Genomic DNA, 72,089 nt, shown 5'->3' with positions numbered 1-72,089 from the left:
CCCTGCACTGCTGGGGGGTGGGGGTGGTGGTAGACATGGGTGGGGGCCTGGTGGAGGCTGCCCCTGGTGGCTGGGGGTGGGGGTGATAGGGGACATGAGTGGGGGCCTGGTGGAGGCTGCCCCTGGTGGGTGGGGGTGGGGGTGATAGGGTACATGAGTGGGGTTCCTGGTGGAGGCTGCCCCCGGTGGCTGGGGGGTGGGGGTGATAGGGGACATGAGTGGGGGCCTGGTGGAGACTGCCCCTGCACTGCTGGGGGGTGGGGCTGGTGGTAGACATGGGTGGGGGCCTGGTGGAGGCTGCCCCTGGTGGCTGGGGGTGGGGGTGCAGGGAGACATGAGTGGGGGCCTGGTGGAGGCTGCCCCTGCAGTGCCGGGGGGTGGGGGTGGTGGGAGACATGAGTGGGGGGCTGGTGGAGGCTGCCCCTGCACTGCTGGGTGGTGGGGGTGGTGGTAGACATGGGTGGGGGCCTAACGAGAAAAAGTATCAATCTCTAAAAATGGGAAGAATCCCATAGGGTTATATTCGGGGTCGAACATAACAAGTAGTTTCCACTGCCACCAGCCAAAACTCGACGAGGGGGGACGGGACAGTGCCCCCTCGAATAACAGACCCAGGAATAATCTAATTACCCCTCCTAGTACGTCCACAATAGGATGGTTGGTACTAGTTCTGTTAGTAAATTTAGGTCTGTTAAAGCCAATGGTGACTTTACATGCCCGGGGAGACAGTAGTCAGTCCCCGGGTATGGAGTCTATGATGGAGGTCCGTTAGGACGCCCCAGTGTTACGGCACGTAGGGGGCGGTGTAACACACATAGAAAAACATATGAGACCCTATGGAGTAAAAGACCCCATAGCCCATAGAACACATTGAGATTCAAAGGAATTACACACATTCATGTCCAAGAGTGGGAGAAAAAGAGTCTCACTCTTGGCAGGATGGAAAAAACAAACTCCAGAAATCCGGCAAAGCTGCTGGGGGACTCACTAGGTTAGGAAATTCAGCCTAAACAGAGAATTCTACCTAACAGGGTGGTGGGAGACATGAGTGGGGGTCTGGTGGAGGCTGCCCCTGCACTGCTGGGGGGCGGGGGTGATAGGGGACATGAGCTGGGGCCTGGTGGAGGCTGCCCCTGGTGGGTGGGGGTGGGGGTGATAGGGGACATGAGTGGGGGCCTGGTGGAGGCTGCCCCTGGTGGCTGGGGGTGGGGGTGATAGGGGACATGAGTGGGGGCCTGGTGGAGGCTGCCCCTGCACTGCTGGGGGGGTGGGGTGGTGGTAGACATGGGTGAGGGCCTGGTGGAGTCTGCCCCTGGTGGCTGGGGGGTGGGGTTGCAGGGAGACATGAGTGGGGGCCTGGTGGAGGCTGCCCCTGCACTGCTGGGGGGTGCGGGTGGTGGGAGACATGAGTGGGGGCCTGGTGGAGGCTGCCCCTGCACTGCTGGGGGGTGGGGGTGGTGGTAGACAGGGGTGGGGGCCTGGTGGAGGCTGCCCCTGCACTGCTGGGGGTGGGGGTGATGGGAGACATGAGTGGGGGCCTGGTGGAGGCTGCCCCTGGTGGCTGGGGGGTGGGGGTGGTGGGAGACATGAGTGGGGGCCTGGTGGAGGCTGCCCCTGCACTGCTGGGGGGTGGGGTGGTGGTAGACATGGGTGGGGGCCTGGTGGAGGCTGCCCCTGGTGGCTGGGGGTGGTGGGAGACATAAGTGGGGGCCTGGTGGAGGCTGCCCCTGCACTGCTGTGGGGTGGGGGTGATAGGGGACATGAGTGGGGGCCTGGTGGAGGCTGCCCCTGGTGGGTTGGGGGTGGGGTGATAGGGGACATGAGTGGGGGCCTGGTGGAGGCTGCCCCTGGGGGGTGGGGGTGGTGGGAGACATGAGTGGGGGCCTGGTGGAGGCTGCCCCTGCACTGCTGGGGGGTGGGGTGGTGGGAGACATGAGTGGGGGCCTGGTGGAGGCTGCCCCTGCACTGCTGGGGGGTGGGGGTGATAGGGGACATGAGTGGGGGCCAGGTGGAGGCTGCCCCTGGTGGGTGGGGGGTGGGGGTGATAGGGGACATGAGTGGGGGCCTGGTGGAGGCTGCCCCTGCACTGCTGGGGGGTGGGGGTGATAGGGGACATGAGTGGGGGCCTGGTGGAGGCTGCCCCTGGTGGGTGGGGGGTGGGGGTGATAGGGGACATGAGTGGGGGCCTGGTGGAGGCTGCCCCTGGTGGGTGGGGGGTGGGGGTGGTGGTAGACATGGGTGGGGGCCTGGTGGAGGCTGCCCCTGGTGGCTGGGGGGTGGGGGTGCAGCGAGACATGAGTGGGGGCCTGGTGGAGGCTGCCCCTGCACTGCTGGGGGGTGGGGTGGTGGGAGACATGAGTGGGGGCCTGGTGGAGGCTGCCCCTGGTGGCTGGGGGGTGGGGGTGGTGGGAGACATGAGTGGGGGCCTGGTGGAGGCTGCCCCTGCACTGCTGGGGGGTGGGGGTAGTGGGAGACATGAGTGGGGGCCTGGTGGAGGCTGCCCCTGCACTGCTGGGGGGCGGGGGTGATAGGGGACATGAGCTGGGGCCTGGTGGAGGCTGCCCCTGGTGGGTGGGGGTGGGGGTGATAGGGGACATGAGTGGGGGCCTGGTGGAGGCTGCCCCTGGTGGCTGGGGGGTGGGGGTGATAGGGGACATGAGTGGGGGCCTGGTGGAGGCTTCCCCTGCACTGCTGGGGGGTGGGGGTGGTGGGAGACATGAGTGGGGGCTTGGTGGAGGCTGCCCCTGCACTGCTGGGGGGTGGGGTGGTGGTAGACATGGGTGAGGGCCTGGTGGAGTCTGCCCCTGGTGGCTGGGGGGTGGGGTTGCAGGGAGACATGAGTGGGGGCCTGGTGGAGGCTGCCCCTGCACTGCTGGGGGGTGCGGGTGGTGGGAGACATGAGTGGGGGCCTGGTGGAGGCTGCCCCTGCACTGCTGGGGGGTGGGGGTGGTGGTAGACATGGGTGGGGGCCTGGTGGAGGCTGCCCCTGCACTGCTGGGGGTGGGGGTGATGGGAGACATGAGTGGGGGCCTGGTGGAGGCTGCCCCTGGTGGCTGGGGGGTGGGGGTGGTGGGAGACATGAGTGGGGGCCTGGTGGAGGCTGCCCCTGCACTGCTGGGGGGTGGGGTGGTGGTAGACATGGGTGGGGGCCTGGTGGAGGCTGCCACTGGTGGCTGGGGGTGGTGGGAGACATGAGTGGGGGCCTGGTGGAGGCTGCCCCTGCACTGCTGGGGGGTGGGGGTGATAGGGGACATGAGTGGGGGCCTGGTGGAGGCTGCCCCTGGTGGGTTGGGGGTGGGGTGATAGGGGACATGAGTGGGGGCCTGGTGGAGGCTGCCCCTGGTGGCTGGGGGGTGGGGGTGATAGGGGACATGAGTGGGGGCCTGGTGGAGGCTGCCCCTGGTGGGTGGGGGGTGGGGGTGATAGGGGACATGAGTGGGGGCCTGGTGGAGGCTGCCCCTGGTGGGTGGGGTGTGGGGGTGATAGGGGACATGAGTATGGGCCTGATGGAGGCTTCCCCTGGTGGCTGGGGGGTGGGGGTGATAGGGGACATGAGTGGGGGCCTGGTGGAGGCTGCCCCTGGTGGGTGGGGGGTGGGGGTGGTGGTAGACATGGGTGGGGGCCTGGTGGAGGCTGCCCCTGGTGGCTGGGGGGTGGGGGTGCAGGGAGACATGAGTGGGGGCCTGGTGGAGGCTGCCCCTGGTGGCTGGGGGGTGGGGGTGGTGGGAGACATGAGTGGGGGCCTGGTGGAGGCTGCCCCTGCACTGCTGGGGGGTGGGGTGGTGGGAGACATGAGTGGGGGCCTGGTGGAGGCTGCCCCTGCACTGCTGGGGGGTGGGGGTGATAGGGGACATGAGTGGGGGCCTGGTGGAGGCTGCCCCTGGTGGGTGGGGGGTGGGGGTGATAGGGGACATGAGTGGGGGCCTGATGGAGGCTTCCCCTGGTGGCTGGGGGGTGGGGGTGATAGGGGACATGAGTGGGGGCCTGGTGGAGGCTGCCCCTGGTGGGTGGGGGGTGGGGGTGGTGGTAGACATGGGTGGGGGCCTGGTGGAGGCTGCCCCTGGTGGCTGGGGGGTGGGGGTGCAGGGAGACATGAGTGGGGGCCTGGTGGAGGCTGCCCCTGCACTGCTGGGGGGTGGGGTGGTGGGAGACATGAGTGGGGGCCTGGTGGAGGCTGCCCCTGGTGGCTGGGGGGTGGGGGTGGTGGGAGACATGAGTGGGGGCCTGGTGGAGGCTGCCCCTGCACTGCTGGGGGGTGGGGGTGGTGGGAGACATGAGTGGGGGCCTGGTGGAGGCTGCCCCTGCACTGCTGGGGGGTGGGGGTGATAGGGGACATGAGGGGGGGCCTGGTGGAGGCTGCCCCTGGTGGGTGGGGGTGGGGGTGATAGGGGACATGAGTGGGGGCCTGGTGGAGGCTGCCCCTGGTGGCTGGGGGGTGGGGGTGATAGGGGACATGAGTGGGGGCCTGGTGGAGGCTTCCCCTGCACTGCTGGGGGGTGGGGGTGGTGGGAGACATGAGTGGGGGCTTGGTGGAGGCTGCCCCTGCACTGCTGGGGGGTGGGGGTGGTGGTAGACATGGGTGGGGGCCTGGTGGAGGCTGCCCCTGGTGGCTGGGGGGTGGGGGTGATAGGGGACATGAGTGGGGGCCTGGTGGAGGCTGCCCCTGGTGGGTGGGGGGTGGGGTTGATTGGGGACATGAGTGGGGTTCCTGGTGGAGGCTGCCCCCGGTGGCTGGGGGGTGGGGGTGATAGGGGACATGAGTGGGGGCCTGGTGGAGGCTGCCCCTGCACTGCTGGGGGGTGGGGCTGGTGGTAGACATGGGTGGGGGCCTGGTGGAGGCTGCCCCTGCACTGCTGGGTGGTGGGGGTGGTGGTAGACATGGGTGGGGGCCTGGTAGAGGCTGCCCCTGGTGGCTGGGGGGTGGGGGTGCAGGGAGACATGAGTGGGGGCCTGGTGGAGGCGGCCCTGCACTGCTGGGGGGTGGGGGTGATGGGAGACATGGGTGGGGGCCTGGTGGAGGCTGCCCATGGTGGCTGGGGGTGCAGGGGGACATGCGTTGGTGGGCAGTAGTGCAAGGTGACATGTGGGTTGGCTGGGGGGCATGGCCATGGTGGATGGGGTGCCTGCAGGACATGTGCAGGGTAGGCCCCTGTGGTGTGGGCCACCTGCAGAGGCCGTGGAGGGTGTAGAGGGAAAACCTGGGAGGACCCACACGTGCAATTCACGTGTGGTGCTCCCCGCGCACCCCTGTAATACACGTACCCTGATGAAATTGCGTGTGATACTTCCCGCGCACCCCTGAAATACACGTACCCTGCGGATTTTGCGTGTGATACTTCCCACGCACCCCTGAAATACACGTACCCTGCTGTTTTTGCGTGTGATACTTCACGCGCACTCCTGTAATACACGTACCCTGATGGAATCGCGTGTGATACTTCCCGCGCACCCCTGAGATACACATACCCTGCTGCTTTTGCGTGTGATACTTCCCGCGCACCCCTGAAATACACGTACCCTGCTGTTTTTGCGTGTGATACTTCCCGTGCACCCCTGTAATACACGTACCCTGATGGAATCGCGTGTGATACTTCCCGTGCACCCCTGAGATACACGTACACTCCTGCTTTTGCGTGTGATACTTCCCGCGCACCCCTGAAATACACGTACCCTGTTGTTTTTGCGTGTGATACTTCCCGCGCATCCCTGGAATACACGTACCCTGATGGAATTGCGTGTGATACTTCCCGCGCACCCTTGAGATACACGTACCCTGCTGCTTTTGCGTGTGATACTTCCCACGCTTCCTGCGAAATTGAACAACTCAATCTCCAAAAAAAAACAACTACTGTCGAAGCCAATTGTAGAATATACCAGGAAAGATAGCAATCCCAAAAAACTCACACAAAACTGTTCCAAATCCATCACCACTGCGAGTCTCAGTACCACGAACCCCAAACCTGAAAGTCACAAACATCATCTCAAAGGTGCGCTCATTAACGCTAGGGCGCTAGTAGCACATGCAACAGAGATTTCAGACATCACTCTCGCAGACAACCTCGATTTCCTGGCTATCTCAGAATCGTGGCTTCATGATGCAGCAGGCCCTGCCCTATCATTAGCAGTTCCAGACAATTATACCATCTTACGAGCAGACAGACACACCTCTCGAGGTGGGGGCCTAGCTATCATAGCCAAGCTTAGTCTTGACATGCGAATTACCACAACCCCTATTACGAAATCTTGCAAATGCCTTGAGGTCAAAATTGCCACCGCTAACTCCCAAACACTAAACCTCATCCTTATCTATAGACCTCCAGGTCCTACTGGAACCTTTGCTGAGGATCTATCTACAACCATATCCAACAACCTAAAAAGCACCTCCCAAACCATAGTGCTAGGGGACTTCAACCTAGGCTATTATGACGCTAAGGATATCCAGTCCACAGCTACAGCTCTGATCCTAGAAGAACTGGGTTTCTCCCAGAAAGTTAACCTTCCCACTCATGACAAAGGCCGCATCCTTGACTGGATAGCGGAACATAACTGTGGAGTAACCATCACAGAGACTGTACTCCAGATCTGGACTGACCACCATCTACTACTATTCACAGTAGCTACGAACTCGGCCACGGCTCAGTCCCCACTTGCCCCTCCCATGCCCACGAGGAACAAAAAACTTTTGACTGCGGAAAAATTGCTGCCCATCATACTACCACATCTGAACTCGCTCCCAGCGAATACGGATTCAAATGTGCTAGTTGAACAATTTAATGAAACTATCAACACAGCCCTTGACCACATAGCTTTGCTCAAGCTACGTAACAGTAAACCGAAGAAACATCTCAACTCATGGTTCACTCCTCACCTAAAAAAGCTCAGGCTAATCAAAAGAAATCTTGAAACCACCTGGAGACTCTCTCCCTCAGCCGAAAACAAACTCAACCTAGCCAAGGCATCTTCCCAATATAAGAAAGACATCTTACTAGCCAAACAGGAAACGTACAACACCAGAATATCACAATCTAAATCTAGTGTCAGAGAATTGTTCAGCATCCTTAAAGAACTGGAAACTCCTATTGCCCCCCAAGAAAACTGCACCAAGGATAAAAATTGGTGCTCCAGCATACAGTTGGCCCTCACCAACAAAGTAGCCAATCTACAAACTAAAATTGCCCTCAAAAAAGCATCTCTTACACCTCATATCCCACAGACTATAGTTCCACCTCTAAAACCTAAACAAGAATCACGTTTCCGCTTCTCTAAGGTATCGACCATTGAGGTAGAAAAAGTTATCTTGGGACTTAAACCATCCAACTGTAAAGGCGATCAATGCCCTGCCCAATTAATCAAGGATGCTGCGAGAGAATTATCGCCATTCCTAACCAAACTCATCAACTCATCCTTTACCACAGGCACTGTACCGAATAACCTAAAAGAGTCCTGGGTACTGCCACTCCTAAAGAAGCAAACCCTTGACCAGGCCATTCCTACCAACTTCAGGCCTATCACGACCGTGCCCTTTCTTCTAAAAATCTTAGACAAAGTGGCATACATGCAAATACAAAACTTCCTTGAATCCAACCTTTTACTTGGAACACAACAATCCGGATTCCGCCCACAGCATGGGACTGAGACAGCCCTAATCGATCTCAAGGCCCAAATAGATCAATGTAGAGACAATGGCCAAGCAGCCCTACTCCTACTGCTAGACCTCTCAGCGGCCTTTGATTTAGTCGACCATACAGTCTTATGTAGCAACCTAGACTCTGCAGTCCACTTCTCCAAAGAGGCCATAATATGGATCAAGTCTTTCCTGAGTAACAGAACTATGAGATTCTTCTCTCCTTCAGCCTCAGCAGTCCCGATCCCCATAACATGTGGTGTACCTCAGGGATCCTGTGTGTCACCCACCCTCTACAATGTATTCAAAAAGCCACTCTTTGACGAAATGGATCATCTGGGTATTTCCTACACCAATTACGCAGTCGATACCCAGATCCTCCTCCCGCTTTCAGGAGACTACGTCAGGGATCTGGCTTTAGTGAATAAAATCTACAGCATCATTCAGGCATGGATGGCCACACACGGCCTATGCTTGAACGATGACAAAACTGAACTCATTATCCTAGGCACCCCGACATACATAACCAAACTCAGCCCGGATTATGCCAATTTCATTATCGATGGGAACAACATAAAAGTAGCGAAGGAAGTGAAGACCCTAGGCTTTTACCTAGATGCCACCTTGAACTTTGTTAAACAAGTTAACTCCCTAGCCTCAGCTACCGCATACACATGCAAACTCATCAGAGCGAGCAAACAATTCCTTTCTACAGACAGCTGCATCACGCTTGCCAGAGCCCTCATACTATCCAAACTGGATTATTGCAATGGACTATGCATTGGGGCTAATAAACAGACTATTCATAAAATCCAGGTCCTCCAGAACAATGCCCTGAGAGCAGCTCTCAAGATTAGCAGAAAGGAGCATATATCCTCGGTAAGAAGAAAACATAAATGGCTATCCACGCAGGATAAAATTCAACTCAAAATTGCCTCCCTCACCCACAAGTGCCTCAACAACAAAGCACCACCATACCTCAAGGATAGGCTACACCCTAGAACCTCGACCAGACCCACAAGAACAGCAAATGCTAACTGCCTACAAGTCCCGCGATTTAAACTCGCGACTATAGTAGGACAGAGCTTCCCAGTCAAGGCAGCGCAACTGTGGAACTCACTACCCCTTGGCATCAGAGAACCCCAGCCCTTTGCGAAATTCAGGCAGAACTTGATCAATTGGCTGAGAACAAATGACGCCTAACTACCCTGTCCTGACTGTTTCCATTGGCAAACTAACTGAAGCTCCACTGGCACCCCTATACCAGACTATTTAAATCAACTTCCTCTTGCACTGGAATGTTCCTGATACCTGTATATTACTACTGTATATATTATTGTATACTCCCGATAGTATACCCACACCTGTAAAACTGTGTTGTTTCTGGACCTAGTTCCGGCCGTGTATATATATGCCTACTGTATACTGTATATTGTATGATACCCGTGTACTGTTACTACTTATTATGTACCTGCAACTATTCTTGTCCTGTGCGCCCTGATGCCCCAGGGTATGGCGCGCCCTATAAATAATAAACTAAACTAAACTAAACTCCTGAAATACACGTACCCTGCTGTTTTTGCGTGTGATACTTCCCGCGCACCCCTGGAATACACGTACACTGATGGAATTGCATGTGATACTTCACGCGCACCCCTGAGATACACGTACCCTGCTGCTTTTGCGTGTGATACTTCCCGCGCACCCCTGAAATACACGTACCCTGCTGCTTTTGCGTGTGATACTTCCCGCGCACCCCTGAGATACATGTATCCTGCTGCTTTTGCATGTGATACTTCCCGCGCACCCCTGAAATACACGTACCCTGCTGCTTTTGCGTGTGTTACTTCCCACGCACCCCTAATGCACACGTACACAGGACAATCGCGTGTGGAACTTCCCGCGAACCACTGAAATACACGTTCCCCGCTTGGCGTTTGCTGTTTGCCAGCCCTGTGAACTGGTCCAGGGTTAGCGCAGCCCTTTGCGATTATTTGGGGATTTTGAAGGCTTTTCCTTGCGCGAGGGCGTTCTTGGGGGCGTAACTGGCGCTGCTGCAGGGTCGCTGCGCCACGCTGCGCCACGGCTGGTTTTGGATGCGAAAATCCATGAATATGCTGTGCGCGGAAATCGATTTTAGCGCACGCGGCTGGCGCAGACATTCGCACGGGCAGGCTGTGCGCCAGCCGCGTGCGCCACTTTTGTGCGAATTTCTATGAATTACCCTGTCAATCTGTCCATAATGTTCTCATGCAAGTTGAAACTGTTCTAAGAACACTCGTACTGTCCTGAAATGTCCATAAATAAACGAAAATGGAGGTGTCCTTAAGAACACTATGCCTGTTCGTAGTGTTGGCTAGCAAGTTGTAACTGTTCTAAAAACACTCCTGGTGTCCTGAATTGTTCGTAAATAAACAAAAATGGAGGTGTGCTGGGGACGCTATGTCTGTCTGTATTGTTCGCAAGTAAGTTAAACTGTGCTAAGAACAAACGTCTGTCCGTAACTGTTATTTTTACGTGTGATGCACTTTTGATTTGTTCAGGACCCAAACACTGTCAGTAGAACATCAACAAGCATGCGCAAAACAATGTCCGTACATTGGGTGTCCTGCGGACGGCCGCTTCCTTGGCGAACATGCTCACGAAGCAATCATGTGACAGCGCCCACGCTGATCGCGTGTTCTGAATGCGGACACTGTTCGTATCCCCGAACAGTCTAAAAGTACATTTGCAAGTAATCCACAATATTTCTCATTAAAAACTCACCATACCACGAATCCCACAAACTAATCCTAAGTTTCCAGATAGTTTTTGTGACTTTTTGAACCTTTTTTGGTGTTCGATCTGTCTTGCGGATGGCGCGCATGTCCGCGAACCGCATACAAGCACCCCTATAAAGGCCACGCCCTAGAGCTCATTCTCATTGTGTTTCTGGCTATTCCACAGAGCACACTGCATTTTGCTGCATACTTTGCAGATTTTGAGATTTCCATCTCCAAGACGATGACATCCATGGCTCCACTATTGCCACCTGGTGCTACATCTGCCTCAGCACCACCCCCACCCCCTCCACCACCACCATCTCCCCAAGGGCCTGAAGAGGGGAACAGGAGTGAGGATACAGAGGAGGAAGAAGAGGATGATGAGAATGAGGTAGAGGAAATCCCTACTTCCCGCCCTCAGCGTGATTCTTGGGTGTGGCGGTTGTTTACCATTCATGGGAATGTTCCTAAGGCTTGTGCGAACCGTGTCACCTGCAATGAGTGCAAAATGGTACTCAGTCACGGGAAGCATGGTGCGTACAGCTTTGGGACCATGACCATGAAGCGACACCTGAACTCATTCCACACTGGGGCCATTTGCCAGGTTGTACCTTGCGAAGAGCATAGTAGGTTGATTGCCTCTACTTCATCCTCCGTTTATAATCCTGTCAACACAAGGAACACCTCTGTGGGACAGCGTCTTCCTCAAGCTGCCTCACAGGCAATACAGAATTCTGATGACCCTTACCTTTTGAGGGTCACAGTTGTATGTATGTACTGTGACACAGTACTCTGCAGGGGGGAGCGACTTCGGAGTGCTTTTGGCACTATCGCCTCAGAGCACGAGAAGACCCTCTCACTACCCAAATAAAACCCACTCTACATCTTTCTCTCTCAGCTCGCCCTTTCCTAACCCTGTGATTGGTGTCCCCCCCTTTACCCTCCTTTCCCCTCCTCTCCTAGTTTGTTGTGTATAAAAAACCAAAAAAAATACAAAATAACAAAAATCAAAAAAAAAATAAGGCTCTTTTCAGAGCCGCCTTTCACAGTTAAAAAAATAGAAGTGAAGATAAATAAAGCAGGGCCCTTTGTATATCTTAAAAGTCTGCAGACAGTTCGCGAACATTAAAAAAATCGGGGTGCTACCCTATTGTAACCATTGCATTTTTCTCTGGGAGCAAGTGGTGGCTCTGAAAAGAGCCTTTGAGAGGGGTTTGTATGTCAAAAATTATAAATACTTAACACCTACTTCAAAATGGATGCTGTATTTCTAAAAAAGGTCGCAATGCATTTTGTACATTTCTCAGAAAAATCTGATTGCCAGCATAAGTAAGATGGACTCCATCTCTGCAAAAAATGTATGTACTACGAAACATAATATTTTCATTGTGAAAAGAGGACATGCCAAAATCTCTTAGGAAGGCTCAAACAGCTTTATTGACATTACGCCTTGCTTTCTCCATTTGTGGACCACATGAGAAAGAACAAAGCCACATTTGTCTCTGTGCAATCCGTGAAAAAATTTACTTTGTAGTTATGAAACATGTCCATGATCTTCTGAAGTCCTTCTTTCATTGCAAATTGCAAAGAAATTCCAGACACATGTCCTAAACGGTTCCTTCCAAAATGAATTACAATTATGTCTGGATGTTCCTCTATCTTCAAAGTTGCAAAGCGAGGTAGCAAGTCCAACCACTTCATTCCACGCACTCCATGCCGGTGCACTTCCACATGTGGGAATCCAAGATCTATAGATACTCCACAGCTTTCTGCATGCACCTTCAACCAATGTATCCACAAGTCTCCCAAAATCAACACAATCTGTTTTTTGAAACACTCAGCCATAGCTATCTGTTCTTCTCTCAGCAAAAAGAATATCTGAGATAACCTCTCCTAGCACAACACACTCACTAAACTTTACTGACCAATCCCTTGCTACATTCATTCTCATTTGCATGCCTCCCCATCCCAAATTCCCCGGATGTAATACGCGGTGTCCTAGAACTACCACCATGTCCGCGAACATATCGTAACATTGACAGCCCTTCTACCATTTCCACTTCACCCTCTGTACCATTCCCTTATTGGTTGTATCTAAGAAATCACATGACCATCCACCAATCAAATCCAAGACCTCTATATGTAACTGCATCATCATAGATCAGCACTGCAAATGTACCTTGAATCTCTCGGAGTACAAGTCTCATACCATTGGAAAGCACGATCTACGAGAAATACTATACAAGTCTAAAAGATTTCTACTTGCAGATTCGTCCACATCCATATGCATGAACACAAACTACAGGTATGCATATTTTCTATACAGTACATGAACACATTTTCTAACTGACTTTTACCTTGTATAATCTGTAAAATGAATCTACGATCATTTTTTCCTTGTCCTAAAATGAACTGTGACTTACAAACCTTTATACCGTTTAATTTCTTCATACACACACACACACACACGCAAATAATGTTAAACCAAAACTTTTTAAATAAAATATATAGACTACATATAATCAAACACAATTACATGCACACTCTATGATCAAATCTCAAACAATAATATTTGTACAAACACATAATTGTTTTTAATTTTTTCAATTTATATAGTTACTTACATTTATATAGGACAAGCAGGCTATGACATTGACTCACTATTACGTGGAAAAGCTTAGTTACAGGAATAGTGGTATACAGTGCTACATTATGAATTTCACAAGTCATAGTAAAGATATTTTCTTTCCTACAGTTAGTCATAAGATAGTTTTAATGGTTTTGAGGAAGGCACTCAGCATTTCAATTTAAAAAATCTATGTCTAAATTAAAAACAGTGCTATATACAAACCAAATTACTAATTTCTTTCTTTTACAATTGCAGTAAAGACCATTCTCAAGAAAAGAAGCAGCCGAATTTGAAGTACAACGAACAACTAAGAAGCAAACTGCTCATTTTAGAAAAAAAGTAAGTAAAATGTTACCATAATATTTGAATTATTACCCAAACACACTGTAAGGTTAATTCATGCTATTTCTGTGCCTAAAAATAGAGATTCTGCACCATTCTGACCAAAAATCCCCCCGTCTTGAACAATGATTTACTGGCAGAATGGCCCACAACTTCCTATTTTTCGACACACAAATTACCCAACTCAGCCGCTAGAATTTAGATGTAGAACAAACAACTGTTTTAATTGTATAGCTTTAGATATAATATTTATACTTCTCCAAACCACTGGCTTACTTTTTTCTGTCATCTGAACCCCAGTTTAGTAACACATTAATTCAAGGTTACCCATCCGTAGTAGTTGTACTTCCCAAAGCACAATCACACACTATTACATACATCTTTATCATCTTACTCAAACACTCATGCACACAACACACATGCATTCCAGAACACTCCAACCCATACCTTCTGTATTTTTTTCAACAGACCCAAAAGAATTCCTACCAAAAAGCAACTCTGTAGAAAGTAACGCAGAAGTACAGCAAATGAAAAGAAAACTCTCCAACATAAACATCCATCTATAGCAGAATGTGTAGAAAAAGTTGAAACACAACAGCTAATACAGTCATGTAGTGAAACAGAAGAAGTTTCTAGTACAAAAACGTTGCCTCCTCTATCAAAAAGTAAAACAAACCAAAAAACAATTAACAGAAAATCAACTATCACTACAAATAAAACTTCTTCTATAAATCTTGATGTAGTACAAAGTAAGCATACCAAGCAAAGTATTTTTAGCCAAAATGTTCTGTCACAAAGTCCTTCAAAATCTTATGAAAACAGGAGAGAAACCAGCTTCAACACTTCAAACCTATCGTAGAAAAGTAATCTTAGAAGCGTTGATAGACAATGCAATTCTTCTCAAAAGAAAGTTATTTATTTTTGTGTTAAACAGAATAAAACCACTAACAAAACTAATAACTAAATTACAAAAAAGACTTCTCAATAAACGAAATGTCAACAGAAATAACTTCTTAAAAATCTGTGGAGGTGAATGGAGTCACACTACAAGCACAGAACCATACTTTAATGAAGAAGCGTACAAACAAAAGCAAACAAATACAATTGCCATACATAGCAGTGGTCGAGGTTATGAACAAGTTAATAATACCATAATGGAACAAGAAGTACTCCTTACAAAAATATGCCCTGAAAATGTAGATTTACCCCTCCATTCAACTGAATCAGAACATCTAGTGTACAAATGGCCATGCACGTCAATGTGTAACATTCCCAAAAAAATGTTCAAGTCTTTACGCCAATTACTCAATCAATATGTGAAAAGCAAAGACAAAATTAAAATTAAACTACTGCAAAATATGGATTCTTGTCCAGTACGCAAGTACACAGGACTACAAGGACATTCATTGGCCTGCATTACAGGACCTACTTGCAAAACAACCTTCCATGATATCAAAAGGATATCAAAACATCATGCAAGTATAAGAAATCTAGTTTATAAACTGTACTATGCTAAAAGTCCTGCTTTAGTACTAGCCAATTTAAATAACATTCTTCTACATGGTACAGCAAAAGACCTACTAAAAGAAATTGACTATATCCAGACAAAATATTTTGGAAGTGAAACCCACTTACAAGATGAATTAGCTGTAAACCAACTTCATAACAATTCTGCATATGGCAACCTTTCACTACACACATACAAAAAAGAAATACTAAAATTTGAAAGTACTTCAGCTGAAGTACCAAACCACGTGTGTGTATGTTGCCGCAGAAACTTTTATAAAAGTAACACAAAAAACTGTAGACCTATCATACAAAATAGAAGACAATGAAGAATATAAATGGTTTGAATTAGCTCTCTACCTTATAGCAGAAAACAAATACGAAATAACTGACCCCATAATACTTTGCAGTAACTGCACTACAAAACTAGACAACAACCAAACTCCTTCACATGCTATCACAAATAACTTGGAATTATATCCACTACCAAAACCCCTTCAACAACTTAATTTATATGAGAGCATCATAATTCAAACAGTGAACCCATTTCAAGCAATAATACACCTTCAACCAAAAACTGCAACATTACCTCCCTCTGAATTAGTGAAAGGTATTCGTGGAAAAGTAGTGTATTTACCATTAGATCTAAAAGAAAATGTGCACACTCTAGGAGTGCAACGTCCAATGCAACAATCTTTAATCATCATGGTAAATGGAGTACCTACAAAAGACAAAAGAATTTGGCAACAACTGGTAGATTTACATAAAGTTAGAGAAGCCCTGCAATATCTTAAAGAGAATAATGAATATTACAAAGAAATTAATATTGAAGAAAACTTGAAAGATACAACTGAAATAATTCAAGAGACACAAGAAGCTGGTCAATTTGAGCTCCTAGATCCTGGTACACTATCAAACACTTTAGACCATTATACAATTCATCCATTGCACTCTAATGACACCATAGAAGATGCACTGGAAACGTACCAAATGCGTCAAACAAAAGGATCACCAATCAGCATATGGGAAAAAAGTATAGAAGCACGTGCTTTTCCTTTACTCTTTCCGACTGGCAAATGAGGAAGATACGATGATAGACCTATTCAAATATCAGCATCAGAATATCGCTCATTACGAATGTATTCTGAAGATCCCAGATTTTGACAAAATATGGAATACATATTCCACCTACTCTTTGAAAGTGAACTAGCAACTTTATGTTACGGAGTTGCACACATACTAAAATCAGGATCACACTTTCAAAATATGACAGCTACACAATTATTACAAAAAGTTCAACAAAAAGATGAGGTTTTACAAGCAAACCTTACAAATCTATGAGCAAATATGCGTGGTACTAAAGAGTATTGGTTTCGACGTCATGGAGATGTACGTTGTATGATCAGAAACCTTGGCCCACCCACTTGATTTGTTACATTAAGTTGTGGAGAATATGCATGGGAAGATTTATATGCTTTCCTACGCATATCAAACAAAAACAAAACAAACATAGATATACTAACACCTGGAGAACTTTGTTCTCAGGATCCTGTTAATGTTTCAAGATATTTTCACCATTGCTTCATTGCTATGCTACATTTTATTTGTAATAAAACTGTTCCTCCCCTTGGAGAAGTGCAACACTTCTTTTGGAGAAAAGAATACCAAGCCAGAGGAGCACCACATGTCCACATGCTTTTATGGATTAAAGATTTTCCGAAATTTGGTCAAGACAGTGATGCCACTGATTTACACTTTATTGAAAAATATGTCCCTTGTGAAATTCCATCAGAATCCACAAATAGTGATCTTGATGCAAAAATTTTACAATTCCAAAGACACAAATGTGGCAAATATTGTCATCGCAAATACAAAAACAAAGGGAAATACTACACCAAATGCCGATTTGGTTTCCCTAGACCAGTTACAAATACAGGTCAAGTGAACAACCTCATGCCTTCAGTTAGACATAGTGTCAAAGGTAAGCCACCTAAAAATACATATTGCATAAAAAGAAAATAAGAAGAAAAATATATCAATGATTACAATGCAATCATTGCCCACTTATGGAATGCAAAGATAGATGAGCAGCACATTGCAGACAATTCTACTGCAGTTTCACCATATGTCACAGCATACTAAACCAAATCAGAAATGACAGAGCTCCAAGACCTCTGGAATGACCTATCATCAGATAAAACAGTGTCTCAGAAATTATACAGCTTGGGCATAAAAATGCTGTCCCGTAGAGAATGTGGATCCTATGAAGCAGCTGATCGATTAACTGGTACTACATTGAATGGTAAATCTGCAAATATAATATGGCTAAGTCTTGGTCCAGCTAAATCTAGAAAAAGAGTTCTAAAATCATACGAAGATATAGAAACAATAGCCAAACATGATCCCAACAGTCAAGACATTTTAAAAAACAATTTATTGGGCACATACTACCCAAACAGGAGTTTCTCTTTGGAGACAAGGTGTCTATACCACATAGCCCAAAACTACACATACAAAAATAATATAAAACCTGATGAACAAAACCGTAAATACAAAGTGACAAACTGTGAAGGCAGCTTAGTAAAACTCACCAAACCAAATTTAATTAATCATATCAAATTGTCATTAAAGACTCCTCAACATAAAGAAGTATATTACATGTCCATGCTACATCTCTTTAAACCATAGAGAAAAGAAGAAGAAAGACTAGATAACTATGACCCATATGAAGACGCTTTCAAAGCAAATGAAAGCAGTATAACTGATGTAAACTTTGCACAGTACAAAACAATGTTGCACAATGAACAGCAACACGAAGAAGAACTCCAGGCCCAACTAGATAAGGACACTCCTGACAGTAGTCAACCTTCTGTCACAGGAAGCCAAGAACCACTGGGAGACCCACTAATAACAAATGAGGCAGAATTAGCTATGATAGAAGTAGAAAACACCATGTGTCAGTATGAAGAAAAATAATACTTAACTATTCTACAATCAAAGCTAAACAATGAGCAACGTAGCATTTTTCAAGAAGTAACAAAATAAATTGCACATGGTGTACAACATGAAAACAAAGAATGCACCTGTCAAAATTACAAACCTATACTATTGTATGTCAGTGGTGAAGCTGGTTCTGGCAAAACATTCCTAATCAAAATCATCAGTAAGTTCCTTCAACAATTGACAAACAACAAACTGTCAGCTGTTGTCACTGCCCCCACAGGTTTAGCTGCCTACAACATAGGTGGTGTCAATTTACACTGATTATTACTCCTGCCAGTAGAACACCAAAACAAATTAGATTATTACAAACTTTCTTCAGAAGCTGCAATGGAACTAGGCAGAGTATTGAAACAAATGAAAATGCTACTAATAGATGAAGTGAGCATGGTGTCCAACCTTTGATTCACCTCAGATTACAAGAAGTACTCAAAACAAACTATGAAGAGCTCTTTGCAGGAAAACACATTATTGTTTTCGGAGATCTTATTCAATTGACACCAATAAAAGGTGAGCCTATTTTTAAAACATTAGGACACAAACTCTGCCGTAAAACTGTTGGCAGCATAGGAAATGTCAACCTTTGGCAACATTTCCAATACAGAGAATCAACAGAAAACATGCACCAATCTGCAGATCTCACTTATGCCAACATCCTAAAAAGTATCAGAGTTGGTATACTTTCTAAAGAAGCAGAAGCAATATTGAAAACCCGGCACATTCATGCACTTTATGGTGATAATGCATGTGCTACAGATGTTATGGAACAATTAGCCCACAAAAATGTCAATTGTATGGCCTTAATGCCAACTCTTGCAAGCTGTTTTAAATTCAATTAAATAATGTTAAGTAAAGAAATGCAGCCAATAATGGAAATTAGCGCCACAGACAAACTAGATGTACATAGAATGACACTACCCATGTGTGACCAAGCCACAACAAGACTAAATAGTTTAGAAAAATCAATCTCAAACACAGCAGGCTTGGAAAAGATATTAAAATTATCCTTAAATTGCAGAGTGATGCTGAAATGTAACCTTGACGTGGACCAAGGACTAGTTAATGGAGCACTGGGTACAGTTGTTGGTTTTCAAACATACCCACGTGACAACAAAATTCAGTTTGTCAATATTCTCTTTGACAAACCTTCATAAGTAAAAAGAGTAGGACGTTCAATAGCTCGATTCCTTCTCTTCAAAGACATGTATGTACGCATAGAACAATTTTCTCTAACTCTTACATACGCAGTCACCATTCATAAATCACAAGGTCTTACCCTAGACAAAGCAATGGTAGACATTGGTAACACAGTCTTTAAAGAAGGCATGAGCTACGTAGCACTATCACGCTTACGTACACTTGACGGTCTATTTCTAATCAACTTTGATGCAAGTAAAACAAACGCTGATATTCCTTGCATTTTAGAATACAATAGACTTCGTTCACTATACACTCCCCATCTAAACACATATTCTGTTCCACAAAAAGTAAAACATTATAAAAGAAAAATAAATCAAACAGAAAAGCAACAGGATGTCACTGCAAATCCTCCAAAGAGAGTAAAAGAAAGTAATACTTCATCAAGTGCCACAAGCAAAAAAGAATCAATTAGGGAAAGTAAACCAGGTACTTCTTCAAAGAAGGAAGACAAACTCCAAAAAAAGCAGTCAGATACAGAACAACCTGGTCCATTTAAACTCTCAAATATAGTTGGTGTAAGTTGCTACGCAAATGTAGCTATGAATATTATATTTCAATTACCACCGATTGTTGAGAACATTTACTTACACAGTACAGACCCATTGTGTTTGCAAATGTTAGTACTTCACAGAAATGCAGCAAACAATCCTGACAACACGTATAGTGTTTATGGAATAAGACAACAATTGGACTACTGTGCTGGAATGGTGAAATTCACTATAAACTCAGAGGAAGATCCACAAGAATTTCTAATGTACTTACTATTAGTACTGGAAAACAAAAACATACCTATAAATGAAATCTTCCAGATTTCATACATGTGGAAACATACATGCACTCTCTGCAACAATGTGACACAAGAACAAATCCCCAATGAACGCTTTGTGTATATATCAATACCTAATTGTGAATCCGTTCCATTTCAGCAGCTTGTACAAAATGCAAACCATGGTAGATTATGTTCGACCTGCAATTCAGATAATCGCACCACGTTAGTAATACAAACATGTAGTAAATACGTAATACTAATGCTTCCACGTTACAATGCAGATGGTACCAAAAACAACTGCAAGCTGACTGGATTCACACATGGTCAAATATCACTTGGTAGGAAAACCTTCATATCAATAGGTATAATCTACCACACAGGAGCCACAACCAATTCAGGGCACCACACTGCATATATAAAAAAGAAATGTGGATGGTTTGAATGTAATGATAGTACCATTACTCTAAAGCAGAGATTACCAGCAAATCTTACAAACGCTTATTTAATGTTCTTAAAACCAAAATTTGATAACTAAACTGTACTTAAACCTTAAGTACACTTGTAGTAAAAAAATATAAACTGTCACAATATTCCAAAAGCTATCTAACTGCCCAAAGATGCTACAACAACTAATCAGATAAATTAATACCACTCAAAGAGAGAAAAAAACAGACAGTTAGAATACGACAATTGGTATCTAACTGACCCAAAATTTAGAAATATCCAAACAGATAAATCAATACACGTGAAGATTCACACGCGATTGGCCTGGGTACGTGTATTTCAGGGGTGCGCGTGAAGTTTCACATATGATTGGGCTGGGTACGTGTATTTCAGGGGTGCTCGACGCGATTGGGCCTGGGCGAGCGGGGTACCACTCACTGTCTGCCTTGCGTGTAGAAGAACGCGTAACCAACACCCACCCGCTGTGAAGTAATAGCGTGTGAACCCCAACGCCTGGAAAACACACGCACCGCACCCCACGAAAAGCACGTACAGGCCCGTCCGCGATACATCACAGACGCGCTAAGGGCCTTTCCTCGAATTACATGCTGACGTGCAAGATTTTCACGTTCCAAATCATCCATATCAAGCTGGCCACGCGTTCACACACGGTAGACCACGCTCCTGCCCAGAAGGCCGAATTACTGCCCCCCAGAGCCCCGAGCATGCTCCCACCTGCCATCTGCTGATGCCTGATTGCCTTTTGCCCACGTGCCCTGCCATTTGGTGCCTGTACGTCAGCCCGGGGTGCTGTTGCTGTGACCACCCCTGCTGGAACCGAAGACTCCCGACTGCTATTCCATCGCTCCACAGCCCAGCCCCAGGACCCAGTTGCCCACCCACACCTGCCTCTGGGGTTGCCATGTCGGGCACTACACCATCTGGCACCACTGGCAACCCCCAGCCAGAGAGGCAGAGGGCCACCAGCTTCACTGCCACCAAAGTTGGTGTCCTGGTGGAGCAAGTCCTGGGGCAGTATAATGCCCTCTTCGGAAGTTCGGCCGCCGACAAGGAAGGACGGACTCGGATCTGGACGGACATCGTGACTGCCACCAATGCGGAGGGGGTGGCAGTCCGCGACTTCCAACATGTCAAGAAGCACTGGGAGGACTTCAGGTCCAGGACTTTCAACAAGACCCGGCGCCTCTTGAAGGCAGCGGATGCTAAGGGGCGCCGGGGCCACCTGTCGGAACATCAGGTGAGGGTCCTGGAATGCATATGCCCAGTGCTCCACGTCCAGGTCTTTGAGAGACAGACCCGTCGGAGTCGAGCGGTAAGTGTACATGCATACTGATTGGAAGCTGTGCGGGTGGTGGTGTGCCAGTAGTGTGCAGGTTGAACATGTGGTTTTGTAGGGCCATATATGGATGTGTAGGTACAGGGCTGTGAGGCTGACACATGCAAGTCCTTTCATGTGTGAGACACATGGATGGTGTATGTGTGGGTAAGCATGCAGGCCAAATGCAGATGTGTGAGTACACATGTTTGGATTACAGTGTATGTAAGTTGGCATGGTTGTGGTGTCACACATGGATGTTGGTTCCAGCTGCATGTATCTGCACCGTGTACATGTGCATGTGTGTGTATTTGACATGGGTGCAACAGTGATGCAACATGGATGCATGTGAGACTGATATGTAGAAGACTGATTGCCAGATGTGACATGGATGCCAATCTCATCACTGCGGCAGTTGGCAGAGGTGTACACATGCATGTAATTGTGGTGGCGTTGTGGTGGCGTGTGTGCATGTCTAGTGCACTCCCTATGTTTCATGTGATGTCTGGCTCACCTTTGGCTGCTCATGCTGTTGTATGTGTATGGATGGTGCTGACTGTTGCAATATGGCTGTGGAATAGCTCATGTGTATGAGTTGCAATGACATGTGTGTTGGAGATTGTGATGCCATGTCTGAAGTTTGACAATGCCACTCATGTAGAACTGTCATGTGTGTATGAGTCCATTGTACAGTGCCCTGATGCCTGTCTCCTATCTCTCCCTGTCTGCAGCATCAACTGATGAAGAGGGCGGAGAAGGTGCTGTGGAGCACAGCGGCAGGGATCGCACCGCCAGCCGGAGACGCAAGGCCCGGCTCCCCTCCAGGTTGTCATCTCGTCGGAGAGTGAGGAGTCTGGTGCCGCGTCCCAGGTCGCAGCTGCCGAGGGAAGGTCCAAGAGGCGGAGGTTGGCGTTGGACTCCTCGGCAGCCGAAGGGGCAGCTGAGACCCCACAGGGCCCGACGGAGGAAGATGGCACGGAGTCGTCCAGGTTGGTGGGGGTTTGGTGGAGGAGGAGGCCGTGCAAGGGACAGAGACGGGGTCTGGAGGTGGGGATTCCACTGGTGCTAGTGGTGCAGTGCAGGGGCAGGGACAGGAGGCAGCACAGGCCACCGCGGAGGTGCCTGTGTGTAATCCTGTCCCCGATCCTGTGACTGCATAATCTTGCACCAGCAGGGATACCTACGTCCAGACCCGTTCCCAGGGAGGGGATTGGCTTACACCAACTGGCCTTCCTCTCCCTGTGGATGTGGCTATCTGGCACCGGGTTGAGCCTGTCCTGGGTGGGGTGGCGTTGCGTCAACGTGCCATGCGAGCTGACCTGCAGTCTTTTCATGAGGAGACTGCAAGTCTTCTCGCATGGCTCGTTGACTGCGTTGACCCACTGGGACAGCTCACCAGGGCCGGATTCCTCCGTTTTCTGGACCTTGTTCCGACCACCTCCTCAACTGAACACCCTATGCGCCAGTCGTCCTCCGTGCCATCTTCCCACCCATGTGTCACCTGGGTGCCCTGTGGAGCTGGCTCTGACCCTGCGGCCAGGATGGTGGAGGACACATCCCCGCCACAGTCGGGAGTCAGACATCCAGCAGGGGTGGCCACCTCAATAACTGCACCCCAGCTGGAGGAGGATGTGCAGGCAGCAGGAGCCAGGGCACAGGCAGCGGCACAGCAGCAGCAACAAGGTAGGAGCCATGATGGCTCGGGGCCTTCATCATCGGAGAGGCAGTCTTCGGCCGGAGGGCAGGAGGACCCTGGATGGGAAGTGTCTTCTGTGTGGCAGCGGTTGGGCCATGCGATAGATGCAGAGTGGCAGCAGGCGGAAGAGGCATGGCTCACGATGGTCAGGGCGGAGAACTCCATGCGTAGGGCCCTGAGGCGGGCCGAGTGCTTCGAGGCCATTCGCAGGGACCTGGAGTTCCAGATGTCATCGTCCCTGCGAACCCTCGGGGCCATGGAAGAGGACCGCCTCCGGGACATCGAACAGGAGTTCGATGATGCCCTGGCCCAGGACATCAACGTGTGAGCCGTTGGACTTGCCCGCTGCCCTTGTAAATAGTTAGATAGTGTTAGGTTTCCTTTGGTTTTTTCTTTATTTTGGTTGCGCTTGGGCAATGCACCACGTTTCTGTATATAGTTTTTCATTAGGTAGTATTTTTGATAGCTTTCATTTCTTCAGTTGGGATCATGGACCCTGGATTGTTCATCTGTATATAGTTCACTATTGGATTCATCTTTTTTTTTTGGAATTCCCCATGGAGCAATGGTTTTCACTTTTGTTTTTCCCTTGGATTTGCTTTGTTGGACTGTGACTTTGGACACCTTTCCTCTGAATTATGATTTCTTGTTTTTTCATTATTTTGCGGACATGCAGCTTTTCTTTTTTTATTCCCATAGTTGTTTGTTTGATTTTAATTCCATTCATGTTGCTTTTAATACATTATTTTCTTCATACTTCGATGTGCGGTATTATCTCATTGGTTTCATGCATGTCATGATATGGGTTTTCACATTCACTTGCAACCATTGTGTGTGTGTGTGACGGACATGTGTTCATTTACATGCTTGCCATTGGGGTTGTATCAGGTAATTGCCTTTTCTATGTGGGTGGAGGCAATACTTGGTTGGGTCTTTGGTCTGGGGAGGCTGGCCATAAGGGCTATGATTGAGGATTGTCATGACCTGTGGGCAGGGGGACATGAGTGGGGGCCTGCTGGCAGGTGCCCCACACTGCTGTGGGGTGGGGATGCAAGGGGACATGAGTGGGACATGAGTGGGGGCCTGCTGGCAGGTGCCCCGCACTGCTGGGGGGTGGGGGTGCAAGGGGACATGAGTGGGGGCCTGCTGGCAGGTGCCCCACACTGCTGGGGGGTGGGTGTGCAAGGGGACATGAGTGGGGGCCTGCTCGCAGGTGCCCCGCACTGCTGGGGGGTGGGGGTGCAAGGGGACATGAGTGGGGCCTGCTGGCAGGTGCCCCGCACTGCTGGGGGTGGGGGTGCAAGGGGACATGAGTGGGGGCCTGCTGGCAGGTGCCCCGCACTGCTGGGGGCTGGGTGTGCAAGGGGACATTAGTGGGACATGAGTGGGGGCCTGCTGGCAGGTGCCCCGCACTGCTGGGGGTGGGGGTGCAAGGAGACATGAGTGGGACATGAATGTGGGCCTGCTGGTGGTGCCCCGCACTGCTAGGGGGTGGGGGTGGAAGGGGACATGAGTGGGGGCCTGCTGGCAGGTGCCCCGCACTGCGGGGGGGGTGGGTTTGCAAGGGAACATGAGTGGGACATGAGTGGGGGCCTGCTGGCAGGTGCCCCGCACTGCTGGGGGGTGGGGGTACAAGGGGACATGAGTGGGACATGAGTGGGGGCCTGCTGGCAGGTGCCCTGCTGTGCTTAGGGGGTGGGGGTGCAGGGGGACATGAGTTGGTGATCAGTGGTGCAAGCAGACAGGTGGCTTGGCTGGGGTGCATGGCCATGGTGGATGGGCTGCCTGCGGGATCTGACCAGGGGTGCGTGGTAGTCCCCTGTGGTGTGGTCTGCTTGCAGGGGCCGTGGAGGGTGTAGAGGGAACACCTGGGAGGAACCACACTGCCAATTCACGTGTAGGACTCCCCGCGCACCCCCGGAATTCACGTACCCCGCTCTGACAGCTAAATCGCGTGTGAAACTTCCCGCGCACCCCTGAAATACACGTACCCAGCCCAATTGCGTGTGAAACTTCCCGCGCACCCCTGAAATACACGTACCCAGGCCAATCACGTGTGAAACTTCCCGCGCACCCCTGAAATACACGTACCCAGGCCAATCTCGTGTGAAACAACCGCGAGCCCTTCAAATACACATACCCCGCTCCCCCAGGCCCGATTGCGTGTGAAACATCCCACGCACCCCTGGAATACACGTACCCAGGCCAATCGCGTGTGAAACTACCCGCGAGCCCCTGAAATACACCTACCCCACTCCCCTAGGCCCGATCGCATGTGAAACTTCCCGTGCACCCCTGGAATACATGTACCCAAGCCAATCGCGTGTAACAATTCACGCAAACAACAGTTATACACGTACCCCACTCGCACAGGCCCTTTCGTGGAAGTTACCGTGAAACCCGTAATACACTTTCCCCGCTTGGCGTCTTTGGCAGTCCGGTAAACTGGTCCAGGGTTGGCGCAGCCCTTTGCGCTGGATTGGGGATTTTTATGGCTTTTCCTTGCTCAAGGGCGTTCTTGGGGGCGTAACTGGTGCTGCTGCAGGGTCGCTGCGCTACTCCGTGCCACGGCTGCTTTTGGAGGCTAAAATCCATGAATACGCTGTGCACGGATATCGATTTTAGCGCACGCGGCTGGCGCAGACAGTCGCAAGGGAACACTGTGCGCCAGCCGCGTGCGCCACTTTTGTGCGATTTTCTATGAATTACCCTGCTAATTTCTTACTGCTCCCAAAAACTGGAACACTCCAATGTATAAAGCATTAGCCAGAAACAACAAGTAAACACTGAAAACAAACAAATAAACTGTAGCATAACACAAAAAGGTTTTTTTTTTAATCCAACATGGATTTTTTTTCTCCCACAGACCCAATGATTTTAGCAACAAACACATAAACTGATCAAATTGCACAGTACTCTGGTTTGTCATCTACTAAATATAAGGGTAAAAAAAAAGAAGAAAATGTTGATTGTACAATGTAATAAGTCTTTATAAAATACTAATACTAACATGCTATTTTCTTTTATCACAGAAATGAACAAGAAAAACATGGACTCCCGTTACTAAACCAAATAGTAAGTATAACATGATAAATACAACCATCGCAGCATATCACATCCATACTGTCTTATAACAATGTTCCTTATAAATTTGTTTTTGACCCAAAGTTATAAGCCACTATGAGTGTGATATGCTGCGGTGCTTGTGGCCAGAGCATAGACTCTTGGGTGCATGGCATATGAGTGTGATATGCTGCAGTGGTTGTGGCCAGGACATAGAGTCTATACCCTGGCCACAACCACCGCAGCATATCACACACATAGATTCAAGTATTGCAACCATTTTAATGTCCACGGACACAAGGAAGTTCCTAGAACGCATTCAACTTGCCAGAGGACGATACGGACAGCGTCCTCAGGATACCCCCATTTTCTTTATGTACGAACATTTCAGGACACCGCAAGTGTTCTTAGAACACTTTCAGCTTGACAACGAACAATACAGACAACGTCTTCAGGACACCCCCTGCGAACATTCCAGGACCCCACGAGTCTTCTTAGAACACTTTCAACTTGACCCCGAATCCATTCTGCTTATTTACGAACATTTCAGAAGAGCCGTGTTGTCCACAGACAAATCGAACACAACAAAAGCGTCTAGCACATAAAAAAAACACAACATTGCACCTATCTCATACTCCCCCACCATCCCCAAACACTCTTACACACCAACACACTCCACTAAATACAATTTTTAAACCAAGTTTCACCTCGCTGCCCGCGGTGGTCCGCGAATGTAAGATGTCGGGGGCGCCACCAAAAATCTGACGTGCTCCACACCCCACGCGTCCAATCAGCGAACACGTCAGATGTCCGCGGACATCGCGCAAGCCGCTCGGCCAACCAGGGCACTGTCTGCGGAGCGAACCGGGAAGTCAGTCCGAGAAGCGAACGTAGATATCAATTATTTTTTTTGCCTTACATTTTGGTCATTTTAAAAAAAACGACTGGACGGATTTACAACAAATATGCAAAAGCACGCTTTTGGGACCAAGCCCCCACTCCTGTCGCAAATTTGGTGTAAATCCGTCCAGCGGTTTGGGCTGTAGGCGTGCGCAAAGTTTTTTCCCATTATGTCTATGGGAAAAAACAAAAGTTTTGGGACCCCCCTATATCTTTGCCCCCCCTCGACCAAACCTCTTCAAACTTTGCAAAGTAATTTAGAGTGGGGCATATACTTTTTTTTGCAAAGTTTGGTGAGGATTCGTCCAGAGGGAGCGAAGTTATAAGCCACCCAAAAAATGCTCTTCCTATGGAAACACCAACTTAACCATAACTACATGGACCCTACTGCGTCCATGTAATATATTGACCATAGCAATGAGCAGTCATTTACCATTCAGTAATTATCTGCATGACACTGCCCAATGTATACATATTCTCAGAAACAACCTGTGAAAACGAATGTTTAGAGTATTATATCTGTAACATCATACCATAAACATATCATAATGTGGCACGGGGAAAACATGTCTCTTTTGCTCTAATTCTTTCAAAACGTATGTAGTACATCTGGAAACCCTGTACATGGGAGCTAGTTGTGAGCGCTACAATACTACCACAGAGTGCATGATCTCCTTTCTGCTGCCAGTGCCTTTTCTAGTTTCTAGTTGCCAGTTAGGGTACCAAAGCTGCTGTTGGTCATAAGAAATTGACCCATGTTCAATATTTCAGATGGTAGCTATGAGGCATGTTCTGCGTATCCAAACAGGGCAACACTGGTTGTGCAGTGGCTGAGGTTCCCACAGCCGTAGCCAGATAGGTAAGGACGTCAACCATGTCTGGTATATGTCTTGTAGGGTAAGTGCTACGATGTTCCATATCAATTTGCTTTCCCTATTCTTTGGCTAGTCACGGACGGCTGATAATGGCTGATAATGGTTCTAGGGGACAAGGTGACTAGTGATGCACAAAGGGTTGGCATGAAAAACGTGGATCTGCCAAACTCGATACAGGAAGTGGGCTTTCACAGACCCATGGTCCTACTCGCAGGTTCTCAAGGCAGAGATTTGTCACGTTGCCATCTTGAAGAGGATAACATGCACAATTGATCAGTTTCATCATCAAACTCAGTGAAATGAGCCCTACTTTTATCAAGATATACGTTTTTTGGGCAAGGAGATGGTGGGACTGAAGGCGCACTTCAACACTAGGATGTGTTTGTGTGAAAATTACACATGCTTCGATGTGGATGGCATAGGTATGGCTGGGATTAGATGTGCCAATTCAAGTAGCCAAGTGCTTAGTCTTTGCAGTGAGGGCAGAGCTAAGATCTGTTAGAAATAACTTCACCCATATAGAAAGACACCATCACAAACGTCCAGGATTGCTTGCTGTATGTTATCTATTTCGGTGGCCAGTACTGGAATTAATCCACACAGTTCCAAATGGAACCAATCTGGAGTTGCACAATGAAATTATTAGAAGCTGCAGCATTGGAATATTAGACAACACTCCATGGGCCTCATTACGACCCTGGCGCTAATGGGTTAATGGCGCCGTAAAAGGCTACGGCGCCGTTAACCCATTAGCGCCTGATTACGGGGTCCCTTTGCGGGACCCGACCTTAACGGCTGGTCTACACCAGCCGTTAAAGTAGGGACCCACAAAGGGACCCTTGTGCAAAGTACGGTACCAAATTGCGGTACCGTACTTAGCGCCTTCACCATTCCCATTGAGCCCAATGGGGCAAAAATGGGAATGGGGAAGGGCCATGGAAGAAGGGGGAATTCTGCCCCGCCAACCTTGTAATGGGGTGGTAATTCCCCCTTTCTCCATGGCGGAGTCGGTAAGTTACCGGCATGGACCATGGTGCTGTTACCCCATGGTTTTCCGCTTGGGTCGTAATGAGGCCCCATGTGTTTAAATTGGATGTTGCATGTTTGAATTTGTGTGATTGTGAATTATCGTATATTGGGATGACAATGAAACCTATGAACATTAGGATTGCTAAGAATTACTCCAGAATTAGTAACACATGTGAAAACAAACTCCTCCGGTGCTTCCCTTTATAGAGTATGGCCAATCTGAGCATGATATGAAATTGGCGGGTACGAGAAAAACGAAACTTTCAGAAGTGTCCCCATTGAAGAAAAATAAACATGTACAAATGTTTAAATAGCTGCATATTCTGTGATTTCATACATGGAGATCAGACCTCAATGAACAAATTCAGGTGGCTTTATCTCCTTGATTTCATGTGTTTATATTTCCAGCAACAATAAAACAATGGTGTCCTTACATAAGGTGGAACAAAGATTTGTTTTTCTCGTATACAAGTCCCAGCATAGTGCTACAGTTTATTCTGCTTTTTCACTTTGATTTATATTATTGTTCATTTGTAAGGCTCTTATATATCAACAAATTGTATTTCAAAGCACCCAAAGGGCGGGAACATGGGAATACATAAAAATAATGAACAAGAAAGAGGCCGGTCCTACTAGGCCTTGTGAGCATTCGTAACATGCAAGTGCAGACAGAGAGAAGGGACAAGGGCAGGGGGTAAGTGCTACAAGTTCCACAGAGGGAAGTGCCAGGGAGTCTGTTGCAAGCAACACTTAAGTGCCTGGCAGAGATCACTTTGTAAAGAGTGACCACCTGCCAATACAATAATTGCAGGCCAGTGCGTGCCCAAGGGCAAGTGCTAGGGGAGGGCAGAAGGCATAAGCTGACCGGACAGAAGGCCAGGACACAGGACACATAAGGGCCCAGGCCACTAATCTCAGCAGCTGTGGGGTTTAGCACAGGAGGGGAAGGAGGAGGTGAAGAGGAAATACTTGTGGAGTGTCTGGAGTTTGAGGAGATCCAGCTCAAGAGATTGGCCACCAGCTTGCTGCTCAGAGAAACGCTGACAAGCAGAGAGTTGGAGCCAAAGGAGTGTAAAGATCAGGAGGGAGAGTAATTGGTAAGAGCGAGCTGAAGATAGCATGGTCTCCGGCCCCAAACAGCCTGATGGATGATGCAGACTGATTTCAATTTGACCCTTCGAGAAACCGGGTGCCAGTGGAGAGATTTTAGGGCTGGAGAGATAGGGATCCAGGGCTTGAGGACAAGGATAAGTCTAATGGCTCTATTCTGGACATGCTGGAAGGGGCATATAGTTGGAGGGTACATAAAGGAAGAGGCTGTAGCTTTAGCCCAGCCTAGAGAGTACCAGTGCTCTAGAGACATTGAGCTTCTGGGGAAAAGTGAGGAAAGGAAAGATACCTCTGAGGAGATGGAGTTGAAAATGGGCCTTATTGGCAAGGTCCAGGATGTGCGGGAGTTAAGAGAGAGAGGAGTTGAAGATGACTCCAAGGTTTCTGGCTTCAGATGCAGGAGATGGGGGAGAATCCATAGAGGGTGGCCAGAGTGAAGGGAGGAAAGAGGGCACAGGAGTCCCAATAGGAAGGATCTCAGTCTTGCTGGCATTGCGGCAGAGATCATTAGAGGCACACCAGGATTGGATACCAGATAGGCAGTCAGGAATGGCAGAGGAAGTAAGGAGAGGAGCAGAGGCAAGTTTGAAGAAGAGTTAGTTGTCATCTGCGTAACACTGGAAGTGAGGGGTGAAAGTAGAAATAAGGTGACCAAGTGGAGCGAGAAATATATTAAAGAGCCAGAGTGAAAGGTTGGAGCCTTAGGGAATGTCACAGGGGGAGACAGAGGTGGGAGAGGAGAAAGAGCCCAGGATAACATAACCACTTATACATCCCCAAACAGAAACTCTTGTATGTTGCTTTATAAGGGGTATGTGAGTTTATATGGTTAGCCCTGTGTCTGTCTATATATTCAATAAAGACTCACGTAACAGGAACTTGAAGTTTATATCAACACATTTATTTTCGGCTTACAGAGTATCAATATATTGGGACTAAAAACCTACTGAAGAGGACCACTCATTAATGGGATGAGATCCTGGTGTAATTATAAAGAAATAGGAAACTTTTGAGAAGAAGTACTAAGGTAAGATCTACCAGAATAATATACCATGTTCACTTTGAGGTTGTTTTACCTCCTGAAGTCTTATATGTATTACATTGTTCTTAATGTATTGCATTGTTCTTCCCTCTGTTGGTTAATTCACAATTTAGGATACCACATCATCCTACTTCATTACTTTATGGAAAGGTGTCTTGGAAGTTATGGATCCTTGAGCTATAGAGAGCAGAGAATAAACTGCATAGTAAATAGGTATTGATATGCCCTTATGCATTCCCACAAGAAGAACCCATTACTGTACAGATACACAATCCTCCTCTGTTAATCTTTCATAAAGGTGTGTGTTTAAGGTACTGGCCATTATTTGGGCTCCGTCCATTAGAATGAAATGTAGCTTTGTGATCTTCGTCTCATTAATCCTTTATGACAAACTATGCTAGCTGCGGAAATCTATCAATTGTGTGAATTTGAATAGTTGTTGCCACCTGCTTCTCTCCTGGTGATTTCTTTTTTGTTCAAATGTTTTAGTGCAGGATTCATCTAACATAATGGGCATGGAACATATTGCCTTCATGAAGTTTGGGCCAATCAAATTAGTTGGGCACATTGACCAAAACCACAAGGCAGCAAAGTACAGAGAGTAGGAACGAATATGTCAATTGCTGTTTGAATCATAAAACACAGCATTAATGATGTTCTTTTTAACTCACAGGTGTTACACTTTTCATTTAGGTTTCACTTTTTCCACATTATATGTCAATTTATTTATGTTCCATTCTTGGTTGAAAAATATTTTTACCTTTTTAAATATCATTTGTGATTTCATTTTTGATCTTCACCTATTTGTCCTATGTTTGTGAAAATGTCGTTTAAGATGTAAAGCAATACATTCCTAATGAACAAAATATAAACATGAAATTATACATCAATTCAATTTTGTTTTATTTATAAATATTCTAATATGATGTTGCATAAAATTGTAAATCGGTGTAGATGTAAAAACACAGTGAAGTGCTTTTGTATTAATTAAGTAGAGTGGTAGGAAAGTGAATCTCTCTAGCGTCCTTATCAGACAGTTTAGATATACAATCACCTCACCGAGAGGGTCAATTTAAATGGTAAACCACCAATGTTTGGGTTAAGCCCTAGAACAACCACGTTATTGTGAGGGGTGTGTACATTTTTTGAATAATTGAGGAAAACATCAATTATTTTATGTCTCTACTTTGTAGCTGTCCATTACGTAAATAATAAGTTACACTGTTAGACATGGGAGGATTATATGGCAGAGACTTGTTTCAATGATGAACAATGGGCAGCATTAATTAGTGGGACAACAATCTTTTTTTTTCCTTTGACTTCCAAATTGCAATTGTTAGAAAAAAAAAACATTTTGATCTATTAGGACACAGACCAATCTACTGGGGTTCACATGTGTGAGAAACTCTCTTTCTACATTTTTTTCAGCAAAATGTGAGCAATATGTATATTGATAAATGAAACTGACTTTGATTTAGTATTTGGTTTACACTGAAACAATTGTATTTTAAGCATGACTTTTCTTAACATCTGTGTACATACATGTCTATACATTTATCAATACATATTACCTAGTAGATGACAAAAATGAAGAATGTGGTTTCAATAACGTGAAATCATTCTGGGTTCAGGTGTTGCAGTTCCCCACATTTAGTTAATGCAAGACATCACTGGGCTGGAAATAACATGTTTCAAATTAAAATGAAAAAAATAAAAAAAACAATTTAGGAGATGCTGTAATGTTGGATCATCCAACCATAATGGTGTGGACCGTGTTAAAGGAAGCAGCAGTGGGATAGGATGATGATAACATTGTTGGGATGGTGTGAGGTCATGAGCAGTACTATGTTTGTCATGTAGGTGACAATCGTGAGTACAGATGTTTGCATGCTGTGGTGGAATAATTGGCATGAGTATGATTATGTTAGCAGATACTAGAGCATAGTGAACAGTGATCTCTTTAGACATGTGCACCAATTTCCTAGGCAGCTGGGAATAGAGTGTGTAGACCCCTCTTGACATCTTCCCTGGTGGATGCAATGAGGACAAGATTCCACAGCTGAGTTACCTCATCACATGTCATTTTAAGGGATGTAAATGCAAAAGTAAAGTTTATGTTACTGTTAAGAAAGATTTCTCTTTCAGGCAACTTTCCTTTTCTGTGGTTCCACAATCTTAGTACTTTTGTTTAACACCTTGTCCTTACTTTCTACAGAGATGTTTCACTTCCCTGGCCCTTTTGCTAATTTGTTATGGGGAAAGTGGCTAGTCCTTCAGACTGTCAGTACTGGGAAACTATGTCTCCCTTTCATTTAGTACTTGCTACCTGTTTGGGTAACTTGTTCAAGTTGCACACTGAATCTTCCAATGCAGTGCAATGGAAATACTTTTGTACAGACTCGGACTGGCTTATTAGGTCTATTGGGCAAAAGGCCCATGGTGGATCTAAAAACACAAAATGCTGGTGCAGGCCTGTTGTTGTAGTCACATTGGCTTTTTGGGCCAATGTGGGACAGTTTGATGAGTTAATTCACTATGCAGTTAATTGTTTTGACCAGTGCATCACATTGTTCCTAAAAACTCCCACTCGGGTACTATGACAATAGTGTCAAAAAAGGAGTGAATAGACATTTGCAACTGTGGGCTACTTTTTCATTAGTGCCTGAGACAGTTTTATGGCCCAGTCCGACCCTGCTTTTGTATCACACTAGACTTTAACGAGAGAGATGTTTGGTTACATTTTAATCTACCTAAAGACAAGCTGGTGGCAGCAGTTACATTTTGACTATTTTTGCTATATTCTTAGTGTGCCCATTCACGTTTACCGCGTTTGGCTACTAACTGTGGCTAGTGTTTTAAGATGGCCGTGCCACGAGATGTTTTTCTTTTCCTTTGTTCAGTTTCTTCTTTGGCCTTCTTCCTGCCTTCTCACAAATTCCCTTTTATAGTCATGCATTTGCCCTGGAAATCTGCTGTTCTTGCGGGCAAGTGCATGCCATGTCTATATAGACTCAAGAAGACTGGTCCCAATCTACATACTGGTGCCAGTAAGCATAGTGTGCATGCATCAGTCAGCCCTGCAGTGGTCCCTGGTGCAGATAATTTCTATTAGAGGGCTTAGTTTGATCACTCACCTACACTTAGAATACAATATGGAGCCCTGCATCCATTCTAGTAGATCAGAAGAGGAGCCAAGTATCCTGTGTAGCTGTGCAAATGATGGAAGACCCGGGGATGAACCATGAAGAGGCCTGGTGACCATTCTTGCTGCTGTCACAGTGAAGCCCTGCTGGACTGCCGGATCTCAGAAGACCCTTGCTGGTGCTTTGGCCCTATGGAGAGGTGGGACCAACCAGTCTCAATGTCTTCTCATGATCCTACAGCCTGGAGTCTTTGGAAGTGACCCTGGGCCACCCAGTGGACTGACCAGCTCAGTGTGTGGCTCGTTTTGGACCCCTGACCCCACTCACCTCTCCTGAGACTTAGCCTTAACCACACTCTCTGCTTGCCTTGTTTGGGTTTGGCTAAACTCTCAGAGTCCCCCTGTTCACTATAAATGGGGTGGCCGGGCCAGATTTGAGAAAATCATCTTAACAAATTATTGTACAGCTGGGGAGATGAGGTCTTATGCACCCCAGTGTTGTCCACTGATTTAGTATCCAAATTGTACTTATACAGAATATTGTGATTTGAACTTAATAGAACTGTTACCTACTCTTTTTATTTTTTAAGTATTGTGCATTGAAAGATGATAACTTGAATGAATTGTGTGTGGAAAAAGGCCTGTCATCCTCTGGAAACAAGTGTGATCTAATACAGAGACTCTTTGATCATGAGGAGAGTAGGGCAGTTCCTTTACCAGTCAGCAGTGAAACAGAAGGCGCCGGACTGCCCCAAACAGCAGTAATGGACTTATTGTAACTGTCACTGTTGTGAGGCAGGAGGATGAGTCTGCTAATCCTCCCATACCACATTCTGAGGCTGAAATCATGTGCAAGCTTAAGAAGGAGAAGCTCAAAGTCTGGCAGAAAGACATGAGTACAACATGGTCACACTGTAAATTATTAGAGTAGAAAAACAGAAGGGTAGGGGTAATCATTTGGGGCTTGCAAGGCTGCATGGATCACAGGGCTCTTCCAGAGGTTCTGGAAGTGGTTCTGGATCCTCTTCTCATCCTAGATTTCCAAAGGATCTGTTCAGTATGTATGATGAAGAGAATGATATCATTGATAGGCTAACAACCTTTGAGTATGTGATATAAAATTGCATGGTTAATCAGCATACTACTACATGCTGGTTGTAGTGCCATTATGAACAAAGACAGAGAGAAAATACTTTTTTCTAAATTGAAGCTTTATCTCCTCTTAAAGTTTGGGAAAGCTCCTCTTGAATACTTAAACAGGTTTAGAGATTACAAAAAAAGAAAGATAATATTTGGGTGTCTTTTGTTACTGATTCTGTGAGAAAACCTGAGTGGCTGGTAGAGGGATCTAAAGTACCCTCTTTGAAAGCATGATAAATCATTTCATTCAGGAACACAATTTTGCCTCATGTTCCCCTGAGCTGAAACAGCATTTGGCAGATTCTAAGGAGTTAGATCCTAAGAAACTTGCCATTGCTGCTGACCTGTGGGTGTCAAATAGAGTATACCAAAAGGACAAAACTGCTCCTGGTAAGCAGGAAGATGGGAGGAAGCAAAAAAGAGAAAGCGGATGGGACTACTGATAAGATTTCCCCCAACAAGGTCCACCTAAAGCATAAAAGCTTAAAAAAGGCAATAAGTCAAACATGTATGGAAAGTGTAGTGGGACTAACTATGCCAAGCATGCTAGTGGCTACTCTGAACCTCCCTACATTCACAGATCCAGTGGATATTGTTTAACCTGTGGGGCAAGTTACCACATGAATTGGGACCTCGAATGTAAGGGTGAGACCTTGGAGTCCCACTCTGTAAAACTGACTTTTTCTGATGAAGCAGATGAGATAAGCACATGGGTGTCCTTCTCTTTGGATACCTTGCCCAATGGTGAAGGATCTGAAGTAGAGTTAGATTCCTTGGAACCTAGCAATGCTGGAGCTTCTGCTCCAATGCTTGTTAATTCCCAAAATTATTTTCCTGAGGATAGTGTTGTTGTAACGGTCCAGGTTTAACACTGCCAAGGGGGGACACACATACCAGTCGCGCAAGTATCGCAGTGACGTTCATAGTGACGTGGTGGGTGACATCAGGGGTGGGGACGTTATTGAACACGACATTGCTTGCATAAGGGGACACAGAATCAGGTGCAGCGCGAGAAGTCCCACAGGGAAACGCAATGCAGGGTGGGTGTTTTTGGCCTTAGGAGATAACATGTTAGGAGGCTATCGAGTAACATGTGAACAGAAATTAAGCCATTTTCTTGTAGCCCCATATTAAGGAAAACATTTCTCGCAGACAGCTCATGATAAAGGAGCTGCAGGTCTTTGCAGGTCTTTGCATGACAAGCAGTATGCATTCCTTGAACATTCAGCAGAAACTGTGTGCATAAATGTTGTACAGCTGAAGCCCTAAGAAAGTAAAGCAAGTAATTCTATTTGAGGCCAATGAGCTAAGCAGCTGGGTGCACGGGGAGAATTGGCAGAGAAATAGAAATTAAATACAGTTAATTAAAATCCAGCCACGGTTTGGTATAGTTTTCTTAGACTATGCTTAGCAGCAAGGCTTGGAAAGGGAGCTGGCGGGGGCAGAGCATTGGGGTAAGGGTAATGGGTTGCAAGACAGGGAGCCAAACAACAGAGAGAGGTTTCCGTTTCCCTAGTGTTCAACATTGTACATTGTTAAGCCTGCTGCATGTGAAGTGCATCTGCAACCCACTATTTTTGCTGTTGCTGGTTACGAGAGTCACAACCCGTATTGTGTGGACCCCCCCCGATGCCTGCCAGGTCGCATCTACAGCCTGCATCTTGTGCCTTTAAGGAATAGACTCTGCCCATTCCAGGAAGCCGAGACAAAAGGGACACACATTCACCCTTGCAGCGTTAAGCCCACTGCATGTGAAGGGCGTCTGCAACCCACTGTTTTTGCTGCTGCTGGTTACGAGAGTCATGATCAGTATTGTGTGGATCCCCCTGCTGCCTGCTGGGTCTCATCTACAGCCTGAATCTTGTGTCTTTAAGGAATAGACTCTGCACATTCCAGGAAGCAGAGACAAAAGGGGCGCAGATTCGCCCTTGCGGCATTAAGCCCGTTGTGTGTGAAGAGCGTCTGCAACTCACAGTTTTTGCTGTTTTGCTGGTTTTCCTGGTTGTCGCAGGAGCTGAACGCTGAATGCTGAACGCTGCATCTTGATACTGCTCGATATTGCACACCGGGCATCAGACAAAAGACATAATATGGAGGAAGGTCGCCTCCTAGGGAATTCGAGGGGGCGGCGTGAAGAACTAAACGCCGAAACAGACTCAGACCCCCCAATCCCATCCACAACACCTGAAGGTAAGCCCACAACAGAAATCCCCTTGATCACTAAGGAAAGGCTACTGCCCTTCCTCCAAGGCCCACCCTTCAGACCACCTTTTTCATCAGACCCAGAAACACTCGCAACAACCTATGATACTGCCATCAAAGCAGCTATCAACTCCATTGCCCCTCTCAAACCACGCAAATCCAAACCCACTACCCATTCCAACTCTTGGTTCACCCCTGAGCTCCTCACACTCTGCAACGAGAAAAAAGCTGCACTCACACAGTGGCAAACGTCCCACTCTGAAAAAGACAACATGATCTTTAAAGCCCTATCCACCAAATACAAAAAGGCAATCACCCAAGCAAACGCCAAATCCTTTGAATCCAGAATCTCGGAAGCCCAATCTAGCACAAAAGAAATCTTTGCCATTTTCAGAGAGCTCGAGACACCCACTCCCGCCCCCCAGAATTTCACCAAAGACAAAGACGGGTGTGACAAAATACAAACGGCCATGCAAACCAAATTAAACCTCCTCAAAAGCAAAATACTAGCCACTAAACAAGCCCTACCCAGTAGGCATATCCCTATCCCATCACCCGCCCCGGATCCCCCCCTACCCTTCTCCTTCAAACCCATCCAAGAAAAAGACATCATCAACATTATGAGGAACATCAAGCCCTCTAACTGCAAAGGTGATGCATGCCCAGCCTCCATTATCAAAGACTGCACGGAAGCGCCCTTCCTAACAGCCTTTGTGAATGCCTCCTTTATCACAGGGAAAGTCCCCGCCTCCTTCAAGGAAGCTTGCGTCCGCCCTCTTTTGAAAAAAACAACTCTCGATCCCACCTCCCCCAACAACTACAGACCTATCACCACTGTCCCATTCCTCCTCAAAATATTAGACAAAGCAGCCTACTTGCAGGTCCAGCACTTCATTGAAGAGAACAAACTCCTTGGAATCCGCCAATCTGGCTTCCGCCCCAGACACGGGACCGAAACCGCCCTACTTGACTTGAAAAACCAAATGGACGATGCTAGGGACATGGGTAAACCAGCACTTCTCCTACTCCTTGACCTATTATAACCACAAACCAGACAAACCGTAAAGAGCTAAAAACAGGCTCTTGGAACACAACAGGATTTAAACACCGGACAGCACCCAGCGACCTAAACCTTGGAGAATTCAACATCCTTTGATTCCAAGAAACATGGCTGAGCACCCCTCCTTCAATGGATGGCTATGACATAAGACTGGCACCAGCTAAGAAAGGACCCAATGGTCGGCCCATTTCTGGGCTCCTAATGGCGATAAAGTCTGTCTCAGGCCTATCTGTTCAGGAAATGCTGATCTGTGACCTCCTGCTTTTGGTAATCTGAGTTGACTGGATAACAATGGAACCTCTGAAGACAGAGAAAACCACTAAGAATCTGATTATCTTTAACTGTTATTGGAACCATGAGTTGATCTCTAATAGAGATTTCATGGAACTGATAACCTCACCAATTGGCATGGCTTTATTAAAATACGACATCCCATTACTCTTTATATCTGGAGACTTAAACGCTGCTCGCGGCCTCCCCAAATCCTCTACAACTGAGCACAAACAAATCCGATCTCAAGAACAAAGATGGAAACTTTTGGCAACAGCTATGAGACCAAGGAGTCTGGTCTCTACAGAGCAGAATTGCCCAGTAACAAAACCCACAATTCCAACTTGGCGCCGAGGAGACCAAGCTGCCGACATCGACCATGTGTTTGTTTCCGTGGAACTGGCACATTACATCACAAAGCACGAGATCATTCAAACTAAAAACAGTGATCACAACTTAAGACTCGTGACTTTCACAAGGGGACACGAAACCAGAAAGCCAATGATGGGAGTAGAAGTCATGGTAAACAACGGAGGCAATCGACCCCGGATGAAACCCAACGACATAAAAATAATAACAGGGAAATATATTATGCCACCAAGTAGAGAGAATGTGACGAAAGGCACAAACCAGGTCGATTTTGTGGGCTTGCTAGATCACTTCAAACTAAAAAAAGCAAATGGGAAAACTACAGACCAAGTGTCGCAACATTGCTATGACGAGACTTTAGTAGAAAAACGTAAAATCATCAGACGTCTTAAAAAGCTGCATCCAGGTCTAATTCATACAAACTAAAAACCGAAGCTAAGAACGCTACCCAAGAATACAGAAATTGGGTAGCGGGACGTAAGAGACTAGTCCTTCCGAACGACACAGAGAATATACTTAAAGCTTTGGCAAAGAAAAACTCAAGAGACTTTTGGCAGCCAATAAAAGAAGACCAATCAACTACCCACGATACCCAACAAAACTATGTCAGTGAGTCCCAGTGGGAACAACATTTTCTGACACTATTTAAAGATGTAGGAACATCTCTTAACTCCTGTGACAATGCCTAGCACCGAATATTGGGACTTGGGCATCAGTCTAGAAGAAATCCAATTGAAAATTAAAAAGCTCACTTCATCAAGAGCACCAGGGCCTCACGGCCTAAGTAACACAATGTTAAAAGGAAATCTGGAAGACTGGGTGACCTTTATAAAAGTCGTCTTTGATAAAGTCTGCAGAACACAACAAATACCCTTTTCGTAGAAGACAGCCACGATCGTGCCCATCTTCAAAAAGGGAAAAAAAGACAAACCTCAAAATGATCGCCCAATTGCGTTACTGGACGTCATAAGCAACATTTTTGGATCCTTCCTTCTTACCAAACTAACCAGCTGGATCACCAACAACGGCTGCTTTGACCCCTTCAAAACAGGCTTCATACGGAATATTGGCACATCAGCACCAGCAAACATCGTGCTTTTAAACATCCTAAAAGCACAGTGCCACCAGTCGAACTTGAAAAGAAGTGACTCTCTTAGGTATCTGTGGTTACTTCTTTGGTTTATTACCATTTACATCTTATACGTAAATTACAGGACAAGAAACACTGGCACACCCATCACCCAAGGAAGGATCTTCCAACTGCCTGACCTGGGAACATTCAGCAAACATTCTACCATTCACAACCAAACACTCCGGATGACATCACAGCATTCCACCATGCAAACCAAGCACTACACAACACATCGCCTTCCCTTAAAACATTACACATTCAGCACCCACATGCAGCCTGAACAGACACACTCATTCATCATTCGACAACAGGCGCTACATAACACATCTTTCCGTTTCCCTTTCGCAGCACACACACACATATACAGACAAGAGGATAGGCCCATAAGCATCTCATTGCTCAGCACACACACACACCCTGTTTAGAGAGTGGGCAACTCTGAAAACATGAAAACATGGAGAGGCGTCGCTCCCCTTTTTTGATAGGTTTTATAACCCAAAAGTTTTCTCAACTCGGAAGGCGTCCCTCCCTCGGTAACCATTAGCTAGAATGCCACTCTGATGCAGCATCTAGCTTACCATACTTTAAACCTGGCATGACTCTCACACGCCCATCCATTCCAACCATATAATTACCCTAGCGTGAACACTTACACACCATCCGACCCGACCCATCATGTCTCACATACCACTGCTTTGCTAGACATGACCCGCACACCTCAGGACTCACTAGGTATCACACATACGCCATTTAAACTAACCACGTTTGTTCTACCAGGCATAACTCACACCCCAATTCCGTACTGACCATGGCACCATACACAAGCCATTCAGTCTGACCATAGTGTTGTGCTGGCGTGACACAGACACCATCCGTACTGACCATGGCATCATACACATGCCATTCAGACCTGTCAAACTTAGACATGGAGAGACGCATTACCCAGCACATTCATAGACCTGTCTCATCACTATTTTACCCTTTATGCACATACCTTTTACCTATGCATAAACATATGACAATAATGAATTCTAACACGAAATTCCATGTCATATATAACAAACCAAGATCATAAAACGTGAAACATAGGCCGTCCTAAACTAAAATGTCCATAACCTGTCCAGGTTCCAAACCATACTAATCATGACCTAAAAGTCCATGTTGCAACTGTTGCAACGTAAATGTTTCATTAACCTAAAAGTCCATGTTGCAATGCAACCTACCAGCTGCAATTCCTCAAAAGATTATAACTATATAGGCAACACGACAACCAAACCTATAATGTACAGCATATGCACTCACGTTCGCAGTTTAAACAGTTTAAACATTACCATATTGCATTTTCCCACCTTCACATACATTTTCAATGCTGCTTCCCTAACAGTCTGTAGTCCACAATCCTGCAATTTCCCAAACATGCCTATACTTTTGCCAACATATTTTATGCTTTTCATTAACCGTACCCATACTCATAAGTCAAAGGATACCAACTCCACGCTTGACACTTCAAAAGAAGCTTCCATCATACCGCACTATGATGAAGTCAAAGCCCTTAATGGCTGCTGGGTCCGCACGGCTGTAGGGTATTTTGTGGAGATTTGGGGCCTGACGGTATTTTATTACCGCCGAAAAATAACTTAGCAATAATCACTCTTTGTATTCAGATTTGGCCATGTGCAACAATAATACAATGGACATGCATTATTTCAGCACCCAGACCTGCATATTTGGTATACGTGGTTGGTGGTATTTTGGTGAGCATAGTTCCCTTGTTTTATTTGTGGCCCCAATGTCCAGAATCCCTTATCTTTGCTTAGATTTTTCGTGTGATCACTAGAGAGACCTCAGACCTGCATTCTAGGAATACCACATTTTCCAGTGATAGTGTTGGTGTGCCACCATGGGCGAACTCACTGACTTATTTACGACAGAGAGCTATATGTGGTAGTCTTGTGGTAATTTCCACTACCTTATATACGGTAGGGAGCTATGTTCAGAGAGTCTCTCTTCCCGTTGGCTCATGTACCTCCAACAAGCTATGCTACAGTCACTCACAATTATTCATACTGATTTTGACATGCACACATCTGTCTTAAAATGACCATTGCACTGTTTAAAAATCTCCCCACATCATCAGCATTGTAATGGTAAACAATAAACATCACCCGTCTGTTTTCAAATATTTTTCTGTATTATAAAAGTTGTATTTAAACACGATCTCATTCTTTACAGAAATAAAATGGTACAGTCAAAGCATTGTCTGTGACACACTGCAAAGAGAGTGGCGGAGAACAGAACTCAAATTGCAACATTAGCACTTGATTAAGACACACACAGGAATCCTACACTGACTGCATATTACCGTACACACTCAGCTCCCACACTTCTCATTACCTTATCTTTTTAGGTGTTCTCTTTGTGAATGTGGCTCTCTTGGATTAACTGCAGCAAAAAGGAACGCTTGCCTTCTCAAACCGGGGTCATTGCCTGGAATTCTCAGCTTTTGCAGATAGGAATGCCTCAGCCAGTGGAAAGGTCCTTCTTTCAGCTCTCCCCAATCTCGACTGCAGCAGGACACAGGAATCTGCATTCAGTCAGGAGCCCCACAGCCAGGTCTTCTCCCCAGTAGTGCAGAAAATGTCTGCCTGTCTTTTTCCCTGATACTGCCCACTAAAACTTTCCTCTCAGCCCTCTGTATGACGTGTCCCAATGAAATCCATCATCTCTCATCCTCCTACTCTTCAACAATAGCTTCGCTTATACATTTGCAATTGTTGCAAATCTGACTTCCTTCTTCCTGCAGTTACTGTGCACAAAAACACGGAGAATAAGGCAGAGAAGAGAAGAAAAAATCTGCACACGCATTTAAATGGTTTTCAGAGTATGCCTAATTCTGCAGTGGAGAACACATTTTATTAGTGGGTTATGTTAAATAAGGTTTTATTAGTCAGGTTAATTGTTAATAGGTTAGCTGTTAATTTTCAAATGTGTCTCTAGCAATATAGGCATTTCAGGTGAAAAATAGTGTGCATTTTTAAATGAGCACGTGTGCTTTTAACTGTAAAAATAGATTTGCATCTTATATGTTAAAATCGTTTTTGACTGAATAGCCTGTCTTTCCTTGTTAATCTGGTAACCCATATAGCAATGCACCGCACCCTTGTGGTGGTGCTGCAAAAAAATGTGCTACTTGTGCAGTATTACTGTACTCTGTACTGTAACACGCCAAATATCCTTACATATACCCTCCTTTTGTTTTTAGAACTTGGCTATAATCCAAGCCAATTCCTAAAAACAACTTGTTCTATTTTTTTTTACAATATAGCAATCCAACAAAATGAATATTCATGTGCATCAATGAATATTTGCAATCAACATTTCATCTGAGTCCATCAGTCCATAAAATGTTCCACATTTGCCTTCTCAGTGGAAGTGGCATTACTTTAAGTTTAAATTTTCCAAGTCAATTAAAAACAATGAAATAAAACAACTAACTAAAACAAATAAGTAATATAACAAGTTAAAATAAATAATTAAAATAATAAATACGTGGAACTTCATATGCCGGAACTTTTGTTTTGTCTCTTTTGGTATGTCCCGACCAGCGATGTTATTCGGTTCATTCGAGTACTCTTTCATCTTGGCAATCTTGAATCCACAGTAGTCATCTCTTTTGGCATTCCGGTTATTTTGTCTTCACCTCCACCTGGAGGCAGGCATCTTTTGGTCTTCATCCAGGGGACTCCAGGACTCCATCGTCTCCCGTGGCCTCTGATCCCGGAACCTCCGACCAAATAATGTTAATTGTCTAAATCAAAATAGAAAATAAACAGATTAAGTACATAGCACAATACTAACTTCCACCTTTTGCCAAAAATAAAACATGCTTGGTAAAAATATTTCGTTTATATTTTTTTCTGTTTTTTTTTTTCTGAAATCAAATACAAGTTAAAAGAAAACAAGCATATATAAAACAGCATTCAATATTTAATACACTTTCTCTCTGCACACCAACCATGAGCTTCCATTATATGTGCATTTATTTATTTATTTATTTATATTTATTTTATATTATATTTTACATATACTACAGTGTTTATGTGCCATCATAACAATCAACTTTTTAACTTCTTTGTCACTGCCTCCTGATTGTACCCATTTATTTTCTCTTTTTGTGTTCAAGTGATTTTATCTGTTTCTACATGCTCAAGCCGCCTGATCTCATGTCTGGGATGGCATGGTTTGATTTGATTTACATGGACAAACTGCTCTATTGCTGTTTCACCTTCATTTTTCAAAATTTTATACACTACAGGAGAAACCTTATCTATAATTCGAAATGGCCCCTGCCAGGCTGCTAGAAATTTAGAATTTTTCTGTTTACTTTTTCCAAAATGAAACTTGTACACCTGATCCCCTACATTGTATTCCTTTACTGATGTCTGTTTGTCATAATATGACTTAGCACTGTCAGCAGCCCTTTCCAGATTTCTCTGCACAAAAGCAAATGCATGTTGCAAATGCCTCCTCAGTTCATCAATATATTCATGAACCGTGGATGCACTCACTAGAGTTTGCTCATGTGTTCTGTATAGTAGGTGTTGTGGTAACACCATTTTCCTACCTGTCAAGACCTCATGGGGGCTAACACCTGTTGCTTTGGCAGGAGTCGACCTGATTGCCATCAGAACCAACGGTAAACGTAAATCCCAGCTGGAACCTGCTTCTGCCACAAATTTCTTTAAAATATCCACAACAGACCTATTGCTTCTTTCAACTGTACCTGAAGACGCCGCCCGATATGCGATATGTAGTTTCCTTTTCACACCTAGTATTTGCCATACCTTACTCATTAGAGTACTTGTGAAATGACTTCCTCTGTCTGACTCAATTCTTTGTGGCAACCCAAACCTTGAGAACACATGGTTCACCAGTAATGTGGCTGCTGTTTGCGCACTACAATCTGGTGCAGGAATGCACTCAATCCACTTCGACATCAAACATACCACACTCAAAATATAACGGTGTCCCCTGCTCGACCTTTTTAAAGGACCTACATAGTCTATTTGCAAATCTGACCATGGGAGAGTTAGGCCTCTTTTCATCAATGGTGCTCTATGCATTGGTGAAGCAGGTTTAAATTGGGCGCATACTAGACATCCTCTAGTATATAATTCCACATCTTGGGACATATGAGGCCAGTAAGCATAATCTTTTAGTATTTCTAATGTTTTTTGTGAACCTCTATGGCCTGCAGTTATGGCATCATGTGCATGGTGTAGCATTAGTCCTCTGAATGAAAGGGGTACTACCCACTGTATTTGTCCTGTTATGGACTCTCTAATCATGAGTCCATCCTGTAATCTGATTCGTGTTTTGTTCTTTAATAACACCCTCAACTCTTCTTTTCCCATGCAATCTTTTTCTGTTAAAGGATTTTGTTCAGGATCTATCAAATGATTATAATAGATTCCCAAAATTTGATCATTCTTTTGTGCCTCAATCAAATCTTGGTCTGGCGTGTCATGACTCCACTGCACCACTGGTTGATCTACCTCCTTTGGTGCTTTAGAACGTGTGACTGCATCAATTTGTATTTCACCCATTAAATAATCAATAGGTAGCAATTCTCCCATCACAGCCCCAATCTTAGCCAGATGGTCTGCCTTATCATTTCCCTCCTTATCCTCTCCTGGTGTTTTTAAATGCCCACAAATTTTTCTCCAGTATATTGTTAAATTATTTTCTGACACCAATTTGTCTATGGCTTGTATCATTTTTCCATGTTTAAGTGGTTTTTTGTTGTATGTAACCATGCCTCTTGCTTTCCAACCAGGCAAATACTCCACAAAGCTATTCCGTGCATAGTCAGAATCAGTCACCAGGACAATTTCACTGAACTTTTTATCAACTGCAGTAGCAATTGCTTTATAGATGGCGGCCAATTCCGCCACCTGACTGCTCCTATCCCCAATTCTCATCCCTATACTGGGGACGCCTTCACATTTCAACCAGACATTTCCTATTCCTGCCACTAATTGTTTATTACTGTCATTTTCAATGTGAAAAGCACAACCATCCACATATACAGTTGGCAAATCCTTGCATGTTTTTTCATCAAAAGCTTTGTGTGGTGATTGTTCAAATTCCTGTAAACTAGCTTCCACATCCATTTCATTTGTTATTTGTTCAGCTGCACAGTCATGTAAGTCAGCTAACCCTTGAGCAATTGGGCTCTTTTTATTTTGTCCATATCTTACTTCTACGGGAAAACCTTGTAATGCCAGCGTCCATGAAGTGATTCTGGATTGCGCTAGATTGCCTGATCTAATTCTTTTACTCTCTAAAAATTGCAAAGGTTGATGATTTGTTTCAATAATCACCTTTTCTCCCTGAACAATGGGGCGAAAATGTTGTAGCGCCCACACAGTGGTTAATAGGGCCTTCTCACATTCATTAAATTTCATTTCAACTTGGGAAAATGCCTTACTTGCATATGCAATGGTTTTGTGATTCAAATCGTGTTTTTGTGATAACACTGCTGACATACAATGTTCAGAAAAGCCTATTTCTATAAAGAAATCCCTGTCCTTTATGGGGTATGCTAAACATGGTGCCTTTACAAGACATTCCTTCAATCTAGCCACTGCATCAGACTGCTCTCTTTCCCATCTCCAGGGAGTATTTAGTTTAAGCAGTTTAGTCAATGGTTGAGTGATTTCTGCATAATTCTCAATGAACTTTCTGTTATAGCCTGTCATCCCTAATAAACTTTTTACTCCTTTCACATTTTTAGGATCTTTTAATCTTTGTATGGCCTCTATTTTCTTCCTTTGTGGATTTAGCCCATGTTCAGTCACTTCATGCCCTAGAAAGTTCACTTTTTTCTTGCACCATTGTGCTTTTTGCAAAGATACTTTGGCGCCTGCTTTCTGCAATTGGCCAAGCACATGTCTTATTTCATCAAAATGGCTTTTAAGGTTTTCATTTTTTATCAGGACATCATCCACATAAACTATTGTTCCTCTTTCCGCTGCATCCGGCATGGCCTTTCTCAAAAATATGCCAAATTCACTCCCACTATTGATGTACCCGAACGGAGCTCTAAGCCAGGCATATTGAGTCCTGTCAAATGTAAAGGAAAATAAGTGTTGTATCTCCTCTGCCAATGGCACACACCAATATCCAGATGTGAGATCTAACGTGGTAAATACATTTGAACCATGTATCTGAGCTAGGTCCTGATCAATGAATGGTAGTGGCCATCTAGATACTGGTACTCTTTTATTTAACTCTCTTAAGTCTGCACACAGCCGCCATTGACCATTTGGCTTTAACACACCTAAAATAGGCGTATTGGATGTGCTATGAATGGGCCTAATTATTCCCCGTGATTCCAAATTTTTAATAATCTCTGCCAATGATTCTAAACATGCCAGCGGTAGTCTATACTGGCGTACAAACACTGGATTTCTGCTACAACCTTCTGGTAGTGTGGCCACATGTAAATCAGTTAAACCACAATCATAAGCATCTTTTGCAAATACATCCTTAAACTCCATAAATATTTCCCTCAGATTGCGTCGATCCTCATCGCTGCCACATGCATCCGCTAAGGAGATCTGCTCTTCTACCATTCTGGAAAATTCTGGAAACTCTTCTGGTAAAGGAATCTCAGCGCTTTCCTCTAACTGTGTGGCTGTGTCTTTTTGTAGAGCTGCCACTTTTAAATATTTTGGCATATCAGCTTCCACTTCAATGGGCTGATTTCCTGTTTCATTTTCATTTAAATTAAATATTATGCAATCCTCTTGATGGCAGCACACTGTCTCATTTGAATCATAAGGATACACAGAATGAATTTTAAATATTCCTTTGGGCTGAGAGTCCAGGTGTTCTGGCTACTCGCCCTTGGCATCTACATATTTTTCAGGAATATTCCCAATCACCATGTTATTTAAATCTGCCGTATAATGTGATTTTTGTATGGCCATTCCTAATGGGGAGTTTTCCTCTAAATGAATATCCTGACAACCTTTATTATTTACCATGATTTTTACAGATCCCTCACCAATGTCTACCAATGGAATGTATTCATAATCCAGGCCTTGCTGTTTTATGGATTCATTCAGGCATACAAATGCATCAGAGCCTTTCATCTGCTGCCCATTTTTGCATTTCAGTGTTATTGCAAACTGTTTTGTAAATGCAGGAATAATAGTATCTTTCCTTATTTGTAATTCGATGGCATAAGGAACCAGTTGTGCACAATGATAAGCCCTTCTTTTGTCTTCAAATTCAGGTGCCGGCCCACCTAGGCGTGACCATATTTTTTGATTAAGGAAATCTAACACCATACACATTCTGTGCATGATGTCATTGCCCATGTAAAATTCATTTTGTGCTCCATTCACTATCCATACACTATGGTAAATTGTTTTCTGCCCAATGCTAATTTTAAGCATGCATCTGCCTGCAATTCGGTTTTCAAAGTCTGGACTGTCCAACCCAGAAACATATTGGTTTTTAATCCTAAATTTCGGGATTTCTTCCCTCTCCATAATTCTTTGCAACAATTTCTCATTAATGAAACTCCTTTCAAGTTCAAGCGCTAAAGTGGCTTTTATTGTTTTAAGATAATCATTTATACCAACGTGAACCCATGGTTGCTCATCTTCCATGTGTATTTCTGCCAGAGTGGTAATGTGTTTTTCTGAATCTGTTTTAGGAACAATATTCTGTTTGCATGTTTTCTCTTTTAAATAGAAACGTAATGTGTGCTCATCTATGGCAGTCTGCCAATCTTTCCTTGGGTCCAAGTATATTTGTACACGTATTTTTTCATTGTCGCTCTGATCTTTGTCTTGACACATTAATATAACAGTGACACTAGGTATGCAGCTATTCTGGAGATATACCTCCACAGCATCATTTGTTTTGGCAACGGTGTGACATTCTTTTATATTGCTGTTTTGTGATTTTAGTTTCTTAGGCCTCAATGGTTTTTTGGTTAAGGACCACAGCACTCCATTCACCCCATCTATGAGAGGAGACAATCTTTTCAGGCAATCTGTCCCCATCAGAAATGGAATTTCACAAATAGATGTGATCAATACCTCTTGTTTCATTCTGTGCTTTCCTATTTTTATGTCAACCTCAGTTACACCTATGATGGGCACCTCCTCCCCATTAAAGTTATGCACTGGGCCTTGATTTTCCTTCACTGTGATCTGACTCTGTGGAGGCCTCCCTTCATTGATACTCTTTACCAGCTCCTTGGACATAATTGTGGCCTGTGCGCCAGTGTCAATCATAGCAAAGGTGTGGCATTTTTCTTCTACAGTGATGGGTGCATAATAACTGTCCTCAACTTCCTCTAATACACATAAGAAATGTGAATTCTTACTGATTTCAGGGCTCACCTTTCTCAGGTCTTTTTCACTTTTGGCTAAGCACATTGGTAAATGAAAAGACATTTTTCCCTCCTTTTTACCCATTTCTGTGCGAGATATTTTATTCATTTCTCCATGTTCAGAGGTTTTTTGGAGTGTGGCCACTGTTCGCCCATCCATCTGGGTAACATCAGAGACCCCATTACAATCCTCCAACTGAACATGTGTAACAACATCATTCAGCAATTTGTCATTTTTTAATTCTGTGCATTTGTGATCATTTAGTGTAATACCAGCCCTTTCAGCCTCTTCAAAAATATGTGGCTCAAAGAATTCTTCAGGTGATTGACTTGTACCCTCCTTGTGAGTATTTCCTTTTTCTGTCTGTGTTTGGTCATTGTTTTGATTGCCCAGGGAAGGAGCTATGGCATCCCCACTTACTCCCTGTTCACTGGTATTCCCCATGCATGAGTCATTTTTCTTAAATCTGTTCCTTTGTTCTTTTGGAATTCCTAATGTTTCTTTTTCATTTGTGCAAATCTTTACTGTTTTATTTAGCTCTAAGTTAAACCGTACCTCTTTTTTAGAAGTATTTGCACTTTCTGTCACAATTTCATTTACTGGTACTTTCATTTTTAATCCATTAGGCATCTCAGAGTCGTTATGCAAAATTATATCAGAGCAATCTGTCATTTTGGCACTGCAGTTATCATGAGTACTTAGTCACTTTTCGGAAGCCCCCCGGTCATTGCTATGGCCATCAGCCCCCTCTTTGGAAGGTTGTTTTTGCGCTGTATAGAGCTTTCCTATTTGCTCAGCTAACATTTTCACTTGGGCCTCAAGGCACTGGAACCTTTCCATCTCTCTAGGATCCTCTTTCTGTGGCCTAGGTCGATATTGGTTGTTTTCCCCCTGATTGGATCTATTCTGATACCTCTCAGGTGATTGATACCGGTTGGGATGGTTTCTGAACTCTTGATTCATTTGTGGAGGGGAGCGGGTTGCACCCATCCTTTGATGTACTGGCGTGGACTGTAGTTCACATTTTGCCTCATGTCCTGTCTCTCAGATTGTGGGTACTGGCCCCTATGTTGATTTCCATTATCAGTAAATCGATCCACATATCGGGGCCTATCCTGATTACCATATATCATGGTGTTGGGATCAAACCTACTCTGTGTCCCCAATGACTGGTAGGGACCATCATTTCTTTGATCTTGATTTTGTCTCTGGTTATTGTTCATACCTGCCATATCAGACCGGTATCTTACCCGGGGTCTATCCCCTAAGTACCTAGGGCTGATGTAGCTCTCTCTATTACTAGGATCATGTGTTTGGAATATTGGTACAGGAAATGGCGATCTTTGTTGATTACCCCTTTGTTCAGGTGTCACATTATTTTTACCTTGACTTTGAGCAGACTCAAGGGACATTTTGGCTGACCTGATTTCCATTACTGTGGCTGAGGGTTCTTTAGATTTATGCCTGGTATCTTTCATTTTATCACTTTCTCTACCCTGACAATAGAATACCTCATATAGCTTTGTGCTTTGATGTACAATCCATTCAAGGGACTTGTCACGGTCAAATTCACGGACCAATTGGGATATGATGTCTTTCTGTAGCCCATAGAAGTATGTAGTTTTAAACTCATTGGAATTTGAGTCAAAAGATACATCAAAGCGAGAGAATGCTCTTTTTAAGTCTTGTAAAAATTGGCGAGGGGATGTATTAGGTCCAGCAATAATTGTGTACGCGACTTTCTTTGCCTCCTGCAATGACTGAAAAGGAGAAAAATGACGCCTAATTTCTTTTTCAAACTCCAGCCATGTCATATTCTGCTGTTCATTTAATCCCCTTATGATGCTGGCCGTCGGGGCATCTAAAGTTAAATGAAAATATTGTCTGTACTGTTCCTTAGGTATCTGGAGTGCTTTAAAAATGTCATGCACCGCTTCTAAGTGATCCTCAATGCAGCATTCACCTCCCTTTTTAAATGGTTTGATCAGGGCTTTAATGGATTTCATTATTTTTATGGGGCTACTTGTTGCAATACATGGAATTGCACTATTTTGTGAGTCAATCCTGTTTTCAGGTGTATGAGATTGGTGACTGCCCCCAATGGGAGTATCAAATCCCCCAAGGGCGCTGCAACCAAGTTCAGTCACCGGCCCAGTCACTGGGGCACTAGCTCTTTGGGCAGAGCTAGAATTCACCTCCACTCCATTGAATGTGGTACCCTGCCGCCTCTCTTGGGACCTGGGAATGCACATTTGCTGTTCTAAGTCCTTACACTTTTTAAGGAGTCTGGTTGCTTCATTCTGCAAATAATTATTTTCATCGCTCATTTTATTAATCGCCTCCTGCATGTCGCACATTTGCATTTGGCATTCATTGAACTCTTTATTTCTTTTGTCTCTTTCTTGAATCATTTTAATCATTTCTTGTTCTGCACTCTGGAGATCACCTTCTTTTTCACAATGTTCTTTTTGTAAAATCTGCATTTCTGAAACAACCTCATCTTTATCCTGCCTAATGTGATCCACTAAGGCTTTTAAGTGTGCCAATTCTTGCTCACTATCTTCAAATTGTTTCTTGCTTTTGGATAACTGAGTATCAAAGTCTCTGCATTTTAATTGCATGTCTTTTTGGCATACATCCAATTCTGCTCTCAACATTTCCTGATTTTTACTTGCCCCCTCTAATTCAGTCTTTAACCTGTTAATTAGCTGAGTATCATTTTCTTGCATTCGCAGGGACTTGTTTAAAATAAACCATATTTTGCCGCATAGCCGTATTAAACAGTCTTTCTCTGCATTTTTATCGGCTGCATTCAATAATCTTGTAAGGCAGACCTGAATTATGCTGCCTTCTGCAAAAATATTGTCTAGTTTTTCTTTCTGCACCTCACCCTGGATGCGGTTACTCCATTCTAACGTGCTCTTCGAAGACCAATTCCCATGTGCAAATAACTTTGCCTCTAAATATTGCACTAGATCTGAGAATGTGGTTTCCCTTTGTGACATTCTGAAATTCGTTTTTAGTGGCACTCTGCTATTATAAAATGGGTTCCCTTTAATGTGCAAATGGCAGTGTGAGACACGCTTGCCACGCCCAGTAGGTACTCTATGATCACTTTCCCGGCCTGCAACGCACCATAAATATGTAGGGTATTTTGTGGAGATTTGGGGCCTGACGGTATTTTATTACCACCGAAAAATAACTTAGCAATAATCACTCTTTGTATTCAGATTTGGCCATGTGCAACAATAATACAATGGACATGCATTATTTCAGCACCCAGACCTGCATATTTGGTATACGTGGTTGGTGGTATTTTGGTGAGCATAGTTCCCTTGTTTTATTTGTGGCCCCAATGTCCAGAATCCCTTATCTTTGCTTAGATTTTTCGTGTGATCACTAGAGAGACCTCAGACCTGCATTCTAGGAATACCACATTTTCCAGTGATAGTGTTGGTGTGCCACCATGGGCGAACTCACTGACTTATTTACGACAGAGAGCTATATGTGGTAGTCTTGTGGTAATTTCCACTACCTTATATACGGTAGGGAGCTATGTTCAGAGAGTCTCTCTTCCCGTTGGCTCATGTACCTCCAACAAGCTATGCTACAGTCACTCACAATTATTCATACTGATTTTGACATGCACACATCTGTCTTAAAATGACCATTGCACTGTTTAAAAATCTCCCCACATCATCAGCATTGTAATGGTAAACAATAAACATCACCCGTCTGTTTTCAAATATTTTTCTGTATTATAAAAGTTGTATTTAAACACGATCTCATTCTTTACAGAAATAAAATGGTACAGTCAAAGCATTGTCTGTGACACACTGCAAAGAGAGTGGCGGAGAACAGAACTCAAATTGCAACATTAGCACTTGATTAAGACACGCACAGGAATCCTACACTGACTGCATATTACCGTACACACTCAGCTCCCACACTTCTCATTACCTTATCTTTTTAGGTGTTCTCTTTGTGAATGTGGCTCTCTTGGATTAACTGCAGCAAAAAGGAACGCTTGCCTTCTCAAACCGGGGTCATTGCCTGGAATTCTCAGCTTTTGCAGATAGGAATGCCTCAGCCAGTGGAAAGGTCCTTCTTTCAGCTCTCCCCAATCTCGACTGCAGCAGGACACAGGAATCTGCATTCAGTCAGGAGCCCCACAGCCAGGTCTTCTCCCCAGTAGTGCAGAAAATGTCTGCCTGTCTTTTTCCCTGATACTGCCCACTAAAACTTTCCTCTCAGCCCTCTGTATGACGTGTCCCAATGAAATCCATCATCTCTCATCCTCCTACTCTTCAACAATAGCTTCGCTTATACATTTGCAATTGTTGCAAATCTGACTTCCTTCTTCCTGCAGTTACTGTGCACAAAAACACGGAGAATCAGGCAGAGAAGAGAAGAAAAAATCTGCACACGCATTTAAATGGTTTTCAGAGTATGCCTAATTCTGCAGTGGAGAACACATTTTATTAGTGGGTTATGTTAAATAAGGTTTTATTAGTCAGGTTAATTGTTAATAGGTTAGCTGTTAATTTTCAAATGTGTCTCTAGCAATATAGGCATTTCAGGTGAAAAATAGTGTGCATTTTTAAATGAGCACGTGTGCTTTTAACTGTAAAAATAGATTTGCATCTTATATGTTAAAATCGTTTTTGACTGAATAGCCTGTCTTTCCTTGTTAATCTGGTAACCCATATAGCAATGCACCGCACCCTTGTGGTGGTGCTGCAAAAAAATGTGCTACTTGTGCAGTATTACTGTACTCTGTACTGTAACACGCCAAATATCCTTACACGGCTCACAGCTTCCAACCCTTCTCCTGGGAATAAAATAAGATCCTGATGCGACTTCATTGGGCACATAGATCTGTCCCACATCGGACTCTGGACGACAACCCGTATCACCGTATCAGCCGCTGTTATCCCTTTGACCGTTCCACTGGGTAACCAAGTTTGGGGCGGCTCCCGTCCGTCACAGCATTGAGGGCTTCCCATAGACTGCATATAGATTGCCCCACTGCTTGCCCCTCTGACATTCTGCTGACACAAGCATTACTCCACCACACTGTCGGAGCCAATGTTGGGCTTGCATGACCAGGGCTCGAAGTGCATGACTGGGGAACTTCCTGATCATGTCAGCAGCCACGTTGTGAGGTGCTTTACTTGCACATCAAACAGCTGCTTCCCACTACGCCGATACGCACAGAACTGTAACTGCGTATTGCACCCAGGTGACGGGCACATCCATTCTTTTGAACACTTGAAAGTGTTCCACCAGATCGCCAATTCCCTCTGCAATTCGGATTACGTCACTACTCACTCGGTGGACGCAGGCTGATAAAGAGCTCTGTTACTCAATCGACAAACGCCTGCAGTAAACTTTGGACTTGTTTCCCTTAAGTATGTACCCAAAAATGTCCCAAAAACGCACCGAGCAGGACCACAGCTCATCTTTCTCTGCACTCTGTGTCACCATGCATGTGTCCCAAACGTTCCTATAAGCAAGGGATTCCGCTCCTATTTTTTTTTCTTTTTCCGCTTCAAAACACAGAACCAGACCAGTTCAATGAGACTTTCAGCTTCTGGGTACCACGCAAGTTCCTCCCCTTTCTCCTTTCACCTTTCAGGAAGTTTTCAATTTGCATTGGATCCATCTCCTTCAGAACAGTTATGGCCTCCTGCCCCTTCTCCTTTCCCAATGGCAGGGACCAACATTAAACCCCGCTGGGCTTGACAGATTAGTTCTGAGGACCTACCCCTCTTCCGCCATGGGTGATGAGTGTTGCTCCTTACTTGTTTGGGGGCAGTGTTGTCCTCTTCTCTTGTCCTTCTGCACCTCCAGCAGCAGATTTCCAGCTCTGATTCCTTTCCTTAGACGTGGGGTCTTCTTCTTTCGGACCACCTCGTCGCCAATGAAAAGAAGTGACTCTCTTAGGTATCTGTGGTTACTTCTTTGGTTTATTACTATTTCTTAGGTTACATCTTATAAGTAAATTACAGGACAAGAAACACTGGCACACCCATCACCCAGGCAAGGATCTTCCAACTGCCTGGGCTGGGAACATTCAGAAAACATTCTACCATTCACAAAAAAACACTCCGGATGACATCACCACATTCCACCATGCAAACCAAGCACTACACAACAGAACTCCAGAATATACATCATTTATGTAGACTTAAATCAAGCCTTTGATAAGGTAAACAGACAATGACTCTGGCAAAAACTCCAGAAGCAAAATTGCCCGCAATAAATTCTGTACCCATTAATACAACTACACTCTGACACCTGGATCAGATTTGTCTAAACAGAGGAGGCCTCTTAAGTACTTCAATTCCAACCTGGAGGGGGGTCAAACTGGGCTGGCCCCTGGCCCCTGCCATGTACAACTTTTACATTGCTGACCTCCCCGACTTCGAACCATTAATAAGGTCCTTTCTGCCCAAATTGGGGAAAATCAAACTAGCAAGATTCCTCTACACAGATGATGTGATCATGATCGATCAAACTGCAGTAGGCCTCCAAAGGCAACTAGACAGCCTCCACCGCTACTAACTTCTACAGGAACAAGGTGATTCCGACCATAACATATGGAGCGGAAGGCTTAATCCACATGCAGTTAGAAATATGGTCGACATTGGAAGGCAAATTCTGGCGATCCGTCTTAAATTTACCAAACTCAGCTGGAACTGTCAGAATCAGAAATGAGTTAGCCCTAACTTCACTGGAAGCGATCATGGAATGGAAGGCATTACATTTATATTGGAAAACATTTCCCCCTTTCTGCGCATCAATATTCAAAGTGATCCACAACAAAATTTCGAAAACTTCAAAGAAGACCTTAAATACGTTGGTCAGCAATTGCAAAAAACACTTGTGGAAGTTAGCTGCTCAGAAAGAGACCTGGTGTCTGAGAATCAGGAAAAAGCTCTATGAACTTGACTTGATTAAAACAACTGAGAAATCAAGTCAAAGCAGTTTAGCGGCGAACCTGCCTCCAATCCCAACAAAATTGAACCATCCGAGAGGCTACCTGAAGAGATTTCCGGACAGGTCATTCAGAGACACCTTCCTCAGAATGAGACTAAACCTGCTAAAGACCAACAAAACCAATTACATCCAAGGTAGATCTGCCTCCAAAACCTGTAGTTTCTGTGCATCAACTGAAGAGACTGAGTCGATTAAGCACGTATTGATGACCTGCAAGAGATGGGAACCCATGAGAGAGTTTCACTTGACCCCAATATTGAACAGCCATACAGCAATGGACACAGAGGATTGTTGGAGGACACTCATTTGTGGAGAGCAAACTAAAATAACTATCGCCCTGGTGTCCGTGATGAAGTCTATCATTTCAAAACTGCCTAATACTTAGACGTTCAGGAGACCTTGAAGAAAGACACTTCTTTCATTATTCCTTTCCTTTCTTCTAACAGTTCTTCTTTCTTTTTGCCTGGATGAAGTGGAGGTAGTGAAACTAAATGTTTCTCTCTTTTGAAAAAATTGTTAATTCAGTTGACTCAAATAAATAAATTAAATGATTTGAACATTGTACAATGTCCTTGCTGATGTCTGTGGGGCACATCATTCGTCAGACTGGGTGTGAATGTCTCGCCCCTTGCCATCTCAGGCCATTTTGTATATTGGGCATTGCCAAAGAATTGGAAACATGTGTTTTTTGACTGATCAGCACAATCACATAATTGAGGGGCGGTGTGGGAAGGTTTGTGACGTCATGAGGGGTGTTCATGTGATTTCTTTGCAAAAGAAATGGTCTATCCAATCATGGTCACTTAACATATACATATAGGGGACTGACATAGTTCCATCAATCAGCTTCCGTGACTTGCCCTGGAAATGTAACTAACATGTCTGATAATTATGCAGTCTGGGTATAAAATGTTTTGCGGCAGTGGGCGGCTTTGACAGATCATTTAATTCAGTTCAGTTCCATGGGCTGTCTGAACTGTGCTTCCCAGCTGTTTGGGTCCACTAAATGTGCGTTACTTCTTGCTTGGTGTTCGCTCCTTTTTTGGATTGGGTTTAAGTTCCTGCGATTACTTTTACTGAAGGTCCCCTTTAACAGTGTGCGGGTAGCAGGTGAAAGGGCCTCTACTATTATGAACATTAGGCCCAGTCCAAATGTGTAAGATTCCACTGTGGTAAACCGAGAGGCTTTTGCCAGATTTCCTTTGGGGACTACTGTGTTGACTGTGGTGCCCTCTCTCAACTTCTGAGTAATGCCTGTCATTGAAGCTGTGGATAGTGAAGTGGAAAGGACATCAGTCAAAGGGTTCCTAGAGGAGTTCTGTCAGAGATTAGACTCCAAGAGTTAGGTCCTGAGAGACACTCTACAGACCATTCAGGCACTAGAATCAGGCTGCCTTAGACAAGTCTAAGGGGAAGCCTAAGCAGAAAGGGAAACACAAGGTTAGAGAAAAAAGAAAACAGAGGTGTAGAGGTAACACAGATATTCCCCCTGCCCTACCTACAATGGAAGTTGAGGTAGTTGGCCAAGTCCCAGAACCTGACACGGAAGAGGGACTGCCAGAAACTCTCCATTCCCATGGGTATCTTAAACTGCCAAGCTTGCATGTAGAAGAGGAAATCCCTAAGGTAGAGATTAGTAAAAGCACCATCCATCACTAAAATGCCTATAGAGAACGGTGTGCTTCCAATTGGAAAGTGAACCTACTGTGAAGCAAAATTCCAATTGGAAAGTGGGTTACCAGTGTGTAACCCACAGAGCCCACACAAGGAGACAATAATAGGTTGGTGGTATCCCCATGAAGTGTGGCCCTACTTCCTGCAGTTGGTACATTAAGTTCCCCTTGCAGTTCGTCCTGACACCATGGTAACTAAAGTGTGCTCACCCATGTAATCTTGCTGGTCCATGATGGGGTACCCAGAACAAACCCACTGTAGGAGTTTTACTTCTTGTCAGCAGTCTGTTAGAGGAGGAACAGGAATTCCGAATCACAGGCTCCACTACCAGTAGTGGACCCATCCTTTAAAGAGACATAGGGCCTCATTACGACCCTGGCACTAAGTGTTTAACGGCGCTGTAAAAGGCTGTGGCGCCGTTAAACACTTAGCGTCTTACTACGAGGTCCCTTTGCAGGACCCGACCTTAACGGCTGGTCTACACTAGCCGTTAAAGTAGGGACCAGCAAAGGGACCTTGGTGCTAAGTATGGTACCGCAATTTGCGGTACCGTACTTAGCGCCTTCACCATTCCCATAGAGCCCTATGGGGCGAAAATGGGAATGGGGAAGAGCCATGATTCAATGGGGAATTACCACCCTGCCAACCTTGGAATGGGGTGGTAATTCCCCATTGAACCATGGCGGACACGTTACAACACCGGCACCAACCATGGTGCTAATAGCGCCATGGTTTAGCGCTGGTGTTGTAATGCGGCCCATAGTCTAACTTTGTTCAGCTTTACTGAAAATTGTTTCCAGCGGTACCTTTCCTCAATAATTTGTGCCTAATCCAGGCAGCATCTTCAAGTTCAGTTATAGCCAGACCCTGTGGAAGGAAGATGAAGCAACATATAATTGGTAGCTCAACGGTCCCCCACAATCAGTTGGTCTGAGTGAGAATTCTTGTGAACTCTCCAAAGTTTGATTGGAGCCCTTAGGGAGCCGCAAAGAAGTCAGCAGGACCTTCTTTTAACATACCTTTTGTTAAAATCCCTGAAAATTAGTTAATGATCTGGGCTTTACCAAGATGAAACACTCAGTAATGTAAATGATTCACTGGGTCTTAAAAGATCTAGAAAGGCTTCCAGTGAGTTCCCATGGATAGTGTGAAGGATTTCATTTTAGGGACAAAATAGGCGCCCTGCTCCTGGTTTCAGAAAAGAAGACATAGAAATCTAAGTCTCCCCCTATCCTGATCCATGGAAGCCCTTCTTATGGCTACATTGAAGGTGACCTAGTGGCCCCTCAAATAACTCTACAACAGCAAGGTGAGGGGGAAACTTTGCCAAGGTCATTTTCACCTTGTTGTCCCTAATTCCAGGCTTTACAAATTGGTGTGAGCAGGACTTTGTCACTGAAGTGGGTGGACTTACCAAGTTTAGGAGTTGTGGTTGTTCAGACCAAGTAAGAGCTGACATTAAGGTTGAAGTCAACACAATTTTGGATTTTGGGGTGATTGAGTACTCTAGCTGTCTTTGGTCCACTCAGTTGTTCTAGTGCTACAATCAGGTAGCTCTAATTTGAGATTCTGCATGGACTACAGAGCTGTGAATGCTGTCCCCAAAACAGATATTCACCCTGTTCCACAAACAGATGAGTTGGTGGACAGGCTGGGTGCTTCTGAGTAACTTACTCACTGCAGGGTATTGGCAAATATCTCTGACAGAGAATGCAAAAGAGAAGACAGCATTTTAAACACCTGAATGACTTTACCAGATCAGTCCAATGCCTTTTGGGTTGAAGAATGCACCTGCCACATTCTAAAGGTTGGTCAACCATGTTCTGAATGGGTTGGATGAATTCTACATTGCATATCTGGATGATATAGCAGTCTTCAGCTTCAACTTGGAAGGAACATTTTACACACCGGTAGATTGTGTTACAGGCTCTTCAGAAGGCCACCTGACCATAAAGGCTACCAAGTGACAGATTGGTCAGTGTTCAGTGGTCTACCTTGGGCATGAGGTTGGTGGGGGCAAGACTATGCTGCTTCCCAGCAAAGTACAGACTGTACAAACTGGGAAACCCCCACTAGCCAAAACCAAGTGTGATATTTCCTGTGACTCACTGGGTATTACAGAACAATTATGGCAGTCTACGGTGCCATAGCTTCCCTTCTTACTGCCCTCGCTACTGCAAAGAAACTTAAGAACATTTCTTGGTCTGAGAAGTGTGAGAAGGCCTCCCAGGGCCCGATGGATTCCCTTTTTCAGACCCACACTCTCAGGGCACCTGATGATCACATACCTTTCTTTGTGCATACAGATGCCTCTGACACTGGGAAAGGTGCAGTACTATCACAGCTAGATGACAAAGGCAGGGAACAGCCTATATATTTCATCAGTCACCATCTTAAGGAATGAGAGCTCTGGTGGTCTACTGTGGAGAAGGGATGATTTTCGATTGTGTGAAGCCTTAGAAAGCTGAGGACTTAACTCAATGGGACTCACTTCATTGTGCAAACTGACCACAGGCCCTTAAAGTTGATAAACATGAAGGGAGAGAATCCTCAGTTGCTGAGGTGATCTATAGGACTTCAAGCCTTTGACTTCACAATTGAGCATAGGCAAGATTCTCAACATTACAATGATGATGGCCTATCCAGAACGTATAAATGACTGGAACAGGAATCCCATCCAGGGGTTGGATTAGATCCCCATGTCTTAAGTCTTGGGGGAGGAGCGGGGGCCAGTGTTAGGAATGATTTCTATTTATGCAAGTTTCCCCCTTATTCTATGGACTCCCAAACAGTTTTATTTTGTTGTAGACCTTGTCTTGACTTTGTACAGAGAAGTGAACTCTTCAGCTTCACTTCCCGGGCCTTTTTGATCATTTGTCATGGGGCAACTGACTAGTCCTTCACATTGTCAGTAGTAGGAAACTATGTTTCCCTTTTGTTTTTTACATTTCATATTGCATACAGCATCTTCCAATATATTGCAATGGGGATACCTCTGTATCAAAATAATCTTAACCTCTGGCACTGCTCTGGGCAACTCTCCAGACCATCGTTCTTCACCTGCCAAGCCATTACAGAAGGGGAAAGACCATATGCAAATCAGGCTTGGGCCCACCCCCAAAGGGGTAGTCCAGCCCGAACTGCTGGGTCACATCCCTTCTGCACGAGACCACAAGCATCCCCAGACATGTTTCAGCCTAGTTGGGCATCATCAGTGAGGAGTAGCTTGGGTCTCTAGGCCCAGCAGGCACGGGACCCACGTCTGGGCATACCCATCCCACTTGGGGTGACAATAGCAAAACAAAAGAGGTGATGGCTGGAAGGTTTAGAATGAATCTTAACCTCTGGCACTGCTCTGGGCAACCCTCCAGACCATCGTACTTTGCCTGCCAAGCCATTACAGAAGGGGAAAGACCATATGCAAATCAGGCTTGGCCCCACCCCCAAAGGGGTAGTCCACCCCGAACTGCTCGGTCATATCCCTTCTGCACGAGACCACAAGCATCCCCAGACATGTTTCAGCCTTGTTGGGCGTCATCAGTGAGAAGTAGCTTGGGTCTCTAGGCCCAGCAGGCACAGGACCCACGTCTGGGCATACCCGTCCCACTCGGGGTGACAATAGCAAAACAAAAGAGGTGATGGCTGGAAGGTTTAGAATGAATCTTAACCTCTGGCATTCCTCTGGGCAACCCTCCAGACCATCGTTCTTCGCCTGCCAAGCCATTACGTAAGGGGAAAGACCATATGCAAATCAGGCTTGTCCCCACCCCCAAAGGGGTAATCCAGCCCAAACTGCTAGGTCACAAATCTTCTGCACGAGACCACAAACATCCACAGACATGTTTCAGCATTGTTGGGCGTCATCAGTGAGGAGTAGCTTGGGTCTCTAGGCCCAGCAGGCACGGGACCCACGTCTGGGCATACCCGTCCCACTTGGGTTGACAATAGCAAAACAAAGGAGGTGATGGCTGGAAGTTTTAGAATGAATGGGCAACCCTCCAGACCATCGTTCTTTGCCTGTCAAGCCATTACAGAAGAGGAAAGACCTCTGTATCACCATATACTTTTACCAAAGGGATCTTTGGTTAGTTTTTAATGTGCCTAAAGATAAGCTTGTGGCAACAGCTACATTATTTACATGGTATGTGTTATTTCTAGTGTTCACATTCATGTTTACTGTGTATGGCTATTAAACCTGGTCAGTGTCCTAAAATGACGTGCCACTAAATGTTTCACTTGTTCTTTATCCATGTTGTTCTTTGGACTTCTTCCTGCCTTCCCAGATCATACATTCCTTTTAATTGGCATGCATTTGCCGTGAAAGGTGCTGTTTATTCTGGCTAGTGCATGTCCTGTGTGTATGAATCAAAGATGTGGACTGGGACTGTCTTTTCCAAATCCACATACTGTTGTCAGTGAGTCCAGTGTGAATGCATGAGGCAGCCCCACAGTGGTCCCTGATTTGACCACTGTTGGTCTGCATGAGTGGTACAGATCTTTGGTATAGGAGGACTGAGTTGGATCACTCACCTAAATGTTTATAAGAAGAAGAGTCCAGCAGCCATTCCAGTGGATCAGAGGGTCACAGCACTGAAAAAAGTAATCTGGGATCAGCAGCTCGACATGGCTTCACTGGCACTTCAGCAACAGTTGGTCACCAGGCCTCTTTAGGATTCATCCTGGGTCTTCGGTTTTCTGTACAGCTCCACAGGTTATTTGGATCCTCTTCTGTTCTCCTGAAATGTCTGCAGTACTCTTCTTCTTATCCCAAAGTCAGGCACGTGATGCACACCAACAGTGTTCCAATCAGGGACCACAGGGAGTCTCCTGCAAGTATGCATACTAGAGATTCAGGCACCAGTATGTGGATTGGAAGCAGACAATACCTGTGACCGCACACCCAAGCCCTGCACTAACCCATGGAAAGCCAGGCTTTTCCTAGGCAGCGCATGACTATACAAGCATTATCCTGACTTGCCAAGTCAGGAAGAAAGCTGAGAGACAGGTTTGGCCAATGAATGAATGAAAAACCTTGAGGCAGGACTGTTTTTGGACACTAGCCACTACTAGTAGCCAAACGCTGTAAAGCTAACAAAAAATACAGGAAAAAGCTACCGCTGCCAATAGTTTGTCTTTTAGCACATCTTAGGTAAGCAAAACAAACCTTTGGGGTTTAGTCTAGGGTCATACAAAAGAAACTACTTTACAGTGCATTAGAAGATGAATTGTGCAATGGTAGAAAGTTACTTGAGAAAGTAACCAAGTCAAAAGACTCAGGGAAACATAGTTACCCAGTACTGACAGCCTAATGGACCTGTCAATTTCCCCATAACATGTTAGCAAAAACCGATTGTAGTGAAGTTGAAGGCTTCACTTCATGGTAAAAAGTCAGGTCAGTATGAAAAACAGAAGCAACAAGTGTGGGGGTCATAGAATGTGGAGGGTAAATTGCTAAAAGATAAATCTTTCCTAACAATTAGTGAGATTTTGGGCAAGGCTAACGAATTCTGAACCATTGTTCTCGCATTATATTAGGTTAAAGGACTAGTCATCACGCAGGAATGTGTGTTTAGATTGAATATTATGCCCTTTGGCTTGATTTCTGCAGCTGCAGTTTTTCAAAAGGTGATGAAAATTTGCTTTAGTAGCTTTAAAAAGGATTTTGCTTTCAGGATACATTTTGATTGTAGGTGAAGATGATAAGGCACATGATGAGATGCTAAGGAGGGTGTTGTGCACATTACAGGAGAACGGGTTGGCATAGCCTATGGATTAAGTGTATGTTCCATAGGGAGCGTATAGAGTTAATTGGACATGAACTGAGTGAGCATGGGGTTAAACCGAAGAAGATTATTGTGAAAGGTATAAGAAACACTCCCAGGTTGTAAAGCAAAGCAAAGGTGCTGTCCTTTTTATGGTTTACATTTGTAAAACAGAAAAAAAAACTTCTCAGATAAAGCAATAAGGATGCAAAGGAAGAAGGAAAATTGCTACATTTGAGTGGACCAATGATAGTGAAAGGGAGTTTTTAAAGATTAAACAGTTGATATGTTATACTGGCTATCTGGCACAATTTAATACAAGCTTTCAAGCATTCAGTTTGCGGCTTTTGCCTTGATGAAATTGAAGAGGCCAGAGTTAAAGTTCTGTGTTATTGAAAACGAGAATTTGGCCTGTCTTTGATCAATAGAAAAGGTCACGTGGTATGCGTGGGGTTTGAGGTCTTTTCAGATGATGGACCACAACCCACTGAATTTGTGTGAGAAGAGAAGAGAAGAGAGGAGAGGAGAGGAGAAGAGAAGAGAAGAGAAGAGAAGAGAAGAGAAGAGAAGAGAGAAGAGAAGAGAAGAGAAGAGAAGAGAAGAGAAGAGAAGAGAAGAGAAGAGAAGAGAAGAGAAGAGAAGAGAAGAGAAGAGAAGAATTTGGGCAGGGTGTCCAGACGTACGGCACCACAGGTCAGTTGGTTGCAACTGCTTGATTTCCATGTTGAAGTGATACAAGAAAGGAAGAATAATAGTGATACAAAGGAGGCAGAATAATGAAGTCAACTCTTTACCCAGGTTATCAGACCCTACCAGTGGTATTGTAGGTAACTGTTGTACTGAGCAAGTGTTTCTCATGACAGTTTTATTTCTGAAGCTGAGTGAGATGATAAGTTGGAATGGGGTGAAATATTTCAGGCTGTCAATTAAGAACTCTCCAAGTGATGGAAATGCAGAGCAAAGCAGGGTGACCCCTTAAAAGAGTTTTGACAGGTGAGAGGAGTTGAGTGTAGAATGCAGTAGATTGATAGGGCTGAAAAGGTTATTGTGCCAGTTTTGCTGAGGAACAAACTTGTTTACATAGTGCACAAAGGGCACATTGGTATGACCAAAACAAAGTAAATGTTGATCGATGAATACTGGTGACCGGTAATGGACAGAGGTATTGAGGAATGGACTGCAAAATGTCCAGAGTGCCAGAATCCAATAAGGAGGTGAAGGTACTCAATGTCTGAACCCAATGCCCTTGCCAGATGAAGTTTGGGGTACATTGTCTATCCATATAGGAATGCACACTATGAGCAACTACGTTATTATGTTATTATTTTATTTATTTATTAAGATTTCTTGCAAAACCGTGCCATATGCCCATAGGGCTCAGGGCGTGCACATACAACAGACATGAAAAACACAACTACAAAAAGGATTTAAAACCGTGTGAAAAGGGAAGACCGATACAGATACTCGGGGATCAGAGGACAGGAAATCCTTAATCGGGTAAACAAGGCCTTAATCGGGCGGCAAGACAAAGAGATATGTTTTCAGCTTACTCTTAAACTCAGCCAGAGTCTCGGTTGTTTCAAGGCAGAGTGGTAGCAGATTCCAGGCAGTAGGGCCTTGAACATTGAAACTGCGCCCTCCATCCTTCGCCAACTTGAATCTGAGTTGAACCAGTTTAATTAAATGTTGAGATCTAAGAGAGCAAGCATGAATGTATAGTTGAAGGCACGCCACAAGGTACTAAGGAGCCAGGTTCAGAACACACTTGTGAGTCAAGGTAAGAACTTTGTGTCTAATTCTAAGCTTGATATGCAGCCAATGTAGGTCCAGCCTGACTGCAGTAATATTAGTTTGTCTAGTCAGACCCATCACCGCCCGTACTGCACCGTTCTGCATGACCTGTAAAGCCGAGATAGTGGACTGTGAACAGCTGCTAAGCAGACTGTTGCAATAATCAAGGCGAGTATTAATGAGGACTGAGGCCAAGGTTGCTAAATTCTCTTGGGTCAACAAAGGTTGAATATTGCACAGAAGTATATTGATCAGGCCACAGAACGAACTAATCTGGGCCACCTGGTAGTTCATAGAAAACTCAGTGTCTAGTGTTCTTAGCCACCGGTATCAAGGTGCCAAGAATAAGGACGTTCTTGTACTTCGCAGGGAGCGACTTTAATTTGGAGTCGGAGGCGACAAGCAGAAGCTGTTTTGCTTGCATTAAGTGCAAGCGAAATGGCAGCCATCCAGGAATGTATAGACTCATACATGGTATTGATGTTGGCTGAGTCCACGAGAATTGAGCACAAGATTTTTATGACAAGCTGGGTGTCATCTGCGTAATTCGTTAAATGGACACCCAAGCTGTCAAGAAGTTGAAGAAACGGGATCATATAAATGTTAAACAATGCTGGATAGATACAGGACACCTGTGGAACACCACAGGTAACAGGGGTAGGTTTTGAGGTGACTTTGCCCGCACTCACTCTCGAATTCCTGGGGCCCAGAAAAGAATTGATCCAATGGGTTGCTTTGGGGGAGTAGCCCACTATCGAACAGAGTCTATGCTCTAATAGCGTATGATCAACAAGATCAAAGGCAGAGGATAGATCCAGCAGCATCAGAACAGCTGGTTGCCCTTGATTGATGTTCTGCAACAAATTGGCTTTAAGGTATAACATAGCAGTTTCAGTACCAAAGCCCTTCCTGAAGCCAGACTGGTAGGGCAGGAGAATATTATTGCCCTCTACAAATTTCTGGAATTGCAGATGCGCAACCTTATCCAGAATTTCTAAAAGAAAGGGCACGTAATGATATGATATGATAGGTTATTTATAACGCGCTTAATACCCAGAGGTTTCTAAGCGCGGACCCGGGGATCGAACCTCGAACCTGCGTTGCTCTTGCTTCCAAGGCGAGCATGCTGCCTCTGAGCTATCCTCCCGAGACGTTGGTGATGGGATGATAATTCTCTGGTACAAACGTGTCAAGAGGCTCCTTTTTTAGTAAGAGGGGTGACCCAGGCCTCCTTGAGGAAGAGCAGGACACTTCCCTCCGCAAATGATAAATTTGTATACTTGGTGACCAATGGGCAAAAAACATCCAGACATTTAATAAAGAGACTGGATGGGCAAACATCACCCTGACACGAAGTCGGTTTCATACTGGAAATAGTTTGCGTGATGAAAGATTCCTAACAGGGGTAAAAAGCAAAAGCACTGGACAAAGGTGATATGGGAGCCACTTCTTTAACATCCGCCTGTGGCAGAACCAACAAAGAAGAGGTATCCCGCATCAATTGAATGTTGGTTTGGTGCAAGAGAACCATATTAATGAATGAGTCATGAATAAACTGACACCAATCCTTATCTTTCACTATTGTTAGTATTTTTTAATACAAACATAACACATCCACTGGTAGATTAGTGAAATACTTATAACATATATTTTACAGAGAGGGAATTCAGAAAGAGAATTTAGCTGACAATGGTGCACAGTTTGTCACTAGGGAAATAGGTGGATTTATTTTGGCAGTTGTGGACCATTCACAAGAGGCCAGTACGGTGTCATATCACCCACTGTGAAATGGGCCAGTTGAAAGACTCAACTGGGTAATTGTTTAGGGTGTAAGGATGGCCAGGTGTTGCCGTGATGCATGGGAGCATGTAGCTACTGAGATGATAGTGGCAATACGCTTCACCAATACTATACCATACCATTTGAGGTGAAGAGAGGAAGGGTGTGTTGCACCGCGTTTGCTCGCCATACATGGAAACCAGAAGGGAATTATGTATAAGTGACAAGATAACCTGTCAGCATGTCAAGCATCAAGGGGTGAAAAAGTTGTTTGATGAGTCAAGAATACCACATTGAAATTGGGGGACTGGGTTTAGAATTATATTGGGAGTACAAAGCCCCTTCTCGACCGAAAGTGGTGTCCCAAAGTACCGAACTAGTACCTCTAATGGAAGCGTTGAACTTCTTTTGTAAAAACCGCTTTGGTTAAACACAAATAAAATTAAAAAAAGAAAAAAAAGAAAAAGAAAATCTAAATATCAATACCTAATGCAATACAGCCCTCCTACACCCTCTCATCATAAAAACGAAATGATAAGGTGGCCCTCAGTGAGGCCTATAAGCAGTATTTTTGTCTGAGTCTCTTGTACCACAATTTACCTTTATATGTATCTGATTTCAAAGCGCTATTGCCATCAGTCAAAACTATCTTGCTGTATTCTGCGGATGAAATATTTTAATGCTACCAGTAGAACTTTTCTATAAAGCTGCAGTGTTTACCGTGAAAACTATGACAACGTTTTCTGCCTATGATAATATTTATATAGTTTTGTCCTTGAGACGAATTGCAATAGGAATAGGAATAGGAATAGGAATAGGAATGTCATGACATGTTTTTGTGCCTGTATCCGGGCATTTCCAGAGCTATTATTCTATTAGAATCTGGATTCACATGCATGGCCCACCTGAGCATCACACAGAGAGGGTTGTTATGGTTGCTCTTGTCTGTTATACATCACTGACTTCGTGTCCATCAAATTGTGCACATCACAGAATATGCGACATTTTTATCCTCTGAAGTTAGTTACAATAATTAGGAAAAGGATCACTCAGACAAAAACAATCCACCTCTAGGCTCTTTGCAGTACGCAACAATTATGTGTATTTATGACAGAACCATATGTTCTGTAGTAAGCTACAATCACGTTTGGATAGCAAGATAGCAAGATTACGCAGACCCAAATAGATGCTAGCAATAATTGTGTTAAGAACATAAGCACGTGCTTTTGCCTGACTAGCCTTTCAGTGTTACCCATTCGAAAATGCGTTCTAGCCCCTAGGGTCATAACTCCCACACTTCGAAGCAGGGGAGGCCAAAGAAAGAGCCAACAACACTGCACCATTAAAAAAAGGAATGCATGCCAGTGAAGTAACACAACTTGGCAATAGGTAGACTCATAGGCCACACCTAGATTGAGGTGCCATACTAATTGACTTTGTTGTGAACAGGTTCACAAGGCCTGTTCGACTGGTTAATTTTCCACTAGTCAAATTTGCACAGTTGTTTTTGGTTGGTCACTACCCATTTACGTAACCTATGGACCGCTTCCCTTCCATCATTTGTCCAAATTGAATGTGAACCAGTTACGATTAAAAAAGACACATATTTTAAGTCCTATAAACGTGTTGTGTCTGCCGTTATTGGAAACCTGTAATTTTACTCTGTGTTGAGAGAACATTCTGCATCCTACATGTGCCTAGTGTATAGTCGACATGTACTGGGATGCAGGACATATTTCGTATTGTGGCATACCGAGAAAGGGGTATGCATTCCTCGGGCCACAATGCAACTGGTGATTCCATGCCATCTGACGCTGCCCATGATGTAGTAGATGGTGACAGTAACGAGTCATCTAGCAAGCTTAAGACATGCTACATGTATTCAGTGATGGTTTCTAAGTGAAAGCTACAATACAAAGCAATTCGAGTAGTGTTCGCTTTATGTACGCTAACCAGGAGTGGACTGGGACCCAAAAGAGGCCCTGGAAATAATTTTCAAAGTGGCCCCATATTACATATTTTCAGCAAGCCCAACCCTTTTCCTATGGGAACATTTGGAAATACCACACACAAGAGGCCCAGGGTGCAGAGGCCTTCTGGGACATTTCCAAAGTTCCCTATAGGCCAGTCCACCCCTGACGCTTAGAAGTGTCAGAAACAATATTTCTGGGCCCAGCATTTTCCCTGTCGTGTTCCAATGTTAAGATGGCTTCCCATAAATTGCTGCTTTTCTGAACAAAGAGAGCAACCATGTGTTCCACATAGCTTATTTGAAAACCACTTAGTGCACTGCACATTAATGAATCTCTTTTTCTAGGATCATTAAGCAAGTAGGCTCATTGGATGTTTTACAGTTCTGATGATTTGTTCCTTAAGAATAAGAGGTTTGAAGACTAAACACTAGAACTATTATGAAGGTAAATCAACCGCAATCAGTTGCAGGCAGGACAGTATACGCCTTCGCTCAGGATAATAGAGAGCTCATACTCCTGTCCCAATGACAATATACTCATTAAGAATGCTTAAGTTAAAATAAGGTTTTTGAAAATGTTGTTTATAATCACACATACTAGTTCAGTGTGTTCTCTTGATGAGCCCTTCAAAGACCAGGAGGCTTGCCATCCACCAACACACTATTAAATACAAGATTTTGTATATAGCGCAGACATACCTGCAAGGAACAGAATACTGTTTTACATACAACTTGTATTGTACCTGATACATCTAGAACACTAGGTGCTACATACATTGAGCAAGCTGATGGAGGTGTCATTTGACAAAATGCGCCGGAAGCCGCATTAGTGACAAAGTAGAGTCTGCACAAAATGCACACATTTCACTTTGCACAATAAGATCACTTATTGGTGTTAGAAAAGGGACCGCGATACAAAATGTGGACCTGCTAACACTGCAGAAGTACATTCCTAAATTGGTGGACCCTCGACTGCATGAAGGCATGCCCTATAAAAATGCGTGAAACTGCCCACACACACGGCTTGTGTTATCAAAGCATGCATGGATAATAACGGCCCTATGTAAATGTGTGGAATGCGAGAGGCTTTACACACAAATTAGACACCTCGGTGGACTGTCCATTTGAAGTGGTACAGGTTGGTCACATGGGTTCAGTGAAAAGCTACAATCCTTAATGTGGAGCTGTATTGACACAATGAAATTAGCACTATGATTTTCACCTCACAGCTAGTCTCTGCCTTAAACCTTCTACTTTATGGAGACCGAGAAGCCCACATGTGTCATTGAAATTCTAGAAGTCTTAGTCTGTGTTAGGGAGAATTCTCAAAATGTGCTAATTTCCCTTACCTTTTGAGACCCCCAACACTTTGCTGGATTTCTGGGATTTTATTGTTTTACCTGGAATGAGTGTGAGCTTTTTTCCCACTCTTTCATGTTTTACTTTTGTGTTCTTTGGATATGGTGTTTTAAACAACTCCATAGGCATAATCGTTTTCTGTGTGTCACAAAGCACCTTCAGTGCAGTGGCACAGGGTTGTCTTTCAGACTTCCCTAGGTTTAAATACCTTCTCTGGGACTGACTACCGTCTCCAAGAGCAAGTAAAGTTAAATTGACTTTACTAGTCTCTTTAAATTTACTGACCCAGCACACACTATCTTCCTATAGAGTGCTGGAGAGGTTGCTTAGCTTCCCTTGAGTCAAAAAACTCATGCAACAGTAACATTTTACCCTTTCCTACTTTAAATGGCTGGTGGCAGTGGTTTACATCAAACTACCATGCTTTCTCCCGACCGCTAACAACAGTAGCTAAAAATCGGGTCAGCCATGTTTTTCAGCATGGTGCCTAAGACCTATCTGTTAAAACAGACTCCGGTCATCTTTTTTCGCCATTTCTTTTAGGTAAGGTCCTTCTTATGTTTGTCTATCTGCGCCAAACCAGGTTTGGTCCCTTTGTTCGTTGGCCTTTGGCAGGCTTCAGTGCTGAAGCTCTCCTCTGGCGCCTGAGTGTCTGGGGTGGAAAGGATGTGAGGGAGGTGCCCGAAGCTCCCTCT

Source organism: Ambystoma mexicanum, chromosome 5p (assembly GCF_040938575.1).
Source record: "Ambystoma mexicanum isolate Mex_15411 chromosome 5p, UKY_AmexF1_1, whole genome shotgun sequence".
NCBI classification, from domain to species: Eukaryota; Metazoa; Chordata; class Amphibia; order Caudata; family Ambystomatidae; genus Ambystoma; species Ambystoma mexicanum.
The sequence above is the reverse complement of the archived record's forward strand: the minus strand, read 5'-3'. Positions refer to the sequence as shown.